The following is a 64482-nucleotide window of genomic DNA, read 5'->3' as shown; positions in this document are numbered from 1 at the left end:
ATAATTTCAAGGACAAGTTATACAAGTATAACTTTAATAAATTAATCGATCACAATTAATATAACTTCTACATTTGATCCTCCAATCCATGCCACCACTTTTTTTAAAGAAGCGATCACATGTATTGATACAAAATAATCTAATCAGATTTTACTCTTATGGTTGTCTTATGAAATTTGATAAATTTTTTTTTCTACCATATAGGTATTATATTAAAATTAAACAGTGAACAAGCATATGATATTAATATATTAAAGGCCTCTTCTCATGCGATTATTTTCAGTTCAGTTCAGCTCTAATAAGTTTAGTTCAGTTCAGTTTAGCTCTAATAAGTTCAGTTCAGTTAATAAGAAAATAGGCCGCCCTAACACTAATTAAGGGTTTTGTTGGGCCAAGTTACATTTCTGGAAAAATAAAATCTACTTCATGGAAGTAGATCTTCATAAATTAGAAGTGTATGTTTTCAAGAAATAGAAGTATTAGGTTATAAAACTCATATTAAGTACCTACGTACACCCTCTAAAAGTTATGTTAGGGGGTCTAAGAAAGTTGTTTCTATTTCTTAAAACTTTTAGGGGCCGTTTGGTTGGGGTTAATCATCAAAGGGAAAGGGAATCAAATGTACTGATTTCCTTTGTTGTTGTTTGTTAGGCATTTTTTCCAATTTCCTTTACCCTCCCCATCCATTCCCCTAAATCCTTCTAAGTTGATTCCCAACCCCTCTAGGTATTTCCATTTCCATTCCCATTCCCTAGCAACCACATCACCACCATACAACCACCCTAAGCTACCCACACCATCGGTAAACCAAGCCATCGCACTTCCCCCACCACTCGGCGCGCTTCGCCGCCTCTCCCCCGCCCTCGTTGCCTCTCCTTTCCCTCGGAAAACTTCACCAACCTCGAAAACCACCTTCAATCTCCCTGTAAAACCCCCTTCTCTCACCCCGTAAAACCCCTTCTTTCTCCCTGTAAAACCGTTCTCTGACCCTCCCCCACCCTTGAATCCCTAGTCGCTAGGGTTTCCACGGTGGAGGGAGGGTCGCACGATGGTATATGGGGAGGAAGAAGGGGTTTCTAGGGTTTTTGGGTGAAGTTTTCCAAAGGAGGCGAGATGTTTGGGGGGGGGGGAGAAGGGGCGGCAAAGCGCGCCGACTGGTGGGGGAAGCGTGGCGAATGGTGGTGCGGCTAGGTGGTGGCTGGAAAACGTGGAAAGTGAAGGAGATATGTTGTGTGTGGTGGTGATGTAGTGGGTTGATGGGCGGTTTGATTCTCTTTGTTTTTCTTAAAACAAACAACATACTAAATTTGAGGTATTTTCATTTCATTCTCTTTCTTTTCCTTTGTTCATTCCATTCCGTTTACCCTGTGCGAACTAAACGCCACCTTATTATTTTGTTATGTTTTCGTTTCTAAAGCTTTCAAAAACTTGGTCAAAGCTACTTAAAAGAGTGAAGAAGTATTTATTAGATCTCAACATACTTGTTCAAATTTTATAAAATAACGAATCGAATATAAAAGATAAAATGGTCAAAGAACATACAATTATTATTAATTAAAAAAAAGGAAGGAAGACTAGTCAATTAATACTTGGTGATTTAGACTAATCACTTGGCATTTCTTCTCAAGTTTTACCAAAACTACCAACGAATATCCACCACGGTGACCCTAAATGTCAAAAGTCTCCAAGTACATGGTAAGGACAATTTGTACTATTATCATTGTAGTCATCATCTAACACCTCTTTTTCCACGCAAGCAGAATTATTTAATGCTTAGTCCTACAATTAAGTATGTTTCGGGTGAAAACAATGGGACCTTGCCGAAGGTCCGATGAAGTGGTGAAGACTAGATTCGATCCAAGAAATGTTGGGCCGAAGGTTTCCTGCACAGTAAACACACGTAAACTAGCCTCGGGGGTGTTGCCGAGGAAGGCCCCTCCGATACTAAAGTCAGTACAGTGTGTAGAAAGAGAACACTATGCAAGAGAATTAGTTGCTTGAGGCTTTGCTTGAATGAATGTAAAAATGTGATATTGATGGCTTTTATACCTCTTCATACATGGAGAAGTTGGGCCTTAGCCCAATTGGCTTGCCTTGAGGACTGATCTTTGACTTTAGCACAATTGGAGAGATGAACCTTGACCTTGGGCTTTTAATTGGATCATTTAATGCCTAAGCCCAATTGGACTAAATTGGACCCAAACAACTTGCCCCCCAGACCCGATTTGGAAGGATGACGGGTCGAGTTTGATTTAATTCAGAAAAGGAGGGAAGTGAATGATTTAATTAATCCAAAAATTTGAATTTAAACCGTAATTAATGAGATAACAACGGTTAAGGCGGATGATTGTGGAAGTTGGACGGATAATGGGCAGTTTAATCGCAAGGTCGTGTGTTTAACGGTTACTTAGTGGGGTATTTAAGAGAAATTGAAACGCGAACTCCCCGTATTCCCATTTCTGGAGATATAATCAGAGGCGCGTCATCTCTCCTCACTTATTCACCAACACAAACCCAGAATTCTCGAGAGAACCCAAGAACCCGCATCAAAACTTCGCAAATTCCCCGAGCATTAAGCTTAGAAACTGAGACTTGCCACTACGAACTCGTAAATCGGCAACTTTCACTTCAGATTAAGGTAAATTCCTTTGATTTTAGTTTATTTTTCTTCGAATTCGAACTCCTTCCCTTTTTTTTCGAATTTTTTCTTCGAAATTATCAATGGCAAGAGGAGTTAGGGGTAGAGCCCGTGCTCCAAGAAGAGCAAGGCCAATTCCCAATCCCAGGAACAGGATTGGGACCTGGAATGGACGAAGAGCAGAGTCTGACCCTGCTGAAGGGATTAGGGCGACTCCAATTTCCTCGGCTCCTCCTCAGAGAACGGAGGGGCCGAGCGCTTCTGGGCGGGACGATGAAGTTCCCGCTGTCCTTTGGGATATCCTCCCCGGGTTTTCAGAGTGGGAGGATGCCGAAGTAGCTTCGGCCATGATAAAGAACCGCCCCTACTCATGGTGGGTGGAGAATGCCGAACAATATCGGTTTGCCGAACAAATTGAGTTGCATTACGGCATCCTTGAAGCTGATGGGTATTGGTGCCGAATGCCCGTGACATCCGATAGAATCCATCGTCCACCCCCGGGGTATGTGGGGGTGTACACAAGACAACTTCAGTATGGGCTGAGGTTCCCTTTGGACGTATTCGTCCGAGACTTGCTGATCCATTACAATATTTCCCTATGTCAGTTAACTCCTACTAGCATCCGAAGGGTGATGACATACTTATGGGTCTGCAAGTTCTTCAAGTATGTGCCGAACCTGCACTGCTTCAAAAAGCTTCATCGGCTAGTGCCAAATATTCAAAGTGGGCACGGAAGTCATGGTTCTGGGTGGTACCGGATTGAGTCTCGGCCCTAGTACCTAACCATGTGGCCGAACGACTCTTCAGACAAGGACTGGAGAGGTCAATGGATTTGGGTTAGGGCACCCACGGACCCGGGCCACCCTTGCGTCTTCAGCGCTCCCCGGTACCTTGCTGAGCCTGATCCCGACATGGGAAGCTTAGGTCCCCCCGCAGATAACGGCTCAGATCCAAACCTTAATCAAAAAAATATCTTCGGCAAGCTGCCGAACCGGGGGGGCAGCGGCCGAATGCAGCATATCCCGGAGACTTGGCTCCCCGATACGCATTATGTTTTCCAAGAGAACATGCTAGCAGCTGTCGGCCTCAGCCGAAAGTTTAAGGATGGTAAGCTTCTTCGGCTGGGGCCGAGGCTTTTTAATTATCTCTTTTTCTCCTCTCACTTCGCTTTTTTATGCTGTGCCAACCTAACTGAACTGACCTTTCCTCTTTTCTTTTTCAGAGCGGGACGAGACCAACGTCGGCATTAACTACGCTCGTCTTGGCGTCAACCGAGAACGAGTTGTAACTGATCGGGCCCCCTCTATCACTGAACCGAGGCATAGGGAAGTTCATCTAGACTCTTCCCACTTCCAAATTGAGGCTGTTGCTCTGTATCAGAGGCAGAAGCCTTGGTGGAAGAAGAGAGATCCCTGCTTTCAGCTGCTGGACGAAGAAGCTGAAGCTGCCCGTACGGCCGAAGAGGTTGCACGGGTTATTGAAGCTTGTGAAGGAGGAGAAGGGTCCTCCAGGGCTGCTGAAGAAGAAGCTGCAGCTAGGGCAGCTGAAGAAGACGAGGCTTTGCTGAAGACCTCGGTGAGCTTTCAGACTTAACTTTGTCTGTTTTTTTTTTTTTTTTTTTTTGTACTCACATTCTTCCTCCCCCCTGTCTTTTACAGTCTGAAGAGAGTAACAGACACAGAGAAGGGAAAGCCCATGTTCGTCCCGAAGACCAGATACAAGAAGAGTCTTCAGACTCAGACATGGACGAGCAGCCGCTTCAGAAAAGGCGCCGAAGAATGGCCATCATCGGCCCGCATGACTTTCAGCGGAGGCCGATGACCATCGGAATTGAAATGAGGGAACCCGATGAAGGCAATGGATTGCCGAGGGTTCCCCGGCCACCACCTCAATCACCTCCAAAGACCCCTCCGCCACCTCCTGAGATGGAGGTGGATCAGAAAACTCCCGAATCTAAGGGAGGGGTCCAAGAAGAAGTTCAGGAGAGTGCTGCTGAGCACAAGAATGAGGATGCCGTGATGCCCAGTGCTGAGGGTTTCACGGCAGACATTTCAAGAGAGGTTGAGGCTTTCGTCCTCACCCCTGAAGAAGAGGAGGTCATAATAATTGACTCTTCTGAGAAGGAGGATGCTGAGCCATCCAAAGTTAAAGAAGCTCCGTCGTCATCCTTTCCTTCCTTCCAGACTCTGCAATCTGGAGAAATGGGTTTCTCGGCCCCCCGAATTCCAATCCCAGATCACATCTGGGACCTCATATGGGGTCAGAACCGAGAAGGTGCTGCAGCCTACTTCGGCGATTTTGCTGGCACGTCCGAAGTAGATAGGGCAAGAATCTGGTCGCTGAAGGCCACTGCTGGGATGGGCGAATCCAGCAGATCAGTTCCTGACCCAGCCAGGTCTAACCAACTGCTGATGATGCAGGTGATTTTCCTTGCCTTTATCTCCTCTAAAATTCAGCTCTATTTTTTATTTTAACTTGTGCTCCTGTTTTCAGTTCGTGCACAATCAGACTCTCACTGTAGAGCTGATAGATACCCTACAAGATAGGGTAGACGCTGCCGAGCACGACAAAAAGGTAGCCGAAGAGGAGTTAAAGCTTGCTAAGCTGAAGCAAGCAGCAGCTGAAGAGAAGCAGCAGAAGGGTGAGGAATACGAGAAAAAAGCTGCTGAAGCCTTCAAAACCTTCTGCGACGCTATGGAGAAGGAATTTTTTCCCCCACTGATGGAAGGGGAAAAATTCCTCCAAGAGCACATGGGAGTGGACATCTCCAAATTCAAGGCTACCATTGAGAGCCGAATCCAGGAAGGAGCTGCTGCACAAGCTGAAGTGCAGCAACGGCTAGAAGCTCTTGAAGCCAGCAGAATGGCCGCTGAAGAGATGCTCCAAGCCAGGGATGTCCAACTCTCAGAGGCTGCTGCTGCTGCTGAAGCTCAGAGAGCTAAGCTCCAAGAAGCTGAGGATCAGCTGATGGCCAAAAAGGAAGAAGTGGCCCAGGCTCAGACAGAGGCTTCCCAAGTTCAGCAGGAGCTGAATGAGCTGAAAGGTTCCTCCTCCAAGCTCGCCGATGAGCTGAAGAAATCCAAGGAAGACTTGGAGGAGACCTAGAAGAAGTTGGCTGATGCTGAGGCTCTACTCAAAGTCCGTGTCTATACCCAGGAAGAATATGAAATGGGTTTCAGAAACGGGTTCAGAGTGTGCCGAAGAGTCTGCCTTCATGCTGAGCCGAAGCTGGACTGGTCCAAATGTGCTGAATGGGTCCAGAATCCCGAAGACCCTCATATGAAGTATGCAACTCCAGTCGAAGCTGAAATCCTTAAGGCTGAGGAAGCCGAAGAAGAAGCTGAGAGAATGGAGTTGGAGGCTGAACAGAGGGAAAGGGAGGCTCGGCAGAGTGCAAAGCCTGCTTCTTCTGCTGCTGGGGCTGAGACCACCATGGGGCTCAACAATGCTGACCAGTCTGATCCTCGGGCTGAAGCATAGGAACTCGGGCAGTCGTCTTCAGAATCTTGCGGTTCATCATGCGCTCAACTTTAGACTTGCCGCTTTCTGAATTTTTTGCCTTGTTTTTTGCTTCAGCTTGCCTTGTCGTACAAAACAGTTTAATTTTTTGCTTCTGTACGTATTTCGGCAGCTGTTATTTTTCGCTTGTGGGAGGCTGCCGATACAGTTTATTTGAACTTGTAGCTCAATTTCTGAGCATAAATTATTAATTTGATGTTCTTTTCTTCAGCTGCTTTGTTTTTGAATGCTTTACTGTTTCTTCAATTCTGCTGAACATAAACTTGCACTGGTAGTGCTTCTTGCCCCCCCAGAAATTGAAGTATGACTTCAGCTGAATAAACAATTTCTTTATTTCTTAAAAATGGGTATCCGAAACACAGGGCCAACTGAAGGCAATGCTTCGGATAATGGCTTTCTGGGATACAAGGCTCAGTTAAGGCAATATCCCGGAATTGTCCATGGACTCATGCCCTTGGAGAACAAATCTTACTGAAGCTTGACTTCAGTTGAAAGACTAGAGTTCTTTAAAAAATGGATATCCGAAACACAGGGCCAACTGAAGGCAATGTTTCGGATAATGGCTTTCTGGGATACAAGGCTCAGTTAAGGCAATATCCCAGAATTGTCCATGGACTCATGTCTTTGGAGAACAAGTCTTACTGAAGTTTGACTTCAGCTGAAAGACCAGTGTTCTTTAAAAAGACGAGTTTTGTCAGCAATCTGAAACCCAGTTACCCGAAGGCGAAGGTTTCAGACGAGGCTGAATAAACAATTTCCAACTGTTGTTATCCTTGATTTTCTGTCTATCATTGAAAAATGGATATCCGAAACACAGGGCCAACTGAAGGCAATGTTTCGGATAATGGCTCTCTGGGATACAAGGCTCAGTTAAGGCAATATCCCAGAATTGTCCATGGACTCATGTCTTTGGAGAACAAGTCTTACTGAAGTTTGACTTCAGCTGAAAGACCAGTGTTCTTTAAAAAGACGAGTTTTGTCAGCAATCTGAAACCCAGTTACCCGAAGGAGAAGGTTTCAGACGAGGCTGAATAAAAAACCCTTAAAGAGTAGATAGAACCGAGAAAACTTTGAAAGGATAAAAAGTTGTAAACATTTATATAAATGGCGGCTCCAAGGCCTTTCATTAGTTCAAAATGTACTTACAAAGATTGTCCTGCCCCGAAGGGTTTACACATGATATTTTTTCAGTACATCAGCGTTCCAGTGATTTTTCAACTCAGTTCCATCCAACTGCCGAAGTCGGTATGTCCCTGGCTGAAGCTCATCACAGATTTCATAAGGCCCTTCCCATGCAGCTGAGAGTTTCCCATGGATTCCGCCTTTCTGAACTGCAGCAGCATTTCGAAGGACAAGGTCTCCAATTTTAAGAGGCCTTGCATGGATCCTTCGGTTATAAAATTTGCTGATTCTCTGCTTATAAGCGGCCATTCTGTCTCGGGCTGAGTCTCTTACTTCGTCGAGGAAATCGAGAGATTCCCTCATCAGTCGCTCATTCTCAGCCGAGAAGTGGTGCACTCGTAGGCTCTCAGAGCCAATTTCCACTGGAAGAACGGCTTCGGCACCATACACCAGTTCAAAAGGTGAATAGCCCGTTGCCTCTTTTTCAGTTGTCCGAAGGGACCAAAGGGTTCCAGGGAGTTCCTCCAGCCACTTGGACTTTTGATCTTCCACCCTCTTCTTGAGGGAATTTAGGATCTGTTTATTTGCCGCTTCCGCTTGTCCGTTACTTTGCGGGTGGCATACCGCTGAATATGCTAGTTTGATGCCGAACTGATCTGTATACCGCTTCAACGGTAAGTTATCAAATTGCCTCCCATGATCGAAGACAAATACTCTCGGGATGCCAAAACGAGTAATGATATTCTGCCAGATAAATTTTCTGACAGTTTGCTCTGTAATGTTTGAAGCTGCTTCGGCCTCGATCCATTTACTGAAGTAGTCAACACCAACTATCAGCCATTTTTTCTGGTACACAGCCTCTAGAAATGGTCCTAGTATATCCAGTCCCCATTGGGCAAACGGGAGTAGATTAAGGATCGGCTGAAGATCCCTTACTGGCTGGTGGATAACTGGAGCGTATTTTTGGCATTTTTCGCATTTCCGGACCAGCTCCTTAGCATCTGCGATCATGGTGGGCCAGTAATATTCAGCCCTCAATGCCTTGTGGGCTAAGGTCCTTCCCCCAATGTGGTTCCCACAGATGTCGAGGTGAATCTCCCGTAGGATATAATCTGCATCTGTTGGTCCCACGCATTTCAGCAATGGGGCTGAGAAGGACTTTTTCAGAAGTTCCCCCCTGAAGACAATGAACCTTGAGCTGGTCCATCCAACTAGGCTCTGGGTCAGCGCAGCACACTTCAGGTGCTTCGTCGACACTTCTCTCTCGACGCACTTCTACATATACAGATCTGTTCAGCTCGGTAAGAGATGAACTGGCAAGTTTGGAGAGTGCATCGGCTTGAGTATTCTGACCCCTTGGGATCAGCTGAACCTCAAAAGTTTTCAGCTCTGCAATGAATGACTTGGTCTTGGCAAGATAAGCTATCATGGAGGGCTCTTTGGCCTCGTAGCTGCCGCTAATCTGATATGCAACTAGCTGAGAGTCTGTTTTCAGGCAGACATGATCGACTTCCAGGGAGATGCACAATTCTAGGCCGGCGATTGCTGCCTCATATTCGGCTTCGTTGTTTGAGGCCTTAAAAGAAAATTTTAGTGCATACTCAAAGGATTTGCCTTCGGGAGAAGTTATCACTACTCCTGTCCCCGAACCGTTTTCGGTGGAAGATCCATCCGTAAACACGGTCCAGACTTTCTTTTCATTGTCCAGCGCTTCTTGGTATGAGCATTCGGCCAAGAAATCCGCTAGAGCTTGAGCCTTAATGGCAGCCCTCGGACGGTAGCTGATGCTGAATTCGGTGAGCTCAAAAGCCCACTTGGCTAGCCTACCAGATTTTTCAACCTTGCCGAGAACTTTTTCCAACGGCTGATCAGTTAAGACCACTATCTGATGGCAATCAAAATAGGGCCTCAGCTTCCGAGCAGCTACTACTACCGCGAAAGCGACTTTCTCGAGTAGAGGGTAGCGAGTCTCGGCATCCGTCAGTGTATGACTGACAAAGTAGATCGGTTGCTGACTTTTACTTTCTTCCTTCAGCAGTACTGCACTGATGGTGGCTGGGCTAACGGCCACATACAGGTACAAAGTTTCTCCTTCAGCTGGGCTAGCCAGCGTTGGGAGTTGAGCCAGATGCTCCTGAAGCTGCTTAAAGGCGTCTTTTTGCTCTTCCTCCCAAACGAGCTCTTTTGTTTTCGGGAGTTTCAGGGCTTTGAAGAAAGGTAACCCCTTATCCGAAGCTCTGGAAATGAACCTCGAGAGGGCTGCCATTCTTCCGGTGAGCCGCTGAACATCCTGCTTTGTTTTCGGCTCAGGAAGGTCGAGCGCTGCTTTGACTTTGGAGGGATTGGCATCAATCCCCCTTTTCCTGACTATGAACCCAAGGAATTTCCCTGACTTCACGCCGAAGACACACTTCTTCGGATTCAGCTTCATTTGATGCTTTCTTAAGGTGGCGAAAGTTTCAGCCAGGTCCTTAACATGGTCCTCAGGTCTTTTTCTTTTGACGATCGAATCGTCGACATAGACTTCCATGTTTCGGCCCTTTTGATCGGCAAAAACTTGATCCACCAGCCTTTGATAGGTTGCCCCCGCATTTTTCAATCCGAAGGGCATCATTTTGTAATTGTACACCCCAGCGTTCGTGACGAATGTTGTCTTTGCTCGATCGTCGGGGTGCATGAAGATCTGATGATACCCCGAGAATGCGTCCATGAAACTAAGCAAGGCATGGCCACTTGTCGAATCGACCAGCTGATCGATCCTCGGCAAGGGATAGAAATCCTTCGGACAAGACTTATTTAGGTCCGTGAAGTCAACGCACATCCTCCAGGTACCATTGGCCTTCTGAACCATCACCACATTTTCCAGCCATTCTGGATATTGGCAAGGTTCGATGAAGCTTGCCTCCAGCAATTTTTTGACCTCGGCTGCGATGTCTCGGTTCTTATTAGCGGAGTAATTCCGCTTCTTTTGCTTAATTGGTCGACACGCTGGGTCAACATTAAGCTTATAGGAGATGAGGTCTGGACTTATCCCGGGCATATCAGTTGCCGAGAAAGCAAACACATCTTTGTTGTCCCAAAGGAGCTGAATAAGTTCACAACGGGTGTTCGGATCAAGGTCCATCCCGATTGTTACACATTTCTCAACGTCTCCTTCGGCCAACTCAACTGTTTCAGTCTGTTGGTCCATGTCCATTGCTGATGGACTAGACTCTTCATAATCTGGCCTGCTGCCTATTTCAGCAGGTGTCCCAGTCTTTTTGTTCTTCGGCTGGCTCTCTGAGTCTTGCTGTTCAGCTGAAGAGCTAGCCTTTTCCCTTTCGGGCCCTTTACCTCTGGGTACAGATCCTTGGGCCGAGGCACTTAGGCCTTTCGGCTTTTTTGTGCTTGGCTCTCTTTCTTTTTCTTTCTCCCCTCATCCTTGTCGTCATCTGGGCGACTACTGGATGGCTTGAGGTAGTTGCACCTTCGGGCGTCCTTTTGGTTGCCCTGTATCCTTTCGGGGAAGCCGGCATCTGAGACGTAAATCATCATCTGATGATAAGTTGAGACGACCCCTTGGATCTCATGAATTATGGGTCTCCCCAAAATCACGTTGTACACTGAAGGAGCGTCAATGACCAAAAATTCAATCATGACGTTCCTGGCTGCCTCATCGCAGCCGATGGTGATAGGAAGTGTCACCTTCCCATCTGGATAAGTTGAAGCCCCGTTGAACCTGGATACCGGGTAGGGTACCGGCGTAAGGTGCTTGGGCTTCAGCTTGATTTGATTGTAGGCTTTTCGGAACAGAATGTTTGCTCCGCTGCCACCGTCAACAAGGACCTTACTGACGTCGTGGTTGTCCACCGTGGCGATGATCACCAACGGATCCTCGTGAGGGAACGTTATCCCCCGGCAGTCGGCGGCTGTGAACGTCATGTTCGGCACCGGCGATTGGGGAGACTGAATGTCAGCGTTGTTCACCTGGTGAGTCAAAGACCTAAGGTGTCGCTTGTGCTCCCTCCGAGAGCATATTCCTCCCGAGATAACATTGATCGGAGAGAATTTCCCCTCCGGCTTTTTACTGTTCTTCCGGGGGAAATCGAGGTCTTGCCGAGAGTCCTTTGCTGACTTCTCGGACTCTTTTTTCTCGCGGTGATCCGCGATGTATTTTTTCAAGTATCCCTTCCGGACCATGTCCTCTATCTGGTCCTTCAGTTGGATACACTCCTCAGTGTTGTGTCCCGGAGACTCGTGGAACTCGCACCACTGATTTTTATTTTTTCGCTGATACCACTCTGGGAGTGGTCTCGGCTTTCGGTAACTCTGCTCCTCCTTCGTCACGCTGTAAATTTTGGCGCGTGGAAGAGAGAGCGGAGTGTAGGACTCGTATCTGCCTGTGTATGAGGCAGATTTTTCCTTCTTTGGGTCGCTGGCCGAAGATTGCTCCGAGGCCTTTGACTTTCCCTTTGCCTTATGGCCTTGGCCTTCAGACAAGGGTATTTGTCTTTGTTTCCCTCCCCCGAATTGAGGTTGGGTTTTCGCTTTGTTCCATTCTTCTGCTCGGATGAACTTATCCGAGGCATTCAGAGCTTCCTCCAAGGTCTGCGGGGTATGCATGACCATGAAGTCTAGGAACTTCCCGGGCTGAAGGCCATTCTGCATTGCAAAAACGGCTAGCCCCTGGTCCAGCTGAGAGACGCTGGATGACTCGTTACTGAAACGGGTCAGATAGTCTCGGAGGCCTTTGGTTTCCCCCTGTTGCAGACTCATGAGTTCTGCAGTAGTCTTCTCTCGGCGGTTTGCCGTGGAAAACTTGCTCCTAAATTTGGAGGACAGATCATCCCACCCTGTTATGGAGCCTTGCTTTACTCCCTTGGAGATCCACGCTTGCGCGACCCCCTTGAGAGTGGTTGGGATATATTTGCACCAAGTCGCTTCGGATCTGGGGCAAAGATGCATATGAGTCTCATACGAGGCCACGTGGTCCTTCGGATCCGAGGTCCCGTCATATGTGATGTGCGACGGTATTTTAACTGTGGGCACGTGCTCTTCCAGTATCCATTGCTCGAATGGCGAACTGGCGGGTAGCATAACGGCCTTGCCCTTGTTCCTGGCCGAAGGGACCGCGCTCCGCCCTCTTAGAGAGGTAGGAGTGGTTTTCGTCCCTGGCTGGGAAGTCTGGGCCTCGGCCGCAGGGAACGAGAGGCGACTGCGCACGCTCGGTTCCTTGCCGCCGAGTCGGTCGAGGACGCTTCGGCGAACAGTCTTAGGTTGTTCTCGGTGAGTAGATTCTGGCCGAGAAGCTGAGCTGCTGCTCTTATGCGTTTCTGGTCGGGAGGATGAGGATCCTTTGAAAAATTGAGGGTTCTTTTTCCTCTCTTTTTCATTTTTCCAGGTATCCTCTTCCCACTCTTCCAGTTCCCGGAAGGAAGGAAGCTTCCCACCATCATGGTCTAGCTTCCTCCGCTGATGTCGGGTATGCGGAGGAGTTCGATCACGAGGTGGTGGCATATTTTGTGCCCTCATTGCCTCCATGAGCACTGCTAGCGCTCTTGCCACCTCCTCCGAGCTGGGCCCCGTCAAAGGGGTCCTCGGCTGAGTATGGGAATGAGGGCGCACAGTCGATGGTTGGCTTTGGGGCACTGAATGTGTCCTATGATCGGACTCACCCCTGCTAGGCCGAGAGTGACTCGGCCTATGATGAGAGTCATGAATTACGGGATAAAGGGAATCCTCCTTGTATGATCCTCCCCCCGAGCTGGCACCCTTGGGAGAGTTCCGGTCCGGCGAGGGCGATGGTGTAGGGGTTTTAGGCTTTTCGCCCGCTCCTTGACGGAGGCCTTTGCTCTTGCGGTTCTTAGCCATTGCTACTAAGATTATTGCAAGATGATCTTGGTTAGAAATTTGGCTTAAAGATTTTTGAAAGTCTTCCCCACAGACGGCGCCAAATTGTTTCGGGTGAAAACAATGGGACCTTGCCGAAGGTCCGATGAAGTGGTGAAGACTAGATTCGATCCAAGAAATGTTGGGCCGAAGGTTTCCTGCACAGTAAACACACGTAAACTAGCCTCAGGGGTGTTGCCGAGGAAGGCCCCTCCGATACTAAAGTCAGTACAGTGTGTAGAAAGAGAACACTATGCAAGAGAATTAGTTGTTTGAGGCTTTGCTTGAATGAATGTAAAAATGTGATATTGATGGCTTTTATACCTCTTCATACATGGAGAAGTTGGGCCTTAGCCCAATTGGCTTGCCTTGAGGACTGATCTTTGACTTTAGCACAATTGGAGAGATGAACCTTGACCTTGGGCTTTTAATTGAATCATTTAATGCCTAAGCCCAATTGGACTAAATTGGACCCAAACAAAGTAATTTGTACATATAATTACAAATTAATAGAAGATGAGTAGTATAAAAGAATAGCTCATATTAGTATATGCTGGATGATTATGCTGGACTCGGCCCTCTTCCACAAAACATGGCATTTATCAAGCCAAGAGATCTTGGTGGCAAGATTTTGAGGAAGAAGGAATGTCTACCATCACCACCAAGCTATGTTAGATTATCTAGAACCGACGACAACGACAACGACAACGAAGATCATCAGAGAGACGATAGCAATGAAGGAGGAACCCCCAAAGGCCATGTTCCGGTCATGGTCGGCATGGAGGAGAAGGATGTCAAGCGATTTGTGGTTCCGACTCGGTTTATGAAGGATCCTTCCATTGTTACGTTGCTTCAATTATCTGCCGATGTGTTTGGTTATGATCATCAAGGGGTGTTACGGTTTCCTTGCCACCCTGAAAATTTTCAAAAAATTATAGATAAGCTATATAAGAAAAGATAGATATCTTGTCTTATACTATGATATGGTATGTATGTATTAATCTTATTGGGTGTAACTCGTGTATTGTTGCTACTATATTTGGTGACATATGCTAGATTGATGTATGTAACTTGTTTGAATTGGTTTTCCAGTTTTTATTTCTAGCTTTTTTGCTCTAGTGTTATACAATCAGATTACATAGTATAATACTGAGTTCTAGCTAGGTTGAAATTATATACTACTTCGTACCTGCTCAACTTTTGGTTTTGAGAGGTTGATGATGTATTTCTTTTGTAATATTATGAGAAAACCTTATTTAATCCGTTTCTTTTACTGCATTTATACAATTCTCATTTTTTTCATATACTTTTATAGTTCTATCTATTAATGTATGTTTTCTAAATACTTGGTTATATATATGTAGAAATTATTGAACTTCATATGTTTTTTTTTACACCTTAATTTCCTATGTTAATATAAAATTTGCACTGCCAGACTGCCTACAAATTAAACTACTCATCAGCTCTGTACTATTTTGGACATTGCGTGTATTTAAAAAAAAAAATTATACTCTATTTTACTATAGTTATTAGGAAAATTTGCAAATTGCAGCCATTTAAAATTCGTATTTTGCAAATTGCAGTCATTTAAAAAAAATTGCAAATTGCAGCCCAAAAGTTCATATAAATTGTAATTTGCAGTCCGATTCAACTTTTTCATCGGTTTACAAGTTGAAAAATTTTCGATTAAGGTTTTAGGGGCCATTTTAGTTCTTATGGGACTGAATTAAGCTCGAAATTAGCAAAAAAATAATGCAAGTATCTTGTTTTGCATAACAAAAATGTATCGATTTGTAGGAAAATGTAAATATGAGACACTTAGGTTTTTTTTTTGCTAATTCCGAGCTCAATTTGGGTCCTTAAGAACTAAAATGACCCCTAAAACCTTAACCGAAGATTTTTCAATATGTAAACCGATGAAAAAATTGAATCGGACTACAATTTACAATTTATACGAACTTTTGGGCTGCAATTTGCAAAAAAAAATTTAAATGGCTGCAATTTACAAATTTTCCTAGTTATTACTTATTACAGTATGAAATATTGTTGATATCATTCCAATAACCCAATTTTTGACCCGCTTAATTAGAGCAATATTTATATTTAGTTTACAGTTTTAAGTTTCAATTATTTTTTATATGTATTTATTCCTTCAATTGAGTTAATTGGCATGATTGGTTAATCAGGGAAGAAATAATTTAATTAGGTAAACTATCCACTCATCTCAGCGAAGATATAAAATTATGCATTTCCATATGAAGTATGACCCCCTCTCGCCCGTCTGGCATCTGCCCGCCCACCCGCCCATATTATGTATATGTATCTATAGATTTATGTACGCTATTTTAATAAGGATGATTATCAGTTTATCACCAAAGAAATCTCCTACAGTATTCAGCTATTTTCCAAATCTTCTCCGATATATTGCAGACAAAAGAATGCAAGATTAGCGCAATCATAGTTTCTTACTTTGCTTTTGGTATATGTTCTCTTGTATGTTCCTTTGAATTCGACCTGCTTTTATAATGTTTACTAATATATAGCACGCAAATGATGTAAAGTCAATAGTCAAGCTGCTTAAACAGCAATTTTTGACCATCTAGTAAGACAATGCGTGAATCCTCCAACTTTTCATTTGACTTATTATTGATGCTTATATGCTTATCAAGTTATCAATCATGTATTTGATCGTTTAATTTAGCAACTACTCCGTTGTAGAAACATTGCATACTACTAGAGTAGTTTTAATGCTAAGACCATGGATCGGTTACGAATTATGATACCAATTAAACTACAAAAAAGTACTTAATTATACCGTTATTTGTGGTTGTGGGTTGTACGCTTGGGATTTCTTGACATAGTGGTATGGAGAACGTGTGAGTAGTGATCGGTTTTTTTGGTTGGCAGGCTCCATGCTTGTGCATCGAATCGCACGCTGATAAACCTCTTCAGTGTTTGCTCCAAGTGCGATAAGCCTTGGGCGAGGTATGGTCTTCTGTGTTTAATTCCTAATGACGGTATTGATGTCCCTATAAATCTCTTGTTTCCGCCTGACATCCTTTGGGTGTTTGGTGGACCTTGTTGCAGGGTTCGTCCTCCAACCTAAACGGCGAAAACCAAGCGTTGTTGCTCATGTGTACGCTCTCTAATTGTGCCCTGGGATGCAAAATGTTGAGGGGAATGGGCGTTCATTTGTGGCAAACCCAATTAAGCGTTTTACGCTAAGCATGAACGACGTCTGTATACGAGTTGACTGTCTCTGTTAAAAGAAAGAGCTCATGTGTGCCAGTGTCGAACGAGGACTGCTACCTGGTCGATCCTGCCAGTAGTCATATGCTCGTCTCAGAGATTAAGCCAAGCATGTGTAAGTATGAACTAATTCAGACTGTGAAACTGCAAATGACTCATTAAATCAGTTATAGTTTGTTTGATGGTACCTGATACTCGGATAACCGTAGTAATTCTAGAGCTAATACGTGCAACAAACCCCGACTTCTGGAAGGGATGCATTTATTAGATAAAAGGTCAACACGGGCTCTGCCCGTTGATATGATGATTCATGATAACTCGACAGATCACACGGCCTTTGCGCCGGCGACGCATCATTTAAATTCATGCCCTATCAACTTTTGATGGTTGGATAGTGGCCTACTATCACAATCACTTTAGGCAAGGCCGTTGACCACTCCGCATAGGCGCACAAGGCCCGGCCTTCGGGTTTTCACTTGCCACGCAAGCAAGTGCATGCTTGATTCGGGAAAAACAAGCCAAGTGAGGCTAGAGTAGCTCACTACCATGTCTAAGGCATGTGAGCTTAGATCATGGTGCTAGCAAAGCCTTGGTCAGCTAGGCCTTGGGCCTATGGCTAGCACGTGCGCACTAAAAGATCCTCGAAGTGTTTGGATGAGCAAAATGGATCCGTAGCTTCGGAAAAAGGATTGGCTATGAGGGCTGAGCACAGGGGTCCCAGTCTCGAACCCGTCGCCTGTCGGCGGACTGCTCGAGCTACTTCCGTGGCGAGAGCGGGTCGCCGCGTGCCTGCCAGGGGATGGACTGGGAACGGTCCCTTCGGTGGCCTTCCCCGGGCGTCGAACAGTCAACTTAGAACTGGTACAAACAATGGGAATCCGACTGTATTAAAACAAAGCATTGCGATGGTCCCTGTGGATGTTAACGCAATGTGATTTCTGCCCAGTGCTTTAAATGTCAAAGTGAAGAAATTCAACCAAGCGCGGGCAAACGACGGGAGTAACTATGACTCTCTTAAGGTAGCCAAATGTCTCGTCATCTAATTAGTGACGCGCATGAATGGATTAACGAGATTCCCACTGTCCCTGTCTACTATTCAGCGAAACCACAACCAAGGAAATGGGCTTGGTAGAATCAGCGGGGAAAGAAGACCCTGTTGAGCTTGACTCTAGTCCGACGGCTTGCGTGTAGGTTTCACATACTTTTACAGCTTACTTTTTACGTGTATATATGTATATGTATATGTATATGAAGCCCATTACATGACAGAAAAATCATCTAACATGGTCAAGATACGATCGCTGATTAGTCAATGACATTAAGCAACTACTATGCATTTTAAACTAGTATGATGCTCAACATTATTTTAAATGTATAAATCCTCATAATCAGTCACATTCTCCAATAACAAGGACGCGGTTAGCTTACATTGACCCTATTATATTACATCCGTACATAAAATTAGTTAATTATAGATAATTGAGGAATGCATAAGCATAACCTATCATCAATCACCGGCGTTCTATTGATAGCGATCGATAGTCATCATATGCGACTAATTACCTATTTAAAAAAAAATAAAAAAATAAATTGACTATATATAACTGTTAGAGATATGAGATATTGGAAAATATATGAGTGATATCTGATATATTTTCTGTATCGATCTTATTAGAAGAATAATATATTTAGGTTTATTTTATATTAAGATATTATTTATAGAATATATTTAGGTTGATTCGAGCATATATTTTAAACCATTGATAATATCTTAACATAAACCATTGTTAAAATTTTATTCATCTAAATAATATCTTAACATAAAATAAATTTTACCTAAAAATTTCGCTGTGCAATTTTTTTCTTCTTTTTTGTGAGTTGATTCGAGCATGATATGAGTTTGGTTTTGCTCCAAAATAAAACCAATAAGAGATTTAAGTGTGGTTAACTCTAAAAGACCAATAAGAGATTTGAGTGTGATTTACTCTGAAAGACCAAAATATTTGAGTGTGGTTTACTCTGAAAGACTAATAAGAGATTTGAATGTGGTTCACTTTGAAAAACCAATATTTTGTTTGATGATTGATGGATTTGAAAAGAAAAAAACGTTCTCATCATTCAACAAGTGAAAATTTTTTTGAAGGTGTGTTAAGAATATGAGATATCGGAAAATATGAGTGATATATCTTCTGTATTAATCTTATTAGGAGAATAATATATTTAGGTTTATTTTATCTCTAAATATTATTTAGAAAATATATCTTTAGGATTTATGATTATAGTAGTGTATCTTTTAAGAATATTGTTTCCTATCTTATGTTCGTAAGTTTTGTATAAATACTCTACCTATTGATGAATAATAATCAAGCCATTCTATTTTATTTTCCCCCTATTTTGTCAATAACTATGTATAAGTTGAAGTTCTCCTTGGGCTACTCCATCAAAAAAAAAAAAAAAAAAAGTTCTTGTCAATTTGAGGCATAAGTTGAAATAAGTTTATTTTTTAAAATATATATTTACAAGTACATTAATTGGACTATACTTCATTGGTCTAACAATACGATCCCAACTTCACAAGTTTATTTTTGGTTGGTTGTTATTATTGTGGAATTAGTTAGCATTCTTCCTTGCGTTTGGTTATCATTGATGATGCTTTCAAATATAGTATACGGAGGGAGTAATTGTTAATACTACCTTCGTTTTTTTAGTTGACACCGTTTGACTTATACACAATTCACACTACACTTTGACTCGCTTTTGTGATTTATAAATACGATAAAATATAGTCATGGGATCTTGTTTGAATCGCCTTGGTGTATATTTTATTAATATTCACTTTTTATAATTTTACAATGTTTATAATTTGAGTAAGCGTTAAAAACAAACGTTGGCAAGCGTGATAGTATGTTATTGTATCTACAATGATGCACACACAATATTATTCTAGAAGAGCTAGAAAAAAAAAAAATCTAAATTGTTATCAAGTGATTTGGCGTGGATATATAATCGGTTTTGCAACTAACTGTCTAGTTAAAAACTGATGGATAAGGTATTATCAAACTGCTATATGGGGAGGGTAATTAATGTTCCGTACAATTGTGTTAATAATAGCATGCTACAATTAAAGAGAATGGTGAGGATTATAGAGAAAACAGGAGAAGAGTGAAGGTGGAAGAAAATGAGAAATCAATGTTGAAGGTAAAGGAGAGAAAATACATAAATATCGATAGGTTATTCTAGAATGCATGGTGGAGAAAATTAGAGAAACTTAAACCTTGTAATTAACCACATGTAAGGGAGAGAGTGTTCAATTACTTTGCCATTAGCATAAATATAGGGCATGATAACTGAATAATGTTAAACAAGTACTCCTCAAGATATCAAATATATATTACTTCTCATTGATCCTCACAAACAAAAAGTAGAAATAAGGAAACAAAAATAAAACCCCAATCAAAAAGAGTAAAAAAAAAAAAAAAAAAAAAAAAAAAAAAAAAAATTGAAAATGACGAAAATGTTATTTGTTATCATGAGTTGCTTAATATTAGGGAAGAATAATGTACTAGTATTAGGGGAAGGCGAAGCAGGTGCGGGTGGGCAAAACCCGTTTGGGTTCCAATTACCTCAATTTGGTGGAGAACAGCAAAAATGTTTTACATCCTTTGAAAGCGAGGGTAAACAAAGTTGCTTACAAGACTTGAGTAACTCATTCCAAAGCCATCAGATAACCTTGTCTCAATCTTGTTGTTCTTTCCTTGCTCAAATTGATGATGCTTGCAAGTCTGTCGTACACTTTGAAAACCCCTTTTTTGAATCCCTTGTCAAGCAACACTGCGCTGAATCCGCTGGCTCTGTGGAAGGTACAGGTGCAGACGCAGGTGCAGGTGCTGCAACTGATGGTGCAGCTGCATCCAATGAGGGTGCATCAACTGATGGTGCATCCACAGCCACAGGTACAGCTGATGGTGAATCCACGCCCACAGGTACAGATACAAGTGCACCTACACCGACATCTTTGGCTACGCCTACAGACACAAGTGATGCACCTACTGCCTCTGAATATAGCGATCAATCAGGAGGTAATGCCACTCCAGCAGATGGCCCAACTTTAAGTTGATTAGAGGGATTACTACACACATACCGTATACTATCTATATCATGCAACAATAATCTTTGATTATCGTTTATCGTAATGTAGCCTAATTTTGATAATAGTCCTTAGTTTATGTTAGCATTACTAGCACTATAGTTTGAAGTTGCATGGCCAACGTAACTTAGCAAGTAGTGAGTTCAATATATTCTTGATTTCCACAGTTTATGCTTGAGTTGTAATAAAGTAGACCAAACATTGCAAATGAAACTTAATAATGTGGAATAAACTACATTCTTTATCCCAATTTTTGTCTACTTATATAATCCATCAACCAAGTTACATACATAATTTCGCTCCTTTCGGAACCAATATGGTGTAGAATTTGAGATACCGCAACAGAATTTATAAATTCTTTTGAGAAAACTGTCATAATTTTCTTTAAAAAAAAATCGGTGTAGATACTACTGTACAAATTATTCTTAGGAAGGATGAATATGGCATTCAATTAGACAATTATAGCCATAAAAGTTGGCACTACATGAAATGTTAGGTATTATCAGGACTGTAACAAAATAACAATTCAATCTACTTCAAAATTTTAATCCTCTGTTTTATCTGAAATGTTTAACTTAATTAGACTTCAGAGATAAAAGGCAAATACTAGTAGTCTAGCACTACATCCAAACATCAATCAGTTTTGTAACCTATCCCAACATAAACTCTAGCACCAAACAATAATATAACAAGGACCAAATAATCTCAATCCACAAAAATTACTGGACATACACCTTCGCATCTACCAAATAGTGTCCTGCTGATAACTACCAACGATTACAATCCTTCCTATAACCTGCAGGAAGTTCTGAAGAATAGTGGGCCCTTCCTCTACCTCTGCCTCTACCCATAAACTGATGAGGGGTATTTGCATAGCAAGGCCTAAACTGCATTGATGATCCCTCACCGCCTTGGGAAGAGAAACTAGGCCTTGTCTGTGATACTGTTCTCCAAGAGGCATTTTCATCTCGCACCACATTACTTGAATGCCAGAAACTATTGTGTGTGCTGGTATTACATGTTCCATTGTATGTTGATTTACTTGTGTGACTATTCTGTATTCTCATATTTTCAAATCCCCTACTAACATTTCGAGGGAATGTTGATGTAGACTGTATGTTCTCAGATTGATGCACATACTTCAAATTGTCATTATTGCGAGGTAGGTATGAATTTGAGCTGATTCCTCTTCCTCTACCTGCACTTTCAAAGCCACGACCTAGGCCAGCAGTTTTGATTGTAGTCCCAGCATCAACAGCTGCATTCTTATTGTACCTTTCAAAACGTCTACAAAAATTATTGTTATTTATTCTCTTCCAAATCAAGTCAAAGAAAAAATGATGAAATGCTAATTTAACATACCTAGTGATTGGGGGCCTGCCACTATATTCATGCCAAGGAATTGTCTCCATGATGTCATTCTCAAATACTTTCTGTCATATTCACTTGTTAGTAATCGGTTTGAAGTTCAGATTTTTTTTAGGAAACATTGAAATAAGAACCTGAATGGGACGCTGGATGCCTTCAAGCAGGCGAGGTATCTGAAAGCGTTCAGCAGGCAACTCAAAATTGAAGCACCTGATGACATGAAGAAACTTCAACTAAGAATTTGATGCACATTACTACTAATCAAAGAGCTAGATGTGTATATGCAAAAAAATCCCTCTTCTTTCAACTAACATGATATCGTCTTCAATTGTTGTTTGCTGCTGCAGATAACACCCCAAGTCCCCTTTGAAACTAAGCAAAAGAATAAAAGCATATTTAGCATTGGGCATGTAAATTAAGCACTAATATATGCTTAGTATATGATCAAAGAAAATTAGTAGTAGTAGAAATCAAAACCTGTTTGAATCCCTTGTGAATGACTTGTTAGTTGTCTGAACATTTCTTATAGCTTCGCTCTCCTGCATAATGTAGTTTACTTTTTATTATCATGAAAGCAGGGAATCCTTCCAAATTGCACCAATAGATTATAAATCTTACCCTTAGCTTCACCTCCGCTAGTTTGGTGGCATTCAAGAGTTTTTTCTCATCTATGAAAGGAAGCTTACAAATACCCTTTCCCACACAAAAATAAAAAGGCACATTTGCGGATTAGACAACTTTCCGATATCATATACTCCTTTAACATATATAAAGATCCATCAATGCATTAAGAAAGTGGGGAAGATATGAAGAAATAATAAATACCTGCCACAAAAATCTTTTACCATCCACATCAACTTCAAAATCTAAATCATTGAAGTGGATTAGAATTCAGTAAATTCACATTTAACTATCGTATATGGTAAAATTAGTGAAGTTTGGCGACTTTTTACCTATAGGATAAAACTCAACGATACTAGAGCAGCTATTTGTCATCAAATCTTGATAAACAGTTGGAAGTGCATGTGCACTGCATTAATCATTAGTCAGTTACATCCAAAATCGCGTTTGTTGTTCATTTTAATCTTGAATTAAAGGACCTGATCAAGCGACAGTCAAGAATAACCTTTTTGGTGGAAGCATGGCCATTAACTGGTCAAATGGCTTAAATGGAGAACCCTTTTCAAATCTTACTTTAACACTAGCTAAACCCTTTAGATCCGAAGCAAAAGGTCCATAATAGTTTGGATAAAACCTGTAGTAATGCACTTGTGGGATTAAGTAGATGAGTTTTGATAAAAAAAAAAATAACAAAAGGCAGGATATTTCACCAAATTTAATTATATAGTAGTAGGTATTTTCCAGTGGTGTTGTGTTGCATTACCAATCCCAAGATGGTACACCAGAATAATAGTAAAGCAAGACCCAACATAGTCCTTCTGTATACTTGTGAACCTGCAAGCCAACAAGCCAGCCAGATGATGTTCTTCTACCTAATGAAGCAATTACATAATCATTGAGCTGAGCAACATCAAAATATCACTTACTATTTCCTTTCTGACATTTTCCATTTTATTGGAATCTTCCACAATGAATTTATGTTTATAATATCTCAGCTTCCAACCCAATGAACCTAGTTTCACCTGAACAATTGTGAAGTTGACTATTATTAGCAACAAAAACCAATCAGATCAATATGAAACTGATCAAATTGTGGTACAAATTGCAAGTGTTACCTTATCTGTTCCTAAATTGCCATCTCTGAAAAGATCAGACTTTTTACGAATGCAAATCTTCAGCCTCTCATTCAGCTCCATTGTATTTCGTAACATCTAAGTCAGCCATTTAGACAATATTTAGTCAAGTGAAACAAATTGTTAAGCAATAACGTATTTCCTTAAGGTATATACTCATGGATATGACAAAACTTGAGGCGGCATTCCATTTAATAACAATTATCAACAGTCGCCAGTCAAGGACACATAGGACAACATGACTTACTTCCTGAATATCTGAACTTGAGTTATTTTCTGAAGTGATTCCAGTTTCGTGTTCCATCAGATCCGTCACACCAACCTCAAAATCTTCTTCATGATCATGTTCACTGGCATCCTGAGAAGTAAAGAAACATGTAAATATCTTACAGCATTGCTTTATATAAGATGAAACCTTGCATAGAGGGACGTATAAATGGACTCAAAATTGTGGATGAAATAACGCACAAATTCTAATAATTGAGCAGAGATCCTTCTCAGTCTTTTGTCCCTTATCTCAGTCCGTTTCTTGAAGATCTTTTCTTCATAACTTCCAACATACAAAATAAACTTCTCAACTCTCTTCAGCTTGACGTAACCAGAATGCTTGTCATTCACCTGACCGGTTGAGATTCAAGGTTGTATAAATTAGTAAGTTGAAAAACCAATATATACTAAACGAAATTCTACTTCCAAATAAACTTCTTACTCTTTGCATATCAACCAAATATCCACCTAGATTTTTGAACTCCTTCTTATAGATATGCATGAGCAAGTCTATAGCATTCTGTCATTCAAGAGTGAAGAGAAAATCATCAATAATAATTTATTAGTTGACGAGTAAAATTCTGTTTTTTTTTTTTTTTTTTTTTTTTTTAATAAAAAAAAAAATTTGTGTAATGCTAACCTCATGTATATCCAAGGTGGGCATGTGAGGCAAGAAGTCATTCCCAACAAAGAAACACAAGAACACAAAGTCATCAATAATTCGCTCTATGTCATAAACAAAATTTTCTGGTGGATCATCTATCTGTATGTCGAGCTCCAAATATTCCCTCAAAATCCAAATTTGTAGAAACTGGAGATTAAAACATGTAGTGGTGAGGTTTAACTGAATTAAATTAAGTATTTGTGACGATTATTACAAGGTTAAAAAAACATTGTTACAAACCTGATAGTGTTGAGGTTGAATAAGCAAAGATAGCATTTTATCACCTCTGTCAAAGAAAGGTTTTGGCCTATCCCCGCTTGATTTGGCCAAGGAATGCTGTGTAGCATTCTGAATACTTGTAATAAGTGTTACTTCAGAAATAGGGGCCTGTTCTTGGATTGTAAGCACATCCTATAACATAACACAATTAATAAAACAGCAACATAATAATAAAAGTATAGCAATATGCAAATAATCACAATGTGTACGTGAAATATCTATCAATTTAGTTTTCTGCAAACATTTTTGCATTGCTATATGTTTTCAGATGAATTATGTATTATACTCCGTACATGTTTATCTCCTATATCACTAATTGGGCACAAAGTGAGAAATAAAAATTTAGGAAAATATATTATTACCTCCCTTAAAATTGAAAAATGCAATTCATGGGTAGCCAATGCAAGCATTATCAAGTCTGCATCCTGAAATAGTTTAAAGTGATTGAACCGTAGAGGAGAAAATGGAGTTACATTAGTGTATGTACATGTATATACCGTACCAGTCCATATAGGCAGTGCCTTGTATTGGGATCATATCCTGGAAGGCTACGCTTAGTGCGTATAAAAGAAGTGATTTTGTGCTCTCCTTCACCGGGAACAGTATCATCAGAAAGAATAACCTGACATGATACAAAATTTGTATAAAGCGAATAATGAAGTAGTTGTTGATATGAAAGCGAATAATAATATACCTCAAGTGGGGACCAAAGAGGATCATTCTTAAGCTTTTGGCGGATATACAAGTTCAAAGCCCTAGACAAGTCGTGCATAAATTCAGTTCCGGGAGTGATGACATTAGAATCTGATACTTGAGATTCTTGCTTCGGCAACACTTTTTTTCCTTTCCTTCCAAATTCATCCCTTAGCCTCTTTTCTTCTGCCTCCTAGAAGTTGCCATAACACAACAGAACAGTGAACACTCTGTTCATTTATTTTCAATGTTAATAAGATACAAAGTAAAAGAATGTATGGCGGCATTAAGGCTCACAGCAATGTCACTGTCTTTAGCATTCTTGAAGCGACGAGCGCGTTGTTGGTTCATTTTGGCCCTAGGCGCAACTCCATCTACACAAGTATAGCAGTGGCACAACATGAGCATGCAATGCAAACATAGGTGGTATGAATTATGAGAGAATTGATATGAAAATAAACAAGAAGCGAAGCCACTGACCAATAGCAAGATAGAGTAATTTCCGGGGTCTTACAATACTGATTAGACGATCTATGTAAGCATAGATATTTTCAAACACTTGTTCAAATGTGGTGGGAGTAGCAATCTAGCATATTCAAATTAAAACATGTAACAAACATGAGAAATAGAGATTGCTAGTGATCAATTACAATTAACAAATGATTGAGGAACTAACAAGATGAGGAGGATGAAAACAAGGATGGATGATTCCATTCATGTCAAGATATAAATTGTCAAATTCCAAACCGTTGGGGTTTTTGTTGTTGTTGCTATTGTAAGGCTTGTGTTCTTCAATGGCGTTAACAACAATTTTAGGATACTTGTCAACTAGCCATCTGTAAAACGCTGGAACTCCCATTGCACAAAAGGGATCACTAGAGAAGAGATGAACTCTAAGCAAAGAAAATGAATGGAATTATATAGAACGTATAAACTTCTGAACTATGGTCTATGGTGGATGGGCAATAAATTACTCCGTAGTTAGCCAAAAAATATGGCAGTTTCCCTTTTAACGAAGAGTCTATTCACGGTTTTCTAAACAGGCGTGTGTTATATTACACATTCATATTCTTTTTTTTTTTTATTTTTTTTTTTTATTTAACATAACTTAAGACATAGGAAATAACAAAATAATGGTAGAGATTAGACTGTTTAAATTTTACAATAAAAAATGTCCATCCATTATCCTTTGCTTCGTTAATTGTACAATCTAAAGTTAGGATTCTGCTAATCCGAATCACTCCATTACTTAGAATTAGATACTTACTTCACCACATTACACCAATTTGTAACTACACAGTTAAAGCTTGGAGAAATCCCATCCAATAACTATGTATCCACTAACTTCCCAATTTATATTTTTATAAAAAGCTCCATTATTTGTAGTAAAAAAGGTGGTGTATATTGGTTTTCATCGTTGTCGTGTTGGAGGCCCAATATTAAATGCCCTTAATGTAAAACCAAACCGAACAACACTGTTATGTAAATCCAATCAAAAAGCCCATATTCTAAAAGGCTGAAAGCAGAGTCATCCCGTTTAGTTAGCCTTTGCTAGAAAGGTCCACCATCAACCATACATCAACGATAGGGGTGCTAAACTTTTAAGCCGACCCGTATATTGGTTACTGAACCTATGGAAAGATTGGTAAAAAAAAAAAAAAAAAAAAACAAGAGTTTTATTTAAACTAGAATTTTTTTTTTCGTAGAGTAAATATGCTTAAAAATAGATCACTCTACAATTAACTACCTACAATAACATAAAATTTTACGACTAAAACTAATTACTCGTACTTTAAAAAACTCTTAAATTATGTACTTTAATAGGAATACTACAGCTGTCAAATTGGGTAAATGGGTCGGGTCAACTCGGGTTGGGTCAATTCAGATTAATTCCATAACCTATGCAGGTCGGGTTTGGGTTGGGTCATGCTTGGGTCGGGTCACGTCGGGTCATACTTCTTATCGGGTTTATGCCGAGTTCATAACAAGTCGGGTTACATTCGGGTCGGGTGAACAATAGATCGGGTTTAATTCGGGTTTTCCCGGGTTAAAACGGGTTAGGGTAATTCTTGGGTTCTAGTCGGGTTCGGTTCAAGTCAATAATATTTGGGTTAGAATCAGGTCGGGTCATTCTCGGGTTTGAGTCAGGTTCGGTTCAAGTCAATAATTTGCAGATTATAATCAGGTCGGGTCATTTTCAAGTCGGGTCATTCTCAGGTTTAAGTCGGGTTCGGTTCAAGTCAATAATTGCGGGTTATAATTAGGTTGGATCATTTCCAAGTCGGGTTATGTTCAAGTCAATAATTTGCAGGTTACAATCAGGTCGGGTCATTTCCAACTCAGGTCATATTCAGGTTCAACTAAGTATAAATAGATAATTATCATTTTTATCAAATTAATTATTTCCTTTGACTATAATATATATGGCAATATACTAGGGAACTATAGTTTATAATTTAGGAAGATAATTTTCTCCTTTGACCATATAAGTATACAACAAATATATACTATATTTAACTCTTAAATTTGAGGATGATGCTCTTATATTTCTTTTGCTGGCCTGGACTGACTTGGTCTCTCAAGACAAAATGCTTTGATTAACAATAATAAGGTGTTCTAAATTGCATTTAAGGTGATTTGAAATCGGGTCAGGAACAATTTGGGTTGAAGTGAGGTCGGGTCAATAACAAGTCGTGTTAATTTCGAGTCGAGTTAGTAACAGATCGGGTTGAATTTTTGGGTTGGGTAAGTAAAAGGTATTGTAAAATTCGGGTCGAGTCAATAACAAGTCGGGTTTGTAACAGGTTGGGTTAAATTCAGGTCGGGTTAGAAACGGGTCGGGTTGAATTCAGGTCAGGTTAATAACAAGTCGGGTTAAATTCGGGTTTTGACGGGTTAAAACGGGTTTTGGTCAATTTCGGTTCAAGTTAGGTTCGGTGCAAGTTAATTAAATTGGTCGTTATAAACCGGTAAATTGGCCGTTTAAAATCAAATTGAATGGTTCCACACACCCTATTGGACTCCCAGAGGGTATTAGGGACCATGATATACATTTCGACAATTTTTATTTCCGGGCGAAAAAAAAGTCAAAAAAATCAAAAATTGAAGGCTAATATCCATGCTTTTTGAGAAATTTTAGAGGTTTCGGGGCCCGGTTTTGAAAAGTCTTGAAATTTTATGGGATACATCTCGGGGTAATATAATTCCGTTTGGAACCACATATGATCATCATTTGTTGTCATAAATGTTCGTGGTAGGCTTGAATTAATAAAATCGATGCAAGTTGTAAACCAGTAAATTGTCAATTAAAAGAAAATTGGATGGTTCCACCCACTTAATTAGACTCCAGGAGAGTATTAGGGACCATGGTAAACATTTCGGCAATTTTTATTTCAGGGCCAAAAAAATCAAAAAATTTCAAAATTGAAGGCTAATATCCACGCTTTTTGAGAAATTATGGAGGTTTCGGGGCTTGGTGTCGAAAAGGCTAGAAATTCTAGGGAATACATCTTGGGATCATTTAATGTCGTTTGGAACCATATATGATCATTATTTGTTTCATAAATATTCGTGGTAGGCTTGAGTTAATGAAATCGGTGCAAGTTATAAACCGGTAAATTGGTCGTTTAAAGGAAAATTGGCTAATTCCATCCACCCAATTAGACTCCCAAATGGTATTAGGGACCATGGTAAACATTTCGACAATTATTATTTCCGGGCGAAAAAACAGTCTAAAAATTCCAAAAGTTAAGACTAATATCCATGCTTTTGGAGAAATTTTGGAGATTTTGGGGGCCCAGTATATATAAACCTTGAGATTCTAGAAAATACATCTCAGGATCATATATTGTAGTTTGGAACCATATATGATCACTATTTGTTTTCATAAGTGTTCGCGGTAGGCTTGAGTTAATGAAATCGGAGCAAAATGTAAACTGGTAAATTGGCCGTTTAAAGGCAAATTTGATGGTTCCACCCACCCAATTGGACTACCGGATGGTTTAGGGGGTAAAAATTTTGGCAATTTTTATTTTCTGGCGAAAAAAAGTCAAAAATTTCCAAAATTGAAGGCATGTCCACGCTTTTTGAAAATTTTTGGAGGTTTCAGGGCCTGCTGTCGAGAATTTAGGGAATACATCTGGAGGACATATAATGTCGTTTGGAACCATATATGATCATTATATTTTGTCATAGATGTTCGTGATAGGCTTGAGTTAATGAAATCGGTGCAAGTTGTAAACCGGTAAATTAGTCGTTTAAAGGCAAATTGGATGGTTCCACCCACCCAATTGGGCTCCCGAAGTAAATTAGGGAGCATGGTAAACATTTCGACAATTTTTATTTTCGAGCGAAAAAGTCAAAAAAATTCCAAAATCAAAAGGTAACGTCCATGCTTTTTGAGAAATTTTGGAGGTTTTGAGGCATGTTGTCGAAAAGCCTTGAAATTTTGGGGATACATCTCAGGGTCATATAATGCCGTTTGGAACCATTTATGGTCATTATATGTTGTCATAAATGTTCGTGGTAGGCTTGATTTAATGAAATCGGTGCAAGTTGTAAACCGGTAAATTAGCAGTTTAAAGTCAAATTGGATGGATACACCCACCAGATTGGACTCCTGGAGGGTATTATGGATCATAGTAAACATTTCGGCAATTTTCATTTCCTGGCGAAAAAAGTCAAAAATGAAAAAATTCAACGTGAACATCCACGCTTTTTGAAAAATTTGGAGTCTTCGAGGCCCGGTGTAAAAAAGTCTTGAAATTCTAGGGAATGCATTTCAAGGTCATATAATGTCGTTTGGAACCATATATGATTACTATTTGTTGTCATAAATGTTCATGGTGGGCTTTAGTTAATGAGACCAGTGCAAGTTATAAACCGGTAAATTGGTCGTTAAAAGGCAAATTGGATGGTTTCACCCACCCAATTGGACTTCTGGGGGTTATTAGGGATCATGATAAATATTTCGGCAATTTTTATTACCGTGCGAAAAAAGTCTAAAATTCCAAAATTGAAGACTAATATCCACGCTTTTTGAGAAATTTTGGAGGTTTCGAGGCCTGGTGTCGAAAAGGCTTGAAATTTTGGGGATACATCTCGGGGTCATATAATGCCGTTTGGAACCATTTATGGTCATTATATGTTGTCATAAATGTTCGTGGTTGGCTTGATTTAATGAAATCGGTGCAAGTTGTAAACCGGTAAATTGGTCGTATAAAAACAAATTAGGTGGTTCCACCCACCCAATTGGAATCCCGAAGATTATTGGGGACCATGGTAAACATTTCGGCAATTTTTATTTCCGGACAAAAATAAGTCAAAAAATTCCAAAATTGAAGGCTAATATCAATGTTTTTTGAGAAATTTTGGAGGTTTCTGGGCCCGGTGTCGCAAAGGCTTTAGATTTTAGGGGATACATCTCAGGGTCATATAATGCCTTTTGGAACCATAAATGATCATTATATGTTGTCATAGATGTTCGTGGTGGACTTGAGTTAATGAAATCGGTGCAAGTTGTAAACCGATAAATTGGTCGTTTAAAGGCAAATTGGATGGTTCCACCCACCCAATTGGACTCCCAAAGGGTATTAGGGATCATGGTAAACATTTCGACAATTTTTATTTTTGAGCGAAAAAAGTCAAAAAATTCCAAATTTGAAGGCTAATGTGCATGCTTTTTGAGAAATTTTGGAGGTTTTGAGGCCAGTTGTCGAAAAGCATTGAAATTTTGGGGATACATCAGGGGGTCATATAATGTCGTTTGGAACCATTTATGGTCATTATATGTTGTCATAAATGTTTGCCATAGGCTTGAGTTAATGAAATCGGTGCAAGTTGTAAACCGGTAAATTGACAGTTTAAAGTCAAACTGGATGGATACACCCACCAGATTGGACTCTTGGAGGGTATTATGGACCATAGTAAAAATTTCGTCAATTTTTTTTTTCGGGCGAAAAAAAGTAAGAAATTTAAAATTTTAATGCGAATATCCACGCTTTTTGAAAAATTTGGAGTTTTGGGGCCCGGTGTCTAAAAGTCTTAAAATTCTAGGGAATACATCTCGGAGTCATATAATGTCTTTTGGAACCATATATGATCATTATTTGTTGTCATAAATGTTCGTAGTAGGCTTTAGTTAATGAAATCAGTGCAAGTTGTAAACCGGTAAATTGGTCGTTAAAAGGCAAATTTGATGGTTCCATCCACCCAATTGGACTTCCTGGGGGGTATTAGGGATCATGATAAATATTTTGGCAATTTTTATTTCTGTGCGAAAAAAAAAGTCAAAAAAATTCCAAAATTGAAGACTAATATCCACGTTTTTTGAGAAATTTTGGAGGTCTCGGAGGCCGGTGTCAAAAAGTCTTGAAATTCTATGGGATATATTTCGGGGTCATATAATGCCGTTTTGAACCATATATGATCATTAGTTATTATAAATATTCGTGGTAGGCTGGAATTAATAATGAAATCGGTGCAAGTTGTAAACCGGTAAATTGGTCGTTTAAAGGAAAATTGGATGGTTCCAACCACCAAATGGGACTCCCGGACGGTATTAGGGACCATGGTAAACATTTCGACAATTTTTATTTCCTCGCGAAAAGTAAAAAAAATCCAAAATTAAAGGCTAATATCCATGCTATCTAAGAAATTTCGAAGGTTTCAGGGCTGGTTTTGAAAAGAATTTAGATTTTAAAGGATACATCACAGGTTCATATATTGTCGTTTGGAACCATAAATGATCATTATATGTTGTCATAAATGTTTGTGGTAGGCTTGAGTTAATGAAATCGGTGCAAGTTGTAAACCGGTAATTGGTCGTTTAAAAACAAATTGGGTGTTGGGACCATGGTAAACATTTCGGCAATTTTTATTTCCGGATCGGACGAAAATAAGTCAAAAAATTCCAAAATTGAAGGCTAATATCAATGCTTTTTGAGAAATTTTGGAGGTTTCTGGGCCCGGTGTCACAAAGGCTTTAGTTTTTAGGGGTACATCTCAGGGTCATATAATGCCTTTTGGAACCATAAATGATCATTATATGTTGTCACACATGTTCGTGGTACGCTTGAGTTGATGAAATCGGTGCAAGTTGTAAACCTGTAAATTGGTCGTTTAAAGGCAAATTGGATGGGTCCACTCAGCCAATTTTTATTTTCGGATGAAATAAAGTAAAAACATTCCAAAATTGAAGGCTAATATCCACGCTTTTTGTGAAATTTTTGATGTTTTCGGTAGAGCTGTCAATTTAGGTAAATAGATCGGGTTTGGGTCTGTAAAAGTGGGTCGGGTCAACTTGGGTCGGGTCAATTCAGATTAATTCCATAACCTATGCGGGTCGGGTTTGGGTTTGTTCATGCCTGAGTCGGGTCATACTTCTTATCGGGTTTGTGTCGGGTTTTGGTCGGGTTAATAACAGGTCGGGTTACATTCGGATCGATTGAAAAATAGGTCGGGTTTTATTCGGGTTTTCACGGGTTAAAACCGGTTAGGGTAATTCTCAGGTTATAATCGGGTTCGGTTCAGTCAATAATTTGCGGGTTAGAATCAAGTCGGGTCATTCTCAGGTTTGAGTCGGGTTCAGTTCAAGTTAATAATTTGCGGATTATAATCAGGTTGGGTCATTTCGGGTCATTCTCGGGTTCAAATCGGGTTCGGTTCAAGCCAATAATTTGCGGGTTATAATCAGGTTGGGTCATTTCCAAGTCGGGTCATTCTCGGAGTCAAGTTAGGTTATGTTCAAGTCAATAATTTGTTAGTTACAATCAGGTTGGATCATTTCCAAGTTAGGTCATATTCGGGTTCAACTAACTATAAATTGATAATTATCATTTTCATCAAGCTAATTATTTCCTTTGACTATAATATATATGGCAATATATTAGGGAAATATAGTTTATAATTTAAGAAGATAATTATATCCTTTGACCATACAACAAATATATACTACCTCCGCCCACGTTTATTTGCACCAAACCCACTTTTTGCGGACTCCTAGGATAAATTTCTCAAACAAGATTATTGAAAATTAGGAGGAGAGAGAAGGGATAATTAATCCAAATTAAAAAACACAATTAAGCAAGGGAGAACTACCACCACTCACAGCGGCGCTGAACCACCTCACCACCAACACTCACACAACCCCCAGTCACCGAACTTAGACCACCGAACTCATACAACCAAAACCACCACGCAACCCTCGCTCACGCAACAGCTCCACAGAATTCAGACCATCAAAACACCACACAACCCCCACTTACGCAACTACCCCACAAACTCTGACCACCGACATCCACCACGAAGCCCATGACCCTAGATCTAGAATCGAAACCCACCACGAACTCAGGCCACGCAACCGCCCCACGAACTCAGACCACGAAACCACCACGCAACCGCCCCACGAGACTCAAACCACTGAGATTCACGAATTTAGATTAGTGGTTGTGGTGGATTATTGGCGACGAAAATGGGTAGGGGGTTTGGTCGCGGCAATCTGGGGAATGGGGCGACGATCTGGGGGTTGGTCGCGACGATTTGGGGAATAGGGCGCGATATGGGAGTTGGTCGCGGTGGTGCTGGTTATATGGGCTCGTCTGGTGATAGAGGCGGCAAAGTGGCTGGGCTAAGGTGGTAATTAGTTGGTAAGTAAGTGTAATTATTAGATGTTAAACAAACTTTAAAAAATAAAGTAAGGGTAAGGTGGTCAATTTACTCTTTAAAATTTACTAAAAAAGGAAAGAAAATTTTTTGTTGTAGATAATAGAAGCATCCATTTATGACAAATGTTGCAGATAATCGTGGGCGGAGGTAGTACTATATTTAACTCTTAAATTTGAGGATGATGCTCCTTTCTTTTGTTGGCCTGTACCAACTTGGTCTCCTTAAACAAAATGATTTGATCAACAATAATAAGGTGGTTTAAATTACATTTAAAGTGATTTGAAATCGGGTCAGGAACAATTTGGGTTGAATTGATCAATAACAAGTCGTGTTGATTTTGAGTCGGGTTAGTAACAGATCGGGTTGATTTTTTGGATCGGGTTAGTAATAGGTCTGGTAAAATTCAGGTCGGGTCAATAACAAGTCGAGTTGAATTTGGGTCAGGTCAATAACAAGTCGGGTTGATTTCGGGTCGGGTTTGTAACAGGTTGGGTTAAATTCGGGTCGGGTTAGGAACGGGTTGGGTTGAATTCAGGTCAGGTTAGTAACAAGGCGGGTTAAATTCGGGTTATCATAATCAAAGTATGACAAGTAAGATTAATATGTAAGAATAAAGGAATTCCAACGAACGAATGTGAGAATAGGACTCTAAGAATATTTTTGAGCAACAATCATTATATTTTTCGGTACATAAGCGAAAGCTAAGCCTAGAAATTGCGAAGATACCCTAGTAAAAATAAGGACAACGATAAATGTACAAAGTTAGGAAGCTACAAGAGGGCTTCAGAATAGTGAAGCTCATGCATGCACACCAAAAATGTGGACCTTTTGGATCAGCTTTAAACACCCCAAATTGAAATTCATTTGTATATAACTTTTACTCTTTGGGACAGTATTTTTCGATTATTTGTTATCTGCAATTTGGTACTCGTAATAAGCTAGTTGGGTCAATTGATCAAGTCAACTGTCAAAGATCAAATAAATATAAACTAGAGTAATTAATACAGTCCGGAGTATTCCATAATACTCTAATATGAGAGTGGTATTATGTGCCGGTCTTTTGTCTTAACGTAAGACTATAATCTAAACTGTGTTACCTCATTTCCCGGCATTCCATCCCTTCCTCGGCCACACTTTTTATTTTTTTTAATTTTTTTTTATCTTTTCTTATTATTGCCTCTCTCTATTCTACGTATTATTATAAGAAGATTTAATCACAATATAATCCAGGCTTTTTTTTTTTCTTTTTTTTTTTGGTATGTAATTTAAACCAAATAATTATATTTTTTAATGATGTAGATGTGTCGCATTTAACATGGAACCTTTTGAATGAATTTGGCCTATTGCTTTTAGCTATGTATGTCGCATTTAGGCCATATTTGGTTTAATGTAAAAGGTTTTCATGGAAAATGAATTTTCTATTTTTTTTTCCCATTTTTCTTTGTTTGGTTTGTTAAGGCGTGAAAAACAATTTTTTAAAGGGTGAAAATTCCATCCTTAATGATGGAAAACATTTTCCTTCCCAAAACAAGGGAAGCCATATTTTCCTCTCTCCTCCTTACCTCTTTTTTTTACTTACCTCTCATCATCCTTACATTTCCACTCTTATTTTTTTTATTTTTCTTGGACTTTTCTTATATGCAACCAAACAAAGGAAAACTAATTTGCAATTGTGTTTTCCTTGAAAAAATGTTTTCCATGAAAACTAATTTTTCATTAAAAATATTTTACATTAAACTAAACGGGGCCTTAAGCAAAATTCATTTTCTTAACTTTCACTTATTTTCTATAGTGTTACATTAATTGCCCATCTCACTTTTTGTTTACATGTAAAATTTTTAAAATTAACTTAGTTATCCTACTATTACCATACTTACTTGTATTGTGATATGGATTATGGGGTTAGTCTACATGTCTTAATTAAGTTTCTATTTTAGATCTATGAGATGTGTTTATAAAAGCTTATAGGATGTTTTACATCTATTATACTACGCTACATAGAAATATATGTGAATGAAGGTAATATAAATAATTGACATTTCCATCTTATAAGAGAGATACGAATAGATAATTACTTGTAAATTTTAATGTACAAACTATATACATCACGTTATTATTCAATGACTAATTGACTATGTGATCCATTGTAAAGAGGCTCTCCTAATATATGTTTTCCCTAATTTTTTAAAAAATAACGATGTACTAGCAACGAGCAAAAAGTGTTAGTTTGATGAATTTGGTGCGAAAAAGATGGCAAGTGGTGATTGGAAAAGTAGAAAGGAGTATTTGCAAGGACGAGGCAGAGAAAAAGAGAGCACCTCACCTAACTTGAATGATTTGAATGCAGCCAAATGGTAACACTCTTGTGGTTTACCACATAGAATCACTATTACTTCCTATAGTATTTAATTAATTATTATTATTATTATTATTATTATTTTATATATATATATATATATATATATATATATATATATATATATATATAGAGAGAGAGAGAGAGAGAGAGAGAGAGAGAGCTAATCATCATCAAATCTCGTCCATCTATCATCACACACGTTCACCGTTTAGTCATGTTCATACTTACTAATCCACACTACTACATATTCATTCCATCATATTATTTGTTTTCCTTAAACCCCGGCGGCCCAACGTACGTGGAATTTAACATTCTTTCTTTCTCCCACGATTAAAGAGGTGGAAATTTACAATTGTGATCTCTTTTGTTTTTACCAATTTTTACTATATTTAGTAGGTGCGTAAGTGCGTTTGCTTCACTAGTACTCTTAAAATCTGAATTTGGCACACCCGACTCTAATTGTTGTGTCAATTCATTTGTCATCCATGTGGGATGAAGTTACACACCACCTAACATTATGGTTGTCTAGCCTACTATACATCTTAATTCAACATTCTCAATGAATCAATCAACTTTATTTGACATTAGGCTTAACACAATGCTTTCATATGAGTGATATGACTAAGTTATCATCATACATAACCTAATTAACATAATTAAATAAAGGATATTACTTATTAGATCAGATCAAGTTAATAATGGTTAATTCATTTACATTCAAAATTGTATACTTAACTAATTTACTTATTCTTCTTAATTGATGTATGTGTCATTAAGTAGTGTAGATCATCCATCAAAGTTGTTGAATCAAACCAATCTATTTTGGAAAACTTTTGTATACACCCGGTTTTCAGTAATTTAGTGTACATCGGGTACACTTTTGTCAGATTTAGTGTCACTTTTGTCAAATTTAGTGTCACTTTTGTCAAATTTATCAATGAAGCATAAATAACTCTTAAATATGTTAGGGTAACTTTTGTGCATTTTAGTGTAACTTTTGCACATTTTATAGTCACTTTATAACGGATGTTCAGTAATTTACTGAACATTCGTTTTATTTAAAAGTTTGTCATTTTACAATTACAAATACACAGATTATTAGTGATGCACGGTGGTAATAATTTTGACAGTAGTTACACTTACACGTACTTCATTCGATCAGTCCAACATGCAATTTATTATGTCCATTTTTATGAAATAATGTAGATAGAAAAATAGAATAAGAGCAACATGAGAGCATCTAGAAAGGTTGGAGACCCAGAAGGCGTTATGAATGTCAAGAGAGCAAGGAACACGATCCCATGGATACGGATCTAATTACCACGTTGTTTTCATTTGAATTGGAGTCGTCGTTAGTTGTAATCCCATATATATGATATGATAATTAGCTTAGCTGTAATATTTAATCAATTGGACTGTTACTTTAAAGTAATAACCAGGATCATTAATTAGTAAAAATTAATAAGAAAAAAAAACAAGGTTAGGGATCGGTGTTGATGATATATAGAAATGGGAAGCACATGCAATGATTCACAAAGACAATACTCTATTAATGATAGGACCAATTCATACATACATCATCGACTACTACTCGTATATGTTACTGCAAGGAAGCTTCACCTAATCATTATTATTCATTACTTTATTATTTAAGGATCCTTTTACTAATTACTATTCTCTCTCTCTTCACATATTGCCGACACTCACTATAACAAGTCAAGTAAGTTGGCGGAGTAATGAGCCATTTCAAATTTTGGCTACTTATGCAATTATACCATTTACGATTATTTTTTATTTATGCATCAAGTATAAAACTAACTTCAAGTATCACAACATTCTCAAGGATGGTTTTAAGTTTTAACCTCTATAGTTTCATTAAATTAAAGAAACATAGAAGGAGGCAGATGTTATAAGTTACGGAGTACTTTTCTTATGCAGTAATAATTATGTGGATCAGACCATAAATTTCAATTATTGTCGTACTCCAAAATTCATCAGAGGATTTTTATTTCTATGGTGGGAATGGATACGTGGACATTACAAAAGACAGTTGTTTTTTTTTTTACTATACATGTAATTGACATTGATCGATTAATGATTATATAATATAATACAAGTACAGAGTAACAAATACAGGTAAAGAATAAGTGCATATAACATGGGGGTGGCCTAATATAACAAGGAGTAACGTGAAACTAATAAACGAAGCCTAATTAATGTGAACTAAGGAAATGACTCAATTTCCAACCCTATAAACTCTACACTGATAACTACTCTTGTGTTAGTGTTTTTCGCTTTCTTGGCCTTTTCGTTTGGGAAAAAAATAAAAAGAAGAAGAAGAAAATCGTGACAATGCCATAAAGCCAAAAGAGAAATCACTATGACAATAGAAATGAATGAGCGGCTCACATGCACACCCCTATCCAATCAAAAACCCAAAGTATCATAGTCCCATACGCCTTTCCTTTTTCCTTTCATCACTTTATTACAAGACAATATGCATTATTGGCTATATATGTATGTATAATATAATTGAGACTATAATAATGTGAGTAATGAACTTATTAATGATCTGATCATCAATAACATTTACAAATTACTTTAAATTGTTCTTATTAGCTAGCTGTAATTACCAAGCCACAATTATTTTAAAAAGAAAAAAAAAAAAAGATAAATCGTATAAAAGAGTAAAAATTACACAAGCTAATTAATAATTAACACCAAGTACGTACTACTATGATGGAAGAGTAGCTAGCTAAACAATAGTCGTGGTAACAACTGGAAAAAAGGTGGTACTGGTACAATTGATGATGTGTGGGGACCCGATCCGACCCGACTGAGCCCGAGCGGGTTTGGGTGAATTAAATAGCGACATCAACGTGACAGCTACTAGAAATCTGAAACTTAATAGCAGAACCAATATTATTAAAGGCGTTACCTTTGTTATTGTTGTTACCAAAAGAGAGATAAGCAGGACAATTAGCATTCAAATGATATCTTCCGGAAACCCAAGTGCCAACCTTCCACTTAACACGGCCATTAACCTTAACGTTAATGATAACAAAACCGGCGTTCTGATCTTGTTGTAAGGCCACGCCTAAGAAAGGAGCAATGGGAACATTGTTGCCGTAAAGAAAGGGAGACCAAATAGTGACATCTTTATGACCTTGGTATGTGTACGGCATCCTCGTTGGTAGTGTGATCTGCTGGTTGCGGTAGGACGCGTGTACATCTAAGCGCTCGTAGTAGACTCCGATGCGCTCGTTTGGGTTGCGGGATGAAAGGGTCACTTGGAAGGTAGCCGTTAGAAGGTTTGGTGCGGTCACGTTGAAGGCGTAGACAGTCGCATCTTGGAGTACAAACCTTGGTTTGGTGGGGCGTAGGACTAGCCATATTATGAACACGACCAAGAGGAATAGGACTATGAAGGTTAAGATGCCTCCTATTAGACGATGGAATGCTCCCTTCCGATCGTCATCGTCGTGGCCGCAGTCTTTTGATGTCATCTTTTCTTTTCTTTTCTTTTTTGGATTAAATAAGAGGAGAATTCAAAGAGAAGAAATTAAAAGGTTTTGTGGGAAGTAAGGAGGATGAAGATATATACTACTACTCCGTAGTAAAGAGTGGAAGAAAGAGAGAGAGGAAATTGAGAGTGGAATGGGGTGGGTGGGAGGGTGAGAGTTTGTTTTGTGGAGGAGTTTTTTTGCAAAAGGAGTGTATGTGAATGTACTTGTATCATGTATGTAGGAGTGTCTTGACGCGTTAGGTGAAACTCGTTTATTTTTTTGATATTGTTGTGTGGGGAATGGGGATAAGTGAGGGGCTTAAAGTAAGTTTAGGATATAAGAGTACTTTAATCTCACACCTTAATTATATTTAACACATATAAACAATTATTTTAATTTGTCAAAAAATAGCTTTATATTACATACAAAGTTTCTTTTAAAACAAGCCACTTTCTTTTTCATTAAAACAAATAACAAACTACTTTAATCCCCCTTTTCATGTTTTATTAGTGACACCATTGCTCCATTAACCTAGCTACTCAAATGGATAAATTTTCTCCAATGCTCACAATGAGGATCCATGCATGTAGAATGGACAATCTAATTGGATTGGTTTTAGGTAGATTTTTCAGGTGATAAATCATATTAGGTATTAATCAGCATAAAAATAAATATTCTTCATTTGAAAGTGTTTTCTTCAGAGAACCCTCAATTTGATTGTAATGGTGAAAAATTGATTATAGCATCACTAGGTTTTAAGGACAAACTATATAAAGGTTTAATTAGAAAATAACACCTGCTAAAGACCCCGATTTTGTTTTTAACACCTGTTAAAAAAAAAAGTTTAATTATAACACCTCCAAAAATCCCAAAATTTTGGTTTCACCACCCACTAACAGATTTTTGGATGGAAACCGTTAGTGGGGCCACCATGTACACGTGTCAGTTGTTAATTAGTTTAAAAAAAAAATTTTTTAAAAAAAAACCTAACCCCCTAATCGAGCCAGCCACCGCACCGGCACCACCTGCGGCCAGTCGCCTCTTCCCTTCCCCTTCCCTATTTCCTACCCTGATTCCCAATTTCCGGCGCCAATCACCAATTTCCGACACCTCCCTTGCTTCCCCCACCCCAACCTAGCCCAGAAACCTTAGTCATCGGGAGCTTGGGACCGTTTTCGAAGGTGGGAAGGGAAGAGGTCGGTTTCTGGGTTGAGGGAAAGGAAGGGGAGCCGGTTTCAGTGGTGTGGGAAGGGAGGGGGCGCCGGTTTCGGCGGTGCGGGAAGGGAGGAGGTCCATTTAAGGGGGTTGCGTTGGGGAGGGGAACCGTACTTTGGCGGCTTTGTGAAGGATGATAGCGGTTTTCGAGGTGGGTTAAGGGTGGGGGAGCCGATTTCCGGTGTTAGAGGTGGTTCGGCGGCGAAAATCGATGGCTGGTGGTCGGTGGTTGGTGGTTGGTTGGTTATGGGGTAGGCAGGGGAGAAGGCCACCGTTTGTGGCTGGCCGCAGGTGGTGCCGGTGCGGTGGCTGGCTGAGTTAGGGGGTTAGGTTTTTTTTTTTTTTTTAAAATTTTTTTTTAAAACTAATTAACAACTGACACGTGTACATGGTGGCCCCACTAACGGTTTCCATCCAAAAATCTGTTAGTGGGTGGTGAAACCAAAATTTTGGGATTTTTGAAGGTGTTATAATTAAACTTTTTTTTTTAACAGGTGTTAAAAACAAAATCGGGGTCTTTAGCAGGTGTTATTTTCTAATTTGGCCCTATATAAAATATGTATTACACAGTATTGTACATATTAAGTTTAAGGAAGTAATAAATTAATTTACAATAAATAAACGTAGTAACACAGCAGAAATTGCAAATGGAAGGAGTACCAAGCTATATATATTTTTTTTAATATATAAAATAGGTATCATGATATTAAAAGTCCGTTCATATACAATAATAATGCTCGATAACGCTGTAAAATACAAAGTTAAAAATATTGATTATTTAAGTTGACAAATAATAACAATTTATAATAACTAAGAAATTTAACAACCATGCATTTAAAGAGTGTGATGGGTAGATGGTTATCCATAAATTTTTATGCCACTACATGTACGAGTAACGAGTACATGTTAATTAGCCAAAGAATAATAGTATATGGTACATAGTATCATAGTATATCGAAATAGTGAGTGAAGACAATTAAAATGTAGTGTAGTGTGTAGATGTCACTAGGCCATGTGAGTATAGTGGCGGAAAATGTTGGGCATGTGGGGATGCAATGGATCATCTTATCACCGTTGGACTCTATATTTTCATACTTTCTACGTCTACCCGTCTAGGCATTTGGACTAATACTTAACCAAGTGGATGCGAGTCATATCATTATCACCATTATTATCATCATATTATGTATTATTATTATTATTATTATTATTATTATTATTATTATTATAAACGACATTAGTCCATTCTATTAATTGAATTTTTGTTGACAATATGTGTCAACATGTATACACCGACCTTTTTTAATATTGTGGGCCGCGGCTTCTAATTTGATTCCATTCGTTCAGTGTTTTAGTGGAAGGATGACCGTATTCTATTTTTATTTAATTTTTTAATTTTTTAGGATGACTATATTCACAATTATGCGTAATTGCCTATTTAATTATTTATACAAGGTTGTTAGATTAAACTATAAAGATGTGCTTTGCTTAAACTCCGTAGCCCGTAGGGCATACCATCATAATTCATAGTGCATGCAATGGGTTTGTAGCGGTGGTGGCATATTGTGCACTTGTGCTTTATGTCGGCTCAAACAAGTGCCATTCTCTATTTCAAACAAATAAAAAGAAAAAAAAGTTGCCATTCTCTACCAAAAAAGAGAAGCAGCAAATAATGATTTCCTTTTCTTCATTTTAAAATTAAACCGAGTAATGGAAAATTATTCGAGTTTTAGCTGAAGGAAGGCCAAAGGAGAATATGATTGGGGAAAGTTTGGTAGATATTTTTTTTTTTTTGGTCACAAAATAAAAGGAATGTAGAGTTTATGTATATTTTTAAGTCTGGCCCTATTTACCATATACTCCACAAGTCCACATACACTGTCAATAGATACAAATCATTAGGCTTAATAATTTCAACTTCATACACGGAAAATCTTATATACATGATTTTTTTTTTTTTTTTTTATATATTTTCTTTTTGAAAGATTACAAAATTAAAGGAGAGTTATTCGTGTAAGACCACCTTATCATTATAAACGGTCTATTTACAATTTTGTAAAATTAAAAAGCTTTAGTACAAATTGTCAAATTGATATATTGTTGTACGAGTAGCAGACACTGAGTACTTGAGCAGTCGTTTTTTAGTAGTATTGATGACTCATGTGGGCATTAAATGTTATCATTGGTCACCATTTAACAAGTCATACGAGTAAAAAACAGAAATTTCATCAGTATTCCAATTAATCTTTAACCAATAATAGAGGCATTAATCTGGAATGAAATTTTATTACTGTTATTTGATAATCACCGTTTATTGTTTAATGCTTTTATAAGGATTTGTTCAAATATCATATGAAAATTATTGGAAAGACGAGTGGAGATGTTTGATGCATTAAGGAAACAATTGTTACATTAAATAAAAGAAAAGAGCACAACCATTACTTTACTAGTAATGGTGTTACTGCAGCTCCCTTTTTGTTTGTGCACTGAAAAGTGTAGTGCTTAAATTAGATGATTAAGGTAAAGCTTAGAAGTAAGGGCCTTAACCAAAAAGCTCTTTATTCATTTTGTAAAAGCTGCCTAGCCGGGGCTATTACATTCGTGACTCACATAACAAGACAAACACTATAGGCTACTTACAAAAATACTCAGTACATTTAATAACCTTCTTTTCAACCATCTAGTCTAGGAATATAAAAAATTACAAGCTAAGGAGTACAATTTACAATCATCATTAAAGCATAAACCAGATGAATTGCATACACTTATTGCGGAGTATGCTATTACATTTGTTTAATACGAAGTAATAGCAGCAAGTAAGTCCATTATACTTTGTATTGATCAACAACTTATAGTCTAGCTTAGACATGAAATTATCACTAAATCATGTGTTACATAGAACAACAGTTGTCTGTGTGTCTCTAAACGAAAGATGTGAAGTAGCAAAGCACAAAGGCAAATTCAGATGTGCGTGTGTGGCCCGTATGGTTAAACAATCAACATCCTTCTTAAACCTTGACAATGAAAAACAAAAGCTGGAATGAGTGAATGGATACTTTGGTGTGTACGGATTTTAATGATATGAAAGAGGAATGCAATTCATAGTGGTTTTGTTGGGATTATTCATAGGCTGCCTTAGTTTTAATTTTAAGTTATATGGGCTTGCATAAACATTACATTAGTTGTGTAACTAGTCTTGTATACTTAAGCCCAAGCTTGTGGTTTAGGATGTATTGTATAATTGTATACTCTAATATGCAGTTAAGCCCAAGTTTACGTACATGCATTGAGGGATTAATTAATAGCATATACACAAGGATTTATTATCGTATCCACTGTCCTTGGATCATTGTTTTATAAATAGTTAGAGTAGGATAATTTCAATGGTATTTCTCCAACAATTACTCATTTTCACTTGTTTCAACACCCTTCTTGTCTTCAAAGTTTTCTTCATCTTCATGGTCATTTCTTATACCCTTCTCGTCCTCTTCTTCTACATCTTCGTGGTCATTTCTTAGACCCTTCTTGTCCTCAAAGTTTTCGTCGACATCTTCATGGTCAATTCTTAAACCCTTCTCATCTTCAAAGGTTTCTTCATCTTCATGGTCGTTTCTTATACCGCACAAGTTGCCATATTCACCTTCACTTTGTTGCATGGGTTCTGAATAGTCGAGGCTGATGTCTATCTCAGTCGTTAACATAGAAATTTCTACTCCATCAGAATTTGGATCAGTTAACTTGACTTGAGAATCAATGGAACAAAGATAATCTGATAACCTTTGCCTTTTTGCTTCCTTCTTTTGTAATTCCATCTTGCAAACACTATATTGATCCTTCAGCTCCTCAAACTTTTGTTTAGAGAACTCCAACATGAGTTTTGCAGATTGTAACTCATCAACGGTCAAACAGAGTTGATCTTGCACCTTTTTCAGCTCCTCAAGTTGTATCACCTTATCTTCAGAAGTTATTAATTGACTTTTAGTAGAGTCCAATTCAACCATAATTGATGAATGTTCATTTTGTATCTTTCCGAACTCTACAACCTTATCTTCCTTCTCCTTCACATACGAAGAAAGCTCATACTCAAGCTCTTTCATTCTTTTGTTCGAGGACTCTAGCTCAATCTTAGCGGATTCTAACTCGGATTTGACTGCGTAGAAATGATCCTCTATAATTTGGTATCTTGTTTGCAGGTCTTCAATTTCCTTCTTGCAAGTGGAAAGTTGTTCCTCAAGCTCCATGGCTCTTTCCTCTGAAGGATCTAACTGGATCGTGGTGGATTGTAACTCAAAAGTAGTCAAAGAAAGTTGATGTTGCACCTTTTTTAATTGCACTTCCATGCTTTGTAATTCCTTAACACAAGTAGAGACTTGCTCTTGGAGCTCTTTTAACTCTTTTTTAGACGACTCCAACTCATCCTTGTTAATTTGTAGTTCAGATTCCATTGAAGAAAGTTGATCACTCGCTTCACGCAATTTCGTTTCAGTATCCTCCTGGACCTTTTTACAAGCTAGAAACTGCTCTTTTAGGTCTAAGACTTCCTTCTGCGAAGCTTCAAAACTAGCTTTGGCAGATAACGCCTCTGTCTTGGTAGAAGAAAGTTGTTTCTCAAGATCTATCGCCTTCCCTAATTTCATTTCCATGTCCTGTCGAACCTTTTCACGAGCTGCAATTTGTGCTTTGAGCTTTTCTACCTCCTTTTTTGAGGCTTCCAAACTGGCCTTTGTAGACGAGGCCTCAACCTTGGTAGAAGAAAGTTGTTTATCAAGTTCTTTAATTTTTTCGTCAATTGTTTTAATGGTGGATAATTCTGATCCCATTTTTACAATCTACACTCTATATATGAAGAGCTCTTTAACTTTTCTCAAGTGAATTTAATAAAACAATAAAGGTATATTAACACAACAACAACGAGAGGTTGCAAAGGGCCTATGAAATGGAAGGTTAGAGGTTAATATGTTGGATATAGGCAGGTGTGGCGAGGACAATGGAATTGAAACAATAAACAAAGGGTCACAAAATATATATTTAGGGATGAAAGGCTAAACCAGATGCCAAGTTACCCAAATGCAATATTCTTTGATTCTTTTCAAAAGCGTGTTTAGTTTGAGATGCCAAAGAACAAGTCCTTGTTGCAGACTTGCAGGTTAGGAAAACTGAATCTCATGGAAATTTAGCACCAAAGGACACGCTTGTAATCTTAGCAAACATATGGTATTTGTATGTTACAGTGGAAGATATATGCAGAACAGAGTAGCTCAGATTAATTTCAGAAAATCCATACTTAAATACGGAGTATATATTTGCCAAATATAGAAAAACCGAAAAACCTTAACAAAACCCTTAAACTCTGGTTCTTATTGTACAGAAGATAGAGCATGCAATGATGCAGGGCAGCAGGGGGCATTATTTCTTCACCCAATAATTTTCTTGGAATTTTCTAATCCATTGATAACATTATCTTGACCTATATCTATATACCAGGTTTTGTGCAACTACATTCTATATGACGAATTAAGCCCTCCTACACTTAACAATTAATCTCAATAAGATAAAGGGGCGCACATCAACCACATTCCACATAATCTACAAGTAAAACGATTGCAACTTGCAAGGCTTAAAACTTTAGTTTGTATTTATATTAATCCTATATTCCTATTATAAGTGGATATTAAGAGTATATTTTACAATAGTATTTTTATTTAGATTTTTAGAAATTACTTGGTGGACAAAAAAGTTTGCACGCAAAAGCTACCAGCTTACCCATGATTAGCAACACCAGCTAATTTGCCTAATTGAGCTATGTCTTCAATGAAAACTCATATAGACAACTTATTCCATACAAAGTGCAAATGATAGTTCCCAAATACTATGATCCCTAGACATATACGACGTAATTTCTCTGCTTTCTTGTAAGACACCGAGAACATCACATTCACAAGCAAGTTCCTTATTTCCTCTACCCTCTTTCACTAATATCAAATATTATAGGCCACAACAATCCTATGGCATGTTATGTTCTCTATAGAACCGCAAAGATGAGAAGCATGGAGAATCTATACTGCTCCTTATAACTGTTGTTCTTAGTATTGTCTGTGTATGACTGTATGTATATCATTCTACCATTTATCTCTAATATAATATATCTGGCCTCCTTTCCAAATTCTAACATAGAAATGAGAGTCCATCTCAAAAAAGCTAATACTTCAGAAGAAACAAAACTTTCTCCTAAGTCCTAACAACATAATCAAAACTCAAAAGCATATAATGACATGCCACACACTACAATTATAATGGAAGAAAATTATAAGCACTTGCAATTGTTTATGAGAAGAAAAAATATAATCCTGCACACATTAAGCTGCCAATTACTAATCATTCCATTATATTCTTAATTATAGTATTATACTAGTATTTATAAATACTTGTAATTGTATAACCTCAATAGAAATACCTGTACTCCACCATAACCAAACAAAAAAGGCAACTGCAATGCTCTATTGTCATAAAACTTTGATAGAGAAGTTGATAATGACTCAACAAAATGGAGGCGCCATTGTCATTTGCAATTAACTTAACATTAAAAGATATACAAAGTCTTTCACTTTACAAAGCGCTTTATTTATATTTCTTTCTTATCCTCTTCTTAAATCAGTAAGTAATTGAGCATGACATTAGGTTTTTCACAGGGCATAATAATATACAATTCATAAGTGTACATAATTAGTTACCAGTTACCATCTCTATCTACAGAAACAGTGAAACACTAAAAACATAAATAAAATAACAAAAAGCTACAACAATCAAAATGCCTATGATTTTAGTGGGTGTCATACCGAAACTCTGTTTCATGATTCATGTACAGCCAATTAATAGCAAAGAAGAAGATGAAGAAGAACCAGTATCAGATTCCAACAGAACAGCGTCTGGGCCCACCTGATAAATTCCCCTTGGTAGAATTGGATGAAAATGAAACAGTTAAATCATCACAGAAAACCCTAAGAAACCGTCTTCGAGCTCTCCAACCGCCGGCCTTAAACCTCACAACCGCCATCATTTGAAGATCGAATTTGACGCTACCACTTGAACGATCATCCTTCAATTTGTTCACCAAATCCGAATTAAGGTAAGCAGAGGAAGCTGCGAGATGAGCATCCATGGTAGTTATACTCTTGGTGCCCTGATCGAACGGCGGGAGTTGATTCTGAGAAAGCAACGAGTTTCGGTAGAACAAACGAGCCTCGATTTCGTCGTAGTAGACATGGAGTTTGTGGTTAGGGTTAGCGACGGAGAAGTGGAGGGACCAAGTGCCGGAGATTTGGGAAGGAGAGGTGGAGGTGTTGAGGGAGGTCAGAGTCAGAGAATCGACGCTAAAAGACGGGACGCGAGGGCGGAGCACGAGCCATACGATGAGGAGAATGACGCCCAAAATGATGAAAACAGCGATGAGTGCCGCGAAGAAGCGCCGGAAGAAGGTGGCGCGTGGTGGAGCAGGGTAGTATGCTTGCTGCGCGTTGTGGTTATAATTTGGGTAATAGTAGTTGGATTGTGGTTGTGGCGGTGGTGGGTAACCGTTTTGGGGTGGGGCCGGATAGCCGGTGGCAGGTCGTGGTTGGTTTGTCATCGGAGAGGAGAAAGTGAAGGCGGTTTTGCAGAGCAAATTTGGAGAGGAAGTAATTTGGAGAGCAAGTAATTGGGGGATTCTTAAGAGTGGAAAATATGCCACTGTAAAATGGGTTCAAATAGAAAAACAAGTCGTGATGCCAACAACATACCTTTTTGCTTTTCTTGATGATTGCATATGTACTTGATTCTTTTAATATTGTCTTACGTCCCTCTTCTCTTCACCTTAATTTTAATTCATTTCATTTTCATATTTCTTCATCTCATAAACAATTTATTTTAGCTCAGTTTAGTTTAACTCCAATCTATTTAATTCAATTCAATTCTTAATTTCCTTCTGTTATAAACAATTCATTTCAGATCAGTTTAGTTTAACTCCAATCTATTTAATTCAATTCAATTCTTAATTTCCTTCTGTTATAAACAATTCATTTCAGATCAGTTTAGTTTAACTCCAATCTATTTTATTCAATTCAATTCTTAATTTCCTTCTCTTATATTCAATTCATTTCAGCTCAATTCAATTCAGCTCTAATCAATTTAGTTCAATTCAATTCAGTTGTTTTTAGGGCAGGTGTCCTGACACTCGTCGTTGGCTTAGGCGGCCGTTCACAGGGTCCCGAACTTGTCGGTGCGGACCTCGCTCAGCCGCTCACCTGCCCAAACACTATAATATGAATGTCGCCACCCGATAACAATGGGGATAATGGAGCAGTGGTAAACTCATTGGTCCTCTGGGGGGGGGGTTCGAGCGAGCCCGATGTGTAAGGAGATGATGCTTGGTTAGGTTTTATTCATCAGAGGGTAGGTGTAAATTATACACTCTCAATTTCATTTTTTTTGCTTCATATATACTCATTATATCCATTTTTTCTGATTTATCAATAGAAATTTAATTTTGTTGTTTCTAGGTTGTTATTATGTGTGTGTGGATGTATGTATTTATGTATGTATGTATGTATGTATGTATGTATGTATGTATATTGTTTTTATGGACATATAGAATTTCTATGGCCAAAATATGTTCTCATGGATAGGAAACTTCATGGTTTATACGAGGCAACATCTTATGGACAAATGAACATAAATCTATATGCATGGACATTGGACGGTGAAGATGTGACATCATTTTCCGCACATGTACTTTTGTTGGATAATTGCTTTGAAATGACGCTTTTGTTGTCGGTAAAACCTTTAAAAAATACCCTACAAAAGGTTCGTGTGAAGGTTCGTATGTCATGCCAACATGTAAGTGAAGAGCAGTTCAAGCCTATTATTGCTGATAATTACAGGGATCACAGGCCAAACCATTTTTTGTTTGAGTTGGACCATGCTCAAACCGATAAGTTAATCTCATTGTTCTCACCTTCTCCAGTTAGACAAAGTGAAAGTAAGGTTAGAATATATCACAAATTGTGATGGTCTCACTTTATAAAGGTGTTAAGTCACCGAATTTAATTTATGGTGTCAATGTTGATGCCATTAATCCAAAGCAGTGCTCGAGTTCCCATAAAATGTGATAGTACTAATCAGTTCAACACATGTATCACATCGCATTTTTTATCTTTCTAATTTATGAATTTATATCATGAGTAACATGCACACCTTATAGTATGATATATATGTCTCTACATTTGTATATTAATCATCGATCATACCCTAATCAAAGCTCTAAATCGATGTCGTTGTAGTCTCCACCATCTTTCTTCTTGTTCTTCTTCTCCTTACCTCGTTGATATTGATCGTTGCTTGACGAGGTCATTTGATTGAATTTTAAGTTGAGATTGGAGTTTTTGTTGATTGAATTATCTTTAGAATGAGAAGTCAGTCGAAAGTCGAAGAATAAAGGTGGAAGTGCTGCTGGATTATAAGAGTGGAGACAATGGGTTCAACCACATTTTACTATATACGCCTCATTATGACGCGGCGGATGCTGGAAGGTGCATTGAACTAAGTAATTGATAAATGTTCTGTTTATGCCAAAAAAAATCTGTTTCCCCTTTTCTGTTATTTTTTGGTGGTGTTCACTACAATTTTCTTGATGATAGTGGAGGCGTATATAGTAAAATGTGGTTGAACCCATTGTATGAGGTTTTTCAATCTATTTTGGTGAGCTGCGCAACCGAGGTATTAGGAGGGGATGAAGGGTGGAGGATGGAGTGAATATATGGCCTTATGGAAGATGACCTTGATGAGTTATCTGCTAGAAGAATAGAGGACCTAGAACTCACGTTTTTAAGCCAAATATGAAAAACCCTCTACTTCTCCTATTGATTTAAGCATGAATATATATAGTACAATAGTGGAAGCAATAATATCCTAAACTAACTAGGAGACCTAGTTTGCAGGCTTAACATCTGACTCCTAACCCAAATTAAACTAGGAAATACAACTTTATCACATGCATAAACTACAGGTGAATTAGACTACTTTGACACTTATTCGGACCTACTTAAGCTTACACTCATGGACTCCAAACTACGCTTATAACTAAATTACATCGCAAATAATCGTTCTAAACTAAAATAACATAACTACAACTTGAATTAGAGTATTAGACCACTCGATTGTGGCCGGAAACTGGGCAGCAAGCATGTCTACTCAAACTAATCCTCATCTCATACCATTTCACATATACATGAACAGAATAGAAGGAGATAAAATGGAAAATTTTAAGTGATTCATATAAATAAGCGTAGATGTACACTCATCATTCACAATTGAAATGGACATAAGCATTTTCACATAGACCTTAACCTTATAGTCACAGAATTTATCCTCGAAAAATCTAACTCTTTCTTTGCAGTCTTTCCGCAGTGATACCAGTTCTATCAATTTTCGAGCAAAAGAGCACAACAAAGTCCTTCCAAAATGGATTCTTGAAAGATCTGCCAATTGATCTCTCACGCTCTAGATGAAGAGAGAGAAAGTGTACTGACAGAAGAACCCTAAGAACAATTGATCCATGTGTACCAACCTATTGGAAGCAATCCCTATATCGAAGATTAAAGAACTTTTGGGTTTGCAATTTGAACAACCCTCCATACTTTTCTTTTTATTTTCCTTTTTCTATAATTTGCATGACTTACATCAATAACAAAAATGAGAAAGAAGAAATCCAAATTCTTCCAACCTTACTACATACATAAATACATACATACATATATACATAAATACATACATACATACACACACACATACACACACACATACATACAATATACATCCATACATACACACACACACACGTTCATACATACATACAAAACAATGTTTTTTATGATCTTCTTCTAGCAAGAATTTTAATAAGAAGAAAACATAGGGCCTGTTCTTTTCAGCTTAAAATAAGTTCAGTTCAGTTCAGCTCCTATAAATTTAGTTCAGCTCCAATAAGTTCATTTCAGTACACACACACGTTCATACATACATACAAAACAAGGTTGCACACATCAGCGCCAGGCGCCAATGCTAGCGCCAGGCGCTAACCCTATTTTTGACGCGTTTTCTAAAATCAGATAAATTTTGCCGTACAGGAGGATAAAATCGTATCTTTTCCTCAAAAATGTTCTTTGTTTTTAATTAAAACTCTGAAAAGTCAACAAAAGTCAATTTATCAATGCTAATTGAATTAGGAATGAAAAGAACCTTCTAGAAGAATTTAGAAGACTAAAACCATTCCTGAATGATAAATCATATTAGACCCTCCCCTAGATCATTAGGCCGCACATAAGGCTCAAACCGGGCCCAGTTCAGTAAATTGGCCATAACTTCCTCAATATTCATCGGAATTGGGCTTATAATATATCGTTGGAAAGCTCTTGGCAAGCCCCATCCAACTACACTATTATTGGACCCATATCATGGACCAAACAAACTGGATTGACTGTTTTCTTAAAATAAGTTTTCAAAAACAGAGAGAAGAGAAAAGAAATTACAACTATCCGCAACACTAAACTTTCCACACTTTCACTTCATTCGATTATGATTCGACGTGAAAGGTACTCATCACTGGGTTTGATTTTGGGGAGACACAAATGGGTGTCTACAGAAGCCCCCACTTTGACTGAGTTTGGAGAAACGCGAGTTTCGAAAACGAAAGTCAAAGTAGCGATAGGGACGGAGAATGATTCAGAACGTTCTGCGATCCTAAATCACACTTGTAACGCCGATACCTGCAAACTAGCGTTAGTTAAACAGATAAAAGAGTTAAGAAACGCGTATCTTGCACCGTCGAGCACACGTCTCTTAAAGTAACCGATTATTTTGATGACCTCCTGGAAGCTAGAGAATGCCATCTCGCTTGAAAACCGCTACGCCTGTAACTGCTTCCAAATTAGAAGATTGCTTCGCCTGAAACGATCCTCCTCCGCTTTGATAATATTCCACGTCCAAGGGAATACCATCGAAGATTGCTTCTCTTGAAACAATCCTCAGTTGTTTGTGACAACTCTCCATAATCTAGGGAACTCCACCTTGCTGTTTCGATGTTCACTCGTCTCTGAACAAAGAGCTTCTTTTTTTTGAATATGTCCACGCGTCTCTGAACAATAGAGCTTCTTAATAGGATGCCCACGCGTCTTTGAGCAAAAGAGCTTGTAGGAAATGTCCACGCGTCTCTGAACAAAAGAGCTTGAAAATAGGAGATCCTTGATCGATGATATATCTACGCGTCTTCGAACAAAAGAGCTTTTGAATGATATGGCCACGCGTCTCTGGAGAAAAAGAGCTTGATGGAAATGTTCACGCGTCTCAGAACAAAAAATTTCAAAATTAAAGGCTATTATCCATGCTTTTTGTGCAATTTTTTAGGTTACGAGGCCCGGTGGAGAAAAGTATTAAGACCCTAGGCGATACATCTTAGGATCATATAATGCCGTTTGGAACTATGTATGACTATTATATAATGTCATAAATGTCCGTGGTAGGCTTGAGTTCACAAATTCGGTACAAGTTGCGAATTGGTAAATTGATCGTTTTAAGGCAAATTGTATGGTTCCACCCACTCAATTGGACTCCCGGAGAATATTAGAGACCATGGTAAACATATCGACAATTTTTATATTTTGGCAAAAAAAGGTCAACAAATTCCAAAATTAAAGGCTATATTAATATATTTATTACCCATGCTTTTTGAGGAATTTTTGAGGTTACGGGGGCCAGGGCGAAAATTGTTGAGATCTTGGGGGATACATATTTGGGTCATATAATGCCGTTTGGAACCATATATGCCCATTAAATGATGTCATAAATATCTGTGGTAGGCTTGAGTTTACAGAATCGGTGCAAGTTGAGGATTGGTAAATTGATCGTTTTAAGGCAAATTGGATGGTTCCGCCCACCTAATTGGACTCCCGGAGGGTATTAAGGACCATAGTAAACATCTCGGAAATTTTTATTTCCGGGCGAACAAAAGTCAAAAAATTCCAAAATTAAAGGCTTTTATCCATGCTTTTTGAAGAATTTTTGAGGTAAAAAGGCCCGGTGGAGAAAAGTGTTAAGACCCTAGGGGATACATCTCAGGGTCATATAATGCCGTCTGGAACCATATATGATCATTACATGATGTCTTAAATGTCCGTGGTAGGCTTGAGTTCACAAAATCGGTGAGAGTTGCGAATTGGTAAATTGATCGTTTTAAGGAAAATTGGATGGTTCCACCCACTCAATTGGACTCCCGGGGAAATTAGGGACCATAGTAAACATCTCGGCAATTTTTATTTCCGGACGAAATAAGGTCAAAAAGTTCCAAAATTGAAGTCTATTATCCACGCTTTTTGAGGAATTTTTGAGGTTATTAGGCCCGGTGGCTAAAAGTGTTGAGACCCTAGGGGATACATCTTAGGGTCATATAATGCCGTTTCGAACCATATATGACCATTAAATGATGTCATAAATGTCCGTGGTAGGATTTAGTTCACAAAATCGGTGCAAGTTGCGAAATGGTAAATTGGCCGTTTTAAGGCATATTGGATGGTTCTACCCACCTAATTGGACTCCCGGAGGGTATTAGGGACCATGGCAAACATCTCGACAATTTTTAATTTCGGGGAAAAAAAGTCAAAAAATTCCAAAATTGAAGGCTATTTATCCACGCTTTTTGAGGAATTTTTGAGGTTACTGGGGCTGGTGGCGAAAAGTGTTGAGACCCTAGGGGATAGGGTCATATAATGCTATTTGGAACCATATATGACCATTAAATGATGTTATAAATGTCCGTGGAAGGCTTTAGTTCACAAAATCGGTGCAAGTTGCGAATTGGTAAATTAACTATTTTAATGCAAATTGGATGGTTCTACCATCCTAATTGGACTCCCGGTGGGTATTTGGGACCATGGTAAACATCTCGGAAATTTTTATTTTCGGGCAAAAAAAGGTCAAAAAATTCCAAAATTGAAGGCTATTATCCACGCTTTTTGAGAAATTTTAGAGGTTATTGGGGTTGGTGGTGAAAAGTGTAGAGACCCTAGGGGATACATGTTAGGGTAATATAATGCCGTTTGGAACAATATATGACCATTAAATGATTTAATAAATGTCCGTGGTAGGCTTCAGTTCACAAAATCGGTGCAAGTTGCGAATTGGTAAACTGACCGTTTTAAGGCAAATAGGATGGTTCCAGCCACCTAATTGGACTCCCGCAGGGTATTTGGGACCATGGTAAACATCTCAGCAAATTTTTTTTCCGGGCAAAAAAAGGTTAAAAAATTCCAAAATTGAAAGCTATTATCTACGTTTTTTGAGGAATTTTTGAGGTTCTTGACTTCTTGGGGCCGGTAGAGAAAAGTGTTGAGACCCTAGGGGATACATGTTAGGGTCATATAATGCCGTTTGGAACCATATATGACCATTAAATGATGTCATAAATGTCCGTGGTAGGCTTTAGTTCACAAAATCGGTGCAAGTTGCGAATTGGTAAATTAACTGTTTTAATGCAAATTGGATGGTTCTACCCACCTAATTGTACTCCCGGAGGGTATTAGGGACCATGGTAAACATCTCAACAATTTTTTTTTCCGGGCAAAAAAAGGTGAAAAAATTCCAAAATTGAAGGCTATTATCCACGCTTTTTGAGGAATTTTTGAGGTTCTTGGGGCCGGTGGCGAAAAGTGTTGAGACCCTAGGGGATACATTTTAGGGTCATATAATGCCGTTTGGAACCATATATGACAATTAAATGATGTCATAAATGTCCGTGGTAGGCTTCTGTTCACAAAATCGGTGCAAGTTGCGAATTTGTAAACATACTGTTTTAAGGCAAATTGGATGGTTCCACCCTCCTAATTAGACTCCCGGAGGATATTAGGGACCATGGTTAACATCTCGACAATTTTTATTTTTGGGGAAAAAAAGTCAAAAAATTCCAAAGTTGCGAATTTGTAAACATACTGTGTTAAGACAAATTAGATGGTTCCAACCTCCTAATTATCCATGCTTTTTAAGGAATTTTTTAGATTACGGGGCCCGGTGGCGAAAAGTGTTGAGACTATAGGGAATAATCTTAGGGTCATATAATGTCGTTTGGAACCATATATTACCATTAAATGATCTCATAAATGTCCGTGGTAGGCTTGAGTTCACAAAATCGGTGCAAGTTGCGAATTGGTAAATTGATCGTTTCAAGGAAAATTGGATGATTCCACCCATCCAATTGGACTCCCCGAGGTTATTAATAATGACCATGGTAAACATCTTGGCAATTTTTATTTCCGGGCAAAAACTAGTTAAAAAATTCCAAAATTAAAGGCTATTCTCCACGCTTTTTGAGAAAATTTTGAGGTTATTTGGGCTGGTGGCGAAAAGTGTTGAGATACTAGGGGATACATGCATTTTAGGGTTATATAATGCCGTTTGGAACCATATATGACCATTACATGATGTCATAAATTTCCGTGGTAGGCTTCAGTTCACAAAATCGGTGCAAGTTGCGAATTGGTAAATTAACTGTTTTAATGCAAATTGGATGGCTCTACCCACCTAATTGGACTCACGGAGGGTAAACCTCTCGGCAATTTTTATCTTTGAGAAAAAAAAAAAGGTCAAAAAAATTCCAAAATTGAAGGCTATTATTATCCACGCTTTTTTAGGAATTTTTGAGGTTCTTGGGCCTGGTGGCGAAAAGTGTTGAGACCCTAGGGGATACATGTTAGGGTCATATAATGCCTTTTGGAACCATACATTACCATTAAATGATAACATAAATGTATGTGGTAGGCTTCAGTTCACAAAATCGGTGCAAGCTGCGAATTGGTAAAATGACTGTTTTTAGGCAAATTGGATGGTTCCACCCACCTAATTGGACTTCCGGAGGGTATTAGGGACCATGGTAAACATCTCGGCAATTTATATTTCCTGGGAAAAAAAAGTCAAAAAAATTCCAAAATTGAAGGCTATTATCCACGCTTTTTGAGGAATTTTCGAGGTTATTGGGGCCGGTGGCGAAAAGTTTTGAGACCCTAGGAGATACATATTAGGGTCATATTATGCCGTTTGGAACCATATTTAACCATTAAATGATGTCATAAATGTCCGTGGTAGGCTTTAGTTCACAAAATCGGTGCCAGTTGCGAATTGGTAAAATGATTGTTTTAAGGCAAATTGGATGGTTCCACCCACCTAATTGGAATCCCGGAGTGTATTATGGACCAAGGTAAACATCTCGGCAATTATTATTTCCGGGCAAAAAAGGTTAAAAATTTCCAAAATTGAAGGCTATTATCCACGCTTTTTGAGGAATTTTAGAGGTTATTGCGGCCGGTGGCGAAAAGTTTTGAGAACCTAGAGGATACATTTTAGGGTCATATAATGCCGTATGGAATCATATATGACCATTAAACGACGTCATAAATGTCAGTGGTAGGTTTCAGTTCATAAAATCGGTGCAAGTTGCGAATTGGTAAATTAACTGTTTTAATGCAAATTGGATGGCTCTACCCACCTAATTGGACTCACGGAGGGTAAACCTCTCGGCAATTTTTATTTTTGAGAAAAAAAAGGTCAAAAAAATTCCAAAATTGAAGGCTATTATTATCCACGCTTTTTTAGGAATTTTTGAGGTTCTTGGGCCTGGTGGCGAAAAGTGTTGAGACCCTAGGGGATACATGTTAGGGTCATATAATGCCTTTTGGAACCATATATTACCATTAAATGATAACATAAATGTATGTGGTAGGCTTCAGTTCACAAAATCGGTGCAAGCTGCGAATTGGTAAAATGACTGTTTTTAGGAAAATTGGATGGTTCCACCCACCTAATTGGACTTCCGGAGGGTATTAGGGACCATGGTAAACATCTCGGCAATTTATATTTCCTGGGAAAAAAAGTCAAAAAAATTCCAAAATTGAAGGCTATTATCCACGCTTTTTGAGGAATTTTCGAGGTTATTGGGGCCGGTGGCGAAAAGTTTTGAGACCCTAGGAGATACATATTAGGGTCATATTATGCCGTTTGGAACCATATTTAACCATTAAATGATGTCATAAATGTCCGTGGTAGGCTTTAGTTCACAAAATCGGTGCAAGTTGCGAATTGGTAAAATGATTGTTTTAAGGCAAATTGGATGGTTCCACCCACCTAATTGGAATCCCGGAGTGTATTATGGACCAAGGTAAACATCTCGGCAATTATTATTTCCGGGCAAAAAGGGTTAAAAATTTCCAAAATTGAAGGCTATTATCCACGCTTTTTGAGGAATTTTAGAGGTTATTGCGGCCGGTGGCGAAAAGTTTTGAGAACCTAGAGGATACATTTTAGGGTCATATAATGCCGTATGGAATCATATATGACCATTAAACGACGTCATAAATGTCAGTGGTAGGTTTCAGTTCACAAAATCGGTGCAAGTTGCGAATTGGTAAATTAACTGTTTTAATGCAAATTGGATGGCTCTACCCACCTAATTGGACTCACGGAGGGTAAACCTCTCGGCAATTTTTATTTTTGAGAAAAAAAAGGTCAAAAAAATTCCAAAATTGAAGGCTATTATTATCCACGCTTTTTTAGGAATTTTTGAGGTTCTTGGGCCTGGTGGCGAAAAGTGTTGAGACCCTAGGGGATACATGTTAGGATCATATAATGCCTTTTGGAACCATATATTACCATTAAATGATAACATAAATGTATGTGGTAGGCTTCAGTTCACAAAATCGGTGCAAGCTGCGAATTGGTAAAATGACTGTTTTTAGGCAAATTGGATGGTTCCACCCACCTAATTGGACTTCCGGAGGGTATTAGGGACCATGGTAAACATCTCGGCAATTTATATTTCCTGGGAAAAAAAGTCAAAAAAATTCCAAAATTGAAGGCTATTATCCACGCTTTTTGAGGAATTTTCGAGGTTATTGGGGCCGGTGGCGAAAAGTTTTGAGACCCTAGGAGATACATATTAGGGTCATATTATGCCGTTTGGAACCATATTTAACCATTAAATGATGTCATAAATGTCCGTGGTAGGCTTTAGTTCACAAAATCGGTGCCAGTTGCGAATTTTGATCCCCGAAGGGTATTAGGGACCATGGTAAACATCTCGGCAATTTTTATTTTCGGGCAAAAAAAGTCAAAAATTCCAAAATTGAAGGCTATTTATCCACGCTTTTTGAGGAATTTTAGAGGTTATTGGGGCCGGTGGAGAAAAGTTTTGAGACCCAAGGGGATACTTGTAAGGGTCATATAATGCCTATTGATAATCAAATTGCTGATATTCTAACTAAGCCTTTGAGCAGAGAACGCTTTGAGAACATGAGACTGGAACTTGGGATGATCAAGCTGAATTGATTGCAACTGAAGTTCCTAGATATGGCATTGTCAAGTAACAAGATCAATAAGAAGAATAAAACATCTATCACAAACTGGTGTGATAAACATAACGGGAATGTCACCGTTGGTAAACTCTTGAAGGTTAATGCAATTAATACTTAAGAGTCTGTACATAATTTTCAAGTTAATGTAGACATGTATGTGACATGTCCAGGATGTATTTTACAAAAAATTCTGTTTCAAAAATTTACGAATTTAAAAACTCTTTTTAGATAAATTTTGAATATGATTATCCATCCAGATAAATTGTTTTGAAATCAAAGTAAAATACATTGTTCCTAAAATTCTATCTCTTCACCTCCCACGCACCGTCTCAAATAAATTACCTTCACTATAAATACTCACCCAACCACAAACGTCAAATCACAATTAACTCTCAAACTCTCTCACCCACAAAAATCAATTTTCACAGCTAAACCATCCCTAACCATGGAAGGCGAAACCAAAACCCTAAGAACCAAAACGAGAATTCACCCACCAAGTCACAAAATCTTGAAATTACCCAGCCAAGTGTCATGCTACTACCCGAATCCTCTGCTCCTCTTACCTCAGAAAACAAAAACACTAAGCCCAAAGCAGTTGAAGAAACCGAAACATCTTTAACTGCAAGCCTACCAAATGTGTTGGATCGACTCAGTGCATGGAAGAAAAGGAAGTCAAAAAAGATGGAGAAGACTCTTGAAGAGCAAATGGAGGAAGTCGATGCCATGGAAGAGGGGGAAGAACAAAAAGAGAAGAACGATTCTGAGGGGGAAGATGATCAGAAGGCCATGGCTAAGCAGGCTGAGAGGTATGTCGTAGGTTACAGAATAGATTTTGATTAATGTAGGAAAGTGAATTTTCTGGAACTTCTAGATCTGATTAAATTTCAGGGATGGGAAATACTGTTTTCGGTAAAAGCTAAGAATTACTTGTATCCTTTAGCTATGGATGAATTTTGCAAAGAATGTGAATTTGAAGATGGGTTGTGTTTCAGTAAAATTAATGGGGTAGAAATAGATTTTGATGCTGAGAGGTTGGGAACTTTGCTGCAAGTTCCGTGTGAGGGGTTTGACACCTACATGAAAGTTGCAGTGTCTGTAAAAGTTGCAGGGCACACTAAGACTGAAGTAATAACTTATTTAGGTGGGAAAAAGGGTGTGAGTATTATGAATCACAATGATTTGTCTCCTATGCATAAGCTACTATTTAATTTTGTGAAGAAATCCTTAGTTCCTAGAACACAAAAGAAAAATGAACTCTGTTATTTGGATATGGCCTTAATTTTCTGCATGTCAAAAAGGATCAAAATAAATTTTCCATCTTTGATGATAAAACACCTAGAGCACTGTATTGAGAAAGAGATAAAAGTAGGGTATTCTGCTATCCTTGCTTAAGTTTTTGAGGAACTAGGTGTACAACTTGTGGATTATTATGGCCGAATGAAGGAAAAAGGAGAAAATGTGATCATTGAGAGTACTTTGAGGGGGCTAAGTCTTCAAGTGGTGAGGGGGAAGTGTGTTAAGTATGTTGCACCACGGGTAAAGGAAGTGAGTCCTCTGCCAAGAGAGCCTGTCAGGAAAAGTCGAAGACTCTCTAGTGGAACTCATGCAAAATCAAGTGCAAGTGAACTTGTGGAATTAAGTGACAGGGATGAAGGAACCCAAGAGGGAATTACTGACTTGTCCAACAGACTTATGCAGGTTGAAGGACAGCTTCTTGAGTTAACAGGGAAGTTGAAGGCAATGGAGAGGACTGATGCTGCTCAAGCTAAGGAGTTCCACAAGGCAATCTCAAGCCTTGAAGCAAAATTCAAGAAAGCTCAAGAAGACAACAAGTCAGATCTTGAGCAAATTCTGAAAGCGCTTGATGCCTGACCATCCTTGCAGCCTAACCCAGCCATCCCTTAGCTTAATCTATTTCATATGACTTTTGGAACAATGTTATGTTTTCTATGTTTTTGAACTTGGTTTGACTTTGGAACTTTGTTGGTTATTTTGGAACTTGGTCTGTAATAACTCTAACTTTTCTGGATGGTTGTATGCTTTTTAATTTGAATCTTGGAACTTTGTCTATATATGCATGCATTGCTTGTTGAGAAAAACAAGGTATTTTGTATGAAAGCACTAGCTTAAGAGAGCTAGCCAGCGCTGCTTCCAGCTTCCCACATTCGATGAATATCCTGTGGGACTGTGAGTAGATGAATAAAACTTTGAAAAGTCACGTTTTTGATAATGCCAAAAGGGGGAAAAGCAGGAGCAAACTTGAAAGCTGAAGATGTTCTAGTTCCAGTTGAGTAAGTAACAAAGGTTGTTCTCTTCTCTAAATTTTTTTTTTTGTTTTTTTGTTTTTCATTTTCTTTTCATTCTGTTATTTATTTCTGTTTTGTTTCTTTGCTTTGCTTATATGAAAAAAAGAAAAATTGAAAAATGAAAAATTAACCTTCTGTTTCTTTACTTATCATCCTCAGAAGTTTGCTCAGTTTGTCATCATCAAAAAGGGGGAAATTGTTGACCCTTATGAGGTTTTGATGATGATGTTAAGAATTGAGCAAACTTCCTGTTAATAAGGATTTTCTAGTGTTGTGATGTTGGCAGGTTCAGTAAGCGTAGAGGGCTGAAGTAGGAACTGGGACAAAGGAACTTTAGAAGATCCATGAGGACAAGTAAAGAACAGAAGAAGATTTCCAGCGATGGAACTTCCCGAAGTTTCTCAACAGGAACTTCAAACGGGTTGTAACGACCTGGTTCTGGTGTAATGCTGGGGCAAGCCTCAACAATCAAGGATCAACACAAAGATCAAGATATCAACCGAAGAAGATGGACTTCATAACTTATAGTTGTGTAAAAGATAAGTTTGTTTTCGTAGGATGATGTAAACATATAAATGATAGATATGCATGGAACTTATTAGAAATCAGATAAAGCTTGGCAAACAAATTGATTCGTAAAAGATAATTATAAGTTTTATGAAAAAGTACTTAATTGATTTTATCTTATAAAATCTGGTTTAACTTGGTTTTTTCTTTTTCATAAAATTCTATCTTTTAACAAAAACGAATTTGATAAAATTTGGTTTTCATATAAACGAAATTAAATCCGTTTGGTTTCGGTTTTAAGGAAGATAAGATCAGATTTCTATTTGATCTATCTTGTTTGCGAAAACCCTAGTTTGAGAAGCTGAGAAACTCTTATAAATATAGAAGTATTTCAGCTTAATAAAATGAGAGTTTAAAAGCGTGAAAACCACTTAGTGCTTAAGAGTAAGTTTGCCAAAGGTTTAAGTTTTATCACTTTGATTTCGGGTTTCATGTGTAGCTTTTCATTTATGTGTTAGAGTGTGTCTTTAAGTTGTAATTGGTTTTGGGGTGAGATTGTGGATTCTCTTAAATTCACACAAGTGTATGAGTTTGAATTCTCTAAAAATTCGAGTGGTAGCTGTGAGTGCACAGTGAGTGAAAGGAACCTGAGATGTGTCTTGGGTCACCTAGGAAGTGTCCTGGGTAAAGGGAGAAAAAGGGTCCTGAGAAGTGTCTTAGGTCTGGTAGGAAGTGTCCTATCATAGAGTTAAGTGTCCGTGGTGGAACTTGCAAAGCAAAGGTCTGTGTAATAGGTTGTACTAGGAGAGTTGACTATTATAGTGGAATTTGTTTATAAGTCCCAATAGGGCCGAGGTTTTACTTCCAGTCAGGCACTGGATGGTTTCCTCGTAAAACTTGCTGTGTGCTTTAAGTTTTCTTTACATTTTAATTGCTTATTTCCGCTTAAGTTCCAAGATTGGAACCTACTACTATTCACCCCCCTCTCGTAGTAGTTCATCTAAACTAACAATTGGTATCAGAGTCGGTTCTCACGAAATTACAAGCAACCTTGTAGAGTAAAGTTCCTGAAGAGATGAATGCACACGAGAAACTTGAAGAAGGGTATTCTACCCAAAGACCACCAATGTTCAATGGCAACTTTTATTCATACTGGAAGAATAGAATGGAGATATTCATCAAAGCTGAAAATTACCAAGTATGGAGAGTCATTGAAAGCGGTGACTTCGAGGTAACAAAAACCAATGCAAACAAAGAGGTAATCCCTAAACCACTAGCTGAATTTAATAAAGAAGATTATGAAAAATATGAGTTAAATGCTCAAGCTATGAAAATCTTGCATTGTGGACTAGGACCTCATGAGCACAATAGGATCATGGGTTGTAAGTTTGCAAAGCAGATTTGGGATTTGCTTCAAGTAACACATGAAGGAACTAATGAAGTTAAACGTTCCAAAGTTGACTTACTGATGTCAAAATATGAAAGATTTGAAATGCTACACAAAGAATCCATTTAGGATATGTTCACTAGATTTACTAACATTGTCAATGAGTTAGAATCTTTAGGCAGGTCCATACCCATTGATGAACAGGTAAGGAAAGTCCTTAGAAGTCTTCCTCAAGATGAAAGGTGGAGATCCAAGGTCACTGCCCTGCAGGAATCTAAGGATTTCACCAAGTTCAACCTTGAACAACTCAATGGATCCTTGCTCACTCATGAACTTCATCTTGGAGCAAACACTGAAAGTTCCAAGAAAAAAAGCCTTTCTCTAAAGGCTTACGAATCAAGTGAGTCTGAAGATGATGACATGGAGACAGCCATGCTAGTACGAAGGTTCAGGAGGATGCTGGGAAAGAGAGGAGAGAAGAACAGGAGAGGACAACCAAGTTCCAGGGAGATTAAATGCTTTGGTTGTGGTTCCAAGGACCATCTCATCAG

At 38.5% G+C, this 64482-nt stretch overlaps 5 protein-coding genes across 5 annotated transcripts; 1 reads left to right on the top strand and 4 right to left on the bottom strand.

Annotated features, from left to right (window-relative positions):
* Positions 1 to 13697: 13697 nt before the first annotated feature.
* LOC110683328 (auxin-induced protein X15-like) lies at positions 13698 to 14108 on the top strand. Its single transcript, XM_021859674.1, has one exon. It carries the CDS (start codon positions 13698 to 13700, stop codon positions 14106 to 14108), a length of 411 nt encoding a protein of 136 aa, XP_021715366.1.
* Positions 14109 to 21136: 7028 nt separating this feature from the next.
* Positions 21137 to 27379, bottom strand: LOC110683582 (5'-3' exoribonuclease 3-like). Its single transcript, XM_021859983.1, has 23 exons — positions 26245 to 27379; positions 26049 to 26154; positions 25866 to 25942; positions 25570 to 25761; positions 25378 to 25497; positions 25238 to 25300; positions 24837 to 25007; positions 24573 to 24743; positions 24375 to 24452; positions 24134 to 24283; positions 23913 to 24023; positions 23648 to 23743; positions 23459 to 23554; positions 23296 to 23366; positions 23038 to 23166; positions 22865 to 22941; positions 22737 to 22777; positions 22530 to 22604; positions 22389 to 22450; positions 22224 to 22283; positions 22046 to 22121; positions 21906 to 21976; positions 21137 to 21830 (listed from the first exon to the last, which is right to left on the bottom strand). Exons 1-23 carry the CDS (start codon positions 26425 to 26427, stop codon positions 21311 to 21313), a joined length of 2796 nt encoding a protein of 931 aa, XP_021715675.1. The 5' UTR covers positions 26428 to 27379; the 3' UTR covers positions 21137 to 21310.
* Positions 27380 to 39013: 11634 nt separating this feature from the next.
* LOC110683581 (NDR1/HIN1-like protein 1) lies at positions 39014 to 40359 on the bottom strand. Its single transcript, XM_021859982.1, has one exon. The coding sequence runs from the start codon at positions 40095 to 40097 to the stop codon at positions 39453 to 39455; it is 645 nt and encodes a 214-aa protein (XP_021715674.1). The 5' UTR covers positions 40098 to 40359; the 3' UTR covers positions 39014 to 39452.
* Positions 40360 to 44713: 4354 nt separating this feature from the next.
* LOC110683327 (synaptonemal complex protein 1-like) lies at positions 44714 to 46132 on the bottom strand. Its single transcript, XM_021859673.1, has one exon. It carries the CDS (start codon positions 46130 to 46132, stop codon positions 44714 to 44716), a length of 1419 nt encoding a protein of 472 aa, XP_021715365.1.
* Positions 46133 to 47829: 1697 nt separating this feature from the next.
* LOC110683579 (NDR1/HIN1-like protein 10) lies at positions 47830 to 49094 on the bottom strand. Its single transcript, XM_021859981.1, has one exon. It carries the CDS (start codon positions 48934 to 48936, stop codon positions 48217 to 48219), a length of 720 nt encoding a protein of 239 aa, XP_021715673.1. The 5' UTR covers positions 48937 to 49094; the 3' UTR covers positions 47830 to 48216.
* Positions 49095 to 64482: the final 15388 nt, after the last annotated feature.

Source organism: Chenopodium quinoa, unplaced genomic scaffold (genome assembly GCF_001683475.1).
Source record: "Chenopodium quinoa cultivar QQ74 unplaced genomic scaffold, ASM168347v1, whole genome shotgun sequence".
Lineage (NCBI taxonomy): Eukaryota > Viridiplantae > Streptophyta > Magnoliopsida > Caryophyllales > Amaranthaceae > Chenopodium > Chenopodium quinoa.
This window is presented reverse-complemented; position numbering and strand designations above follow the sequence as displayed.

Bases quoted from the DNA above. Each gene is read 5' to 3' on its own strand.
- LOC110683581 (XM_021859982.1), bottom strand. From the start codon at position 40,097: ATGACATCAAAAGACTGCGGCCACGACGATGACGATCGGAAGGGAGCA.
- LOC110683582 (XM_021859983.1), bottom strand. From the start codon at position 26,427: ATGGGAGTTCCAGCGTTTTACAGATGGCTAGTTGACAAGTATCCTAAA. The intron at 25,762-25,865 runs GTGAGCCTTAAT...GGCAACTTCTAG, and splicing joins CTAAAGACAGTGACATTGCT to GAGGCAGAAGAAAAGAGGCT. The intron at 25,498-25,569 runs GTATATTATTAT...GTATCATGTCAG, and splicing joins CTCTTTGGTCCCCACTTGAG to GTTATTCTTTCTGATGATAC.
- LOC110683328 (XM_021859674.1), top strand. From the start codon at position 13,698: ATGCTGGATGATTATGCTGGACTCGGCCCTCTTCCACAAAACATGGCA.
- LOC110683579 (XM_021859981.1), bottom strand. From the start codon at position 48,936: ATGACAAACCAACCACGACCTGCCACCGGCTATCCGGCCCCACCCCAA.
- LOC110683327 (XM_021859673.1), bottom strand. From the start codon at position 46,132: ATGGGATCAGAATTATCCACCATTAAAACAATTGACGAAAAAATTAAA.